The 72,089-nt window shown below is 42.9% G+C and overlaps 1 protein-coding gene across 1 annotated transcript; it reads left to right on the forward strand.

The window, feature by feature from the left end:
- Positions 1-27,891: 27,891 nt before the first annotated feature.
- Positions 27,892-54,633, forward strand: LOC122071312 (cancer-related nucleoside-triphosphatase homolog). The gene is made up of 6 exons (XM_042635638.1): positions 27,892-28,025; positions 28,121-28,208; positions 28,436-28,526; positions 53,488-53,572; positions 53,921-54,077; positions 54,227-54,633. Exons 1-6 carry the CDS (start codon positions 27,984-27,986, stop codon positions 54,340-54,342), a joined length of 579 nt encoding a protein of 192 aa, XP_042491572.1. The 5' UTR covers positions 27,892-27,983; the 3' UTR covers positions 54,343-54,633.
- Positions 54,634-72,089: the final 17,456 nt, after the last annotated feature.

A 72,089-nucleotide genomic window follows, 5' to 3' on the forward strand; every position in this document is an offset into this window, starting at 1 on the left:
TATTTCGCAAGAGTGTAAAATTTGTCATTCTAGACGGGGGTTTGATGATGGTCCAATATGGGGATCGGGATCATACAAAAGGGTTTGGAGTCACCACCTAGGATTACAGGCCTAAGGCCCTGGGGTGGGCCCAATTCAAGAGACAAGGGCCCAAAAGTTGTTCTGGTCCAAAGATCTAGGGTAAGTGTCAGTCACAGAGTTGGGAAGGCATTAGGCACCCAATCTGCCCGGTTCAACCGGTCTTCCTACTAGATGCTTAAGAACGAACATTTTCTATAATTATTCCTATTCCACATGCATGGCTAAGTTATCACACATATATACATTGACTGGATTTAAATAAATATGTACATTAAAACAAGGTCTATATAAAGTCTACATGATGACAATTTTATTGAAAAATTGTACCTGAACTTAACACCTGTTTTGGGTCAAGAGGGGTGGGCCCCTAATTAAAACTTACTCGGACTATCCTTCAGATTCTCCTGGCTCAGGGGAAGATGGTCTTGACCTCCAACTTCCTTTCTTAAGAGATGTTGACTATGACGATATTCAGACAGAGTTCCAGTTAGGAACGGTTACTTTTGGATTTGGTTTCGGACAGAGCTTCGGCTAGGGAAGGCTATTTCTGGACTTAGGATGAGATGGTACTCCGGTAGAGCTTCCACTGGGGATAGGCTAGGGGAGGGCTAGGCTGAGGTGGCACTTTGGCAGAGCTTCCACTTGGGATAGGCTAGGGAAGGATTAGGCTGAGGTGGCACTCCAACAGAGCTTTCGCTGGGAATGGCTATTTTGGGAAAGATTCCAGGGGTACTCGGACAGGGTTTCAGCTCGAAATGGCTATTTTTGGAAAGAAATAGATTGATTTAAAAATGGATTGAGGATCCCCAAAGCCTCGAAGAACACTTTAAAGATCTGAACAGAACATCAGATCTTGACAAAGATCTCTTCGTAGACCCGAGAAGCCTCAAAGGGGGGTTTCTATTTCTGGTAAGGACCAAGAACACTCAAAGGGGGGAGGCTATTTTTGGTAAAAATTGGATTCAGTTAAAAACTTGGATTGAAGATCTTCAAAGTCCCGAAGAACACTTTGAAGATCCAAACAAGATTTTGGATCTTGACGAAGATAGCTCCAAAGACCCGAAGAAAATCAAAGGGGGGAGGGGAGGAGGAGAGAGAGCTTCACTACTATAGAGTGAGGTGGGGTTGTTTGGTGTGTAAAATCCAAAGGAGGGGGTGTATTTATAGGTTTTTTGGGCCAATGGGGAGGAGGGAAAATCTTTAACCACTATGTAAAAGGGGGTTTTTGGACTAAAATGGGTGAATAGGGTTTTTAACCAATGGGAAAAAGAGGGTTCTTGGACTAAATTGGGTGAATAGGGTTTTTAACCAATAGATAGAAAGGGGTTTTTTGGGAGAGAGAATTCTTAGCCAAAAAGTGGGTTTTTGGTCTCAGTGGAATGAGTGTGCGAGGCAATGGCATGGGTGTGTGGCATATGGCACATGGCGCAGCATGGATGTGCGACGCACGGTGCATGGGGCAGCAAGTGCATAGGAGCTGGTAGCAGCAGGCAGGGGTAACATGCACGCAGGCAGTAGGCAGCAATAGGCAGGGAGGGGGCTACAACCAAGTGTGCGTGTAGGTTGCAGCCACTGGGCAAGCTAGCAACATCGTGCAGGGGCACGGGTTGGGTCATACGGGAGTACAGGCTAGGCAGTGTGGGGAGTGGGCTAGGTCGTGCGGCAGTGCAGGCTAGGTCGTGCGGCGGTGTGGGCTAGGTCGTGCGGCGGTGTGGGCTAGGTCGTGAGGCGGCATGGGCTAGGTCATGCGGCGGCGTGGGCTAGGTCGTGCAGGGGCATGCCCGTGAGGCTATGCGGGCTGGCATGCTGGTTAACAGGCACAGCACGTGTGCAGGCAGGGCTGGCTGGGCAGCAGGCATGGGCTAGGACGCAGTATGCATGCAATCATAGATTTTTTTGGCTACAATCACGAGAGATCCGACGGTCTGATTTTGACATTTCCTATATCTTCAGAATCTTATTTCTGAGCATAATCCATCTGTATGGATATCTTGACCAGATTCCTTCGTATATAAAACGTCAAAATTGGACCCTCTTCTCTCCCACATGGGGTTTCCAGGGTTTTTAGGTAGGGGATGAATTTAGGGTATTTGGGTGGGTAAGGAATGCGTCTGGGTTTCCAGTAGGCTTGCCAGTGTGCGTGGGATATGTATGAAAAATTGTAATTTTTTGGGGACGATTGTGGGAGATTCGACGGTCTGATTTTGATGTGCCATATACCACTATGTAAAAGGGGGTTTTTGGACTAAAATGGGTGAATAGGGTTTTTAACCAATGGGAAAAAGAGGGTTCTTGGACTAAATTGGGTGAATAGGGTTTTTAACCAATGGATAGAAAGGGGTTTTTTGGGAGAGAGAATTCTTAGCCAAAAAGTGGGTTTTTGGTCTCAATGGAATGAGTGTGCGAGGCAATGGCATGGGTGTGTGGCATATGGCACATGGGGCAGCATGGATGTGCGACGCACGGTGCATGGGGCAGCAAGCGCATAGGAGCTGGTAGCAGCAGGCAGGGGTAGCATGCGCGCAGGCAGTAGGCAGCAATAGGCAGGGAGGGGGCTACAACCAAGTGTGCGTGTAGGTTGCAGCCACTGGGCAAGCTAGCAACATCGTGCAGGGGCACGGGTTGGGTCATACGGGAGTACAGGCTAGGCAGTGTGGGGAGTGGGCTAGGTCGTGCGGCAGTGCAGGCTAGGTCGTGCGGCGGTGTGGGCTAGGTCATGCGGCGGTGTGGGCTAGGTCGTGAGGCGGCATGGGCTAGGTCATGCGGCGGCGTGGGCTAGGTCGTGCAGGGGCATGCCCGTGAGGCTATGCGGGCTGGCATGCTGGTTAACACGCACAGCACGTGTGCAGGCAGGGCTGGCTGGGCAGCAGGCATGGGCTAGGACGCAGTATGCATGCAATCATAGATTTTTTTGGCTACAATCACAAGAGATCCGACGGTCTGATTTTGACATTTCCTATATCTTCAGAATCTTATTTCTGAGCATAATCCATCTGTATGGATATCTTGACCAGATTCCTTCGTATATAAAACGTCAAAATTGGACCCTCTTCTCTCCCACATGGGGTTTCCAGGGTTTTTAGGTAGGGGATGAATTTAGGGTATTTGGGTGGGTAAGGAATGCGTCTGGGTTTCCAGTAGGCTTGCCAGTGTGCGTGGGATACGTATGAAAAATTGTAATTTTTTGGGGACGATTGCGGGAGATTCGACGGTCTGATTTTGATGTGCCATATATCGTCGGAATCATATTTCCTAGCACTATCCATTTGTATGGTCATCTTAACCATATTCTTTTGTCTATAAAAAGTCAAATTTGGACCCTCTTCTCTCCTGTGCGGGGGTTTCCAGGGTTTTCAGATAGGTGGGGAATCTTTCTGGATTTTCTTAGTCCATTATCATCTTTGTTGATCGAAAGTTAGAAGTTGCATCCAAGATCCACATTTCATCATAGCCGAAAGAGGGTGACAAAATTGGGTGTCTACAGAATGCCCCTCTTTGGCCAAGGCTTGTGCCAACGGTCAAAGGGAAAAGAAAAGAACGACCACATTTTGTCACCCAGAGCATATACTGCCTTCATCTTGCTCATTAATGACAGAGTTAAAAAATGCAACAGATAATATCTCTCAACTACTTTAGAGTTTTAGGACTTACCTGGGCTGCCGATTATAGGAAAGAAATTTGCTACTCTTCCAATCCTGCAAAAGATGTTAGTACTTTAACCTTTGACTTTTCCTTAGCTGGGCTTTACATGTGCCAGATCAGGGAATTCGGTCTCCAGGTTAGGTCTTTCGAGCCAATCTGGACTATCTGGGACCGATGGTTACAAGAGAGGAATTCGCTGCTCTTCCAATCTTGCAACAAGAAAAATATTTGATTTTTGGATTTTCTTTAACTGGGCTTCACATGTGTTCAGGGAATTTGGTCTCCAGGCTGGGTCTTTCGAACCAATCTGGACTATTTAGGATCAGTGGTTATAAGAGAGGAATTTGCTGCTCTTCCAATCTTGCAATAGGAAAAACATTTGATTCATGGATCTTCCTTAACTGGGCTTCACATGTGTCAGTTTAGGGAATTTGGTCTCCAGGCTGGGTCTTTCAAACCAATTTGGACTATTTAGGACCGATGGTTAAGAGAGAAATTCGCTGCTCTTCCAATCTTGCAACAAGTAAAAATAGTTTATTCTTGGATTTTCCTTGGCTGGGCTTCACATGTCCCAATTTAGGGATTGGTCTATGAGGTCGGGTCACTTGGAGCCGATACAAAGAGAAAGGGCCCTTAGGGCCAGGAAAATGCAATTGGGCCATCTAGGGCCGGGTCAATGAAATTGGGCCACCTTTGACCAAGTCAATACAATTAGTCCATTCAAGGCCAGGTCAATGCAATTGTTTCTTTTCTTGATTCTTTTTCTCTAATTCTTGATTTTTGGTTCCTTGATTTAAAATCTTTCTTTTTGCTTTTGATTTGGAATCTTGCCTTTATCATTGATTTTGCTTTTACCATTGATCTTGCTTTTGCTTTTTTGCTTTTAACCTTGAATTTTGACCTTTACTTTCCTCTTTTTCTTGTGATATAAGTTCCACCTACCACATAAATTTGAATTTTACCTTCCACTTGATTTTTACTTTCCATTTTTATGTGAATTTGAATTTCCAACTACCACATGAATTTTCACCTTCCCTTTGAACTTTTACTTACCATGTGACAAAATTTGCAACTAGCACCAAAATAATTTTGAATTTGGTATTTGGTAGTAAGAAACTTTGATTTGTACCTTGGGATTGGAATTTTTATTTTTTTGGGAAAACAAATTTTTTACCTATAAATGGTCCCCCTCCTTTGTTTATTCCTCATTCTAACTTTTCTGAGTGAAGAACGATTGAGTGAGTGGGTTCGGGTTTCTGGGACCTTCTCAAAGATTTGAACTATTTTGCATTTTCTCGGGTTTCTTCGAATTTTTTCCGAAGATCTTCAAGTTTTTCTAGAAGTTCTTCATCTTGTTCTTGAAGATCTTCATTGTTCTTGAGGACTGAGCCATTTGGAGAATTTGACATTCTTGTGGGATTTTGTGCAAATTGGGAAACTTTTTGGGGCCTCTTGAGATTTTAGAAAATATGGCTGAAAGAAGAAAGAGAAATACTTGTGGAGAAATCTAGCTAGAGGGTTGCAGTAATTCTTCTCAAAGAGATGAGGGCTTGGCCGATTGGTACTCTGGACAGACTCTTCATAACACCCGAAACCATATCTGTAACTTCGTATGGGGTTCTTGGCTAAGTTTTTTCTTTTCATTCATTATTTTGATCATCTTTTATTCTTGTTTTGCTTTTCTTTTCTTCTTTTTTTCATAATCTTTTATGTTGTTTTTGTTGTTTTTTTCTATATTCTTTATTTTCATTAGTATGAGGGGGGGGGGAACCACCTACCTTGGCCCTATATGGCCATCCGAACATAGTTTGGTCATGGTACAGGATACTTCCTCGTAGAGTGAAGGAGATGGTTGATGCATTATACCTGTGCCAGTTAGCTCTTGTAGAGACCTAGAAGTTCAATCCAGCACTAGTGGGGGGCCCTGATGGAGCGGTGGTGGCAAAGTACTCATTCTTTTCATCTTCCTATTGGCGAGATCACCATCAAGCCTTTGTGCTTCTATGCCTTGACGGGCGTTCCATTTGGGGGTAGACCCATGACCCTTCTCGAGACTCTGACTGTCAGAGAATTTACAGACTTGGCAGGCCTTACCATTGTGGCTGACTAGACACATATCCATCTAGGAGAGATCAGTGCACGATGGTGGCAAAATGGCCTGTGGGTGAACCCAAGCAACATGGCACAGGTGGCCCGTTCTTTCTTGTTGTTTGTTGTGGGTTAGTGCCTTTTTAGTGACCTCCGAGGGGGAGTAGACATTCACCTGGTACTCTTCTTCCAGAATCTTGGGAAGGTAGATTCTTGGGATTGGGGTGGGGCCGCCTACACATATCTCTTGCAGACCCTAGACCTGTTATCATATGGAGACAGAGGTCTCAAGGGAGCAGGCTTCATCCTCCAGGTAATTTTACCTCTTGTACCTATTTCCTTTCATTCATTTGGATTGCACTTCCTTACTTTAATCTCTTACAATAGCCTTGGTGCTTTGAGCACTTGGGGATTATAGCTCCAAGACTAAGGGATCCTCAAGCATTTTTCTTCCCCATAGCCATGAGGTGGGGAGACAATCAGGTGCCCAGGGCTCAGCGCCATCCTCTGGGGATCACCGCTCATTCTCTTTTGAACGATATCACTAAGGTATGCCACATTTGACATTGAAATTCCTTTTATCTTGTGCTATACTTACTTTTCCTTGGATTTGCAGGTCATTTGGAGACCATTCCTGTAATACCCCGCTTCTTAAACCCGGTCTGATTTCGTGATTGAACCGGTTTAACCATGCAGGAACCGAGCTAGAGGATATTAGAGCGGGCTCCTTATGGGCTATGATGGCACGGGTGACCTTAAACACCGGCTGGCCCGACAAGTCCGAGCCAGTGCCTAAACCGTGTACGTGCACCTACCATAAGGCTATGTACGGATAAAACAGGTATTATATCTGTATTTTAAGGTATATACGTATGCTACATCGTATGCCTGGGGTGGGGTTCGAGCCGAGGTCCGAACCCGGTCAAAATCCCAAGTTTTGGCTCTCAGGCGGGTATAACAGGTGGGTACACCTACCCACCTGAGTGACCCATCCAACACTATTCACTTAAGTGGGAATAGTATATAAAGCTTTATGATTTCTTTTCTTTCCATTTATTACCCTCGTACGTTTGGTGAGAAAAGTAAAGAGGAGAGAGAAAAGAAAGGGAAGAAGAAGGAAGAGGAAGAAAGGAAGGATTTCAGTGGCGCCGAAGCTCGATCTTGCCATTCCGGTGCCGGGAGAGTAATCTTCAACTCTAGATCTACAGTTGGAGGTAAGAAAAGTTGGGTTTTATGAACATTCGCCATACCCACGCTTTAAACCCTTGATTCGAGTATGGTTTCTTGAGATCTTGTAAATACCATTTGAAATGATAAATCTAAGGTTTAATAGATGATTTATGTGTTGATCTTGAAGGATTTGAAGAAATATTGACAAGGTAGAAGGAGCATTGTGAGTTGGAAGTGATTTGAAGGGTTTGAAGTCATTGTTGGGCAAAGAAGGTAAGATAGCTTTCCCTCACTTGAATCTAACTTAGATCTAGGTTAGAACCTTCCTATAGGACCTTGAAGGTGTGAAGAATGGGTGGGGAAAAGCCCCATTTGATTCCCCAAAGGATGGAGAAAATGGGGAAGAAACAGAGTCATTCCCGCCAAAACCGGTGGGTATAACCGGCGGGTACCTACCCGCCTGAGAGGTACCCACCTAAGAAGGCAGAGGTCCCTGGCCAAACCGGCGGGTACAACCGGCGGGTATAACCGGCGGGAACCTACCGGCCGGTCATAACCGGTGGGTATAACCGGCGGGTAGACAGCCCACCTGTCTTACCCACCTGTTTGGCCCCGAATGTGATCCGTAGGTCCGATCGAACCCAAATCGGATGTGTGACCTTCTTTCGACGTTCTAAACACGATTTTGGCATCGGATTTCGTTAATTTTGATTCTAAAATGGTGAATTACTAACCCCGCTCAATTATGTTAGGTTCACCAAATCCTACCCGATTCGCTCCGGATCTCACCCGTACCGAACGGGAATCCTTGTACGCTACAGGTAAGTGGAGAGAGGACGTTTGGCCTTGTTTTCAAGGCATTTGTTTGGCATTCATATAACTATATCTAATCTAGTCATGTCATCATGAATATGCTATATAGATTAGTCATTCCTCACATTGATGTGCATTTATGCTATGTTTACTTTTCAAATGCAAATTGGATGTGATGTTATATGTTGAATGTGGACATCATGTTGCATAATGCATTGATAGATTAGATGCCGTGGTCGGCTTGGAAACGAATGCATTGGTGGCCCGTGGTATGGGACACGGAGGCACTATGCAGTCGTACTATCATATAGGAGCATGCGGTATTAGGATTCTCACCATCCCGTGCTACGACCCTTCCCAACAGGGGTTAAGGTGTTGGGTTGCCATTTGGGGGGAAGCAGGGGTCGCGGTTGTCGGACACTGTGGCGGTTAGGCATTACGCCCGACGAGTCATGTAGTACAGTCGGCAACCCCGGTGGTACATTCAAGAGGGCCAATCGTACTGCTTTTAAATTGCTGGAGTCAGCACTGTCATTTAATTTATTTACATTTCTGTTGAGAGCCGGTGGACGGCATTGTCTTTATCTTTCCGAGTACTCACGGTGGGCCTTCTCCAACAGCCCTATGGGCGTATCGCGGGAGGGAGTTCGCGGCTCGTACCCGGAGTATACGCGCACTGTGGTTGTAGTAGCACTAAAACCAAAGACTTAGTAATGTTGATTAGGTGTATGTGATTTAAAATGAATTGCATGGCATGTAGTGCATATGATGTGTTGTGATGTGTGGACTGTTGTGTGTGGTCCACCTCTCTACTTACTGAGCTAGTGAGCTCATTCCACGTGTACACCCCCTTTTTAGATGATTTTGCAGGTCATGCATCTGAGGAGCATGGGGTGGGTCCCACAGTCGAGTTTCCTGAGGAGGACTGGTGGACCCCTGAGGAGTTTGAGCACGGCGTAGACTGCGCGTGTGAGAGCTGTGCTGCGGGACAGCAGTTCTGATGCCGAGCTGAGCTCCAGCCTTGATACCGAGCCGAGCTGTGTACTCTGATGATTTTGATGAATTCTTGTATATACTTGATATTTGAACTTTATTCTTTTTGTGTATATATCATGCCTACGGGCCCAAATGTATATAATTATTGTATCACCATTTGGGTATCAAGTATATGGGAATTATTTACAGGTAAAACTTAGTCTTCCGCTGATCTGATGAATTAATGTTAGTGTGTGTATGTTGTGGTGGAATACAATATCTGATGATCCTGGCAGGTTTGGGTTAACCGGTGTTAACTCGGTCACCGCTCCGGTTCAGGGTGAACGGGGTGTGACAAACGGTGGTATCAGAGCGGTGATGCTCTGCTTCACTCACAGCATACCATTAGAATCCCGTAGACTCTATAATAGGAAAATGGGGTTGGGCTAATATAAAAGCTTTAAAGATTTAAAAGTCAAAGAAAGAAAGTATAAAAGTGGGGTTATATTATAAGTTGCATTCATGGCATGCGTGAGTGTAGATAAAAGGTGATTAGGATGGTACTATAACCTATAAAGTGCTATTTTGACGAAATTTCGGCAGCATAACGGCGTAAAATGGGATTTCCAAAAATTTTACACAAACACCTGATAAACAACAGATAATAATATAACAAAAAGTACAGATAGAAAAATCACATCACCACAAAACTACACAGGTACTCCACATATGAAAATACCACAAAATCCACTATCCAAAGATATTTTATTCCATAAATGAAACCAGTTCAGTACAGATACAAGGAAGTGAGAACAAATGAATAAATATACAATGTTTACAAAAAAAGAGAAAATGGATGAACAGCTGGGGGGGAAGCCAAGCCCTCACTGGTCGTCGTCATCATCGTCGATGATCACCACGTTCGCTGGAGGCCTGGAGTTAACGTCGAAGCGGTGATCGTAATAATCGAACCTCGCGTTCACCACCTGTACCTCCCTCCGAAGCCGGCCATAGTCTGCTGAGATAGCATTGGCCCTGGTGTCCAAGTCCTGACCCAGCCTACGGAAGGAATCCTCCAAGGTGGTCTGCCTGGAGGCAATCTCGTCCAGCCGCCTCAGTATCTGAACCTGGCCATCCTGCAAGGCCTGCATGGAGGCTGTCCTGCCCTCATAGTCGTAGTCACCACTCCCAGGTGGTGGGGCTCCATATGGTGGGGCTGCAGCTCCGGAAGAACTAGGACCCGGACCTCTCGACTCCTGAGGCGCCCCCTCAGGAATGCTGCCACCCATCAGATCCTCCTCCTCATCCTGAGGAACGTAGTCCTCATCCTCCTCACTGGACTCCTCCTCCATGGGGACATCCTCCATAGGGGCAGCCCTCCTACCCCTACCTCTCCGAGTTCCTGATCTAGGAGGTGAATCCATGAGGGTATGGAGACTCATCTTCAATAGGTTACTCCGATCGAACCTATCAGCCGGAGTCTTCCCCTCCTCTCCGCTCAGATTCACCTCGAAGAACTCGAAGATCCTGGTGAGGATCCTGCCGTAGGGGAATCCTCCGTCCTCTGGGTGGGAAGCATGGTGCTCCATCGCTCTGAGGATGATGTAGGGAAGGCACAAGTGCTCCCCGCCTCCCTCTGCGGCTGTGAAGATACAAAATGCAATGAAAGCCGCCATGAAACCTACCTGGTTCCGATGACCTCCTCTGGGGAGCAGGTTGAACTGGATCAACCGGGCGAAGAGACGGACCTCAGGGAAGAAAGATGTCTCGGACTCCGGGCGACTGCTGCTGCCGCAGATGGTCTCGTAGATGAAGTCCGGCGTCTCCATGTTCATGAACGGTCCCTGGGGCCTACTCCTGGGGGGACTGTAGTATCGGTATCCCGCCGCTGATATGCCCAGGATACTGGCCAAGGTGCCTACCGTCAGCTGGATATCCACTCCCTTCACCAAGCTGCTGATGGTGAACTCTCCGTACGGATACGACACCTCCAAGTTACAGTAGAACCGACGGACGAGCTGCTCGTAGCATGGTCGGTCCACCTGAAGAATAGAGTCCCAGCCCAATGCTGAGAACCTCTCCTGAAGCCTGGCCTTGTGGAAGTCCTCGACTACCACGGTCTTTTCCATCAACACTGACCCCTTCAGGAAGTTAGGCCAGTTGGCTGCGGCCTCTGCACTAGTGAAGTGCTCCTCATCATAGTCTGAAGGGTCAGACTGGGCAGGTGCAGGTCTCCCTGTGCGAGGAGCTGAAGAGCTGGTCTCCGCACTCTTCCGCTTAGAAGCGGTGGTCTTGCGTCGAACGCCAGAGGAAGATGGTCCTTTGCCGGTGCGTGACGACATTCTGGCAATAAGGAAAGAAAGTAGGGTTAGTACAGAAAGGAAAGGACAGCAGCATTAAGAAGGGGAAATCCAAAATTCAATTCATGCAAAATGGGAACGGCGACAATCCGGTAACGATGGGAAACTTAGGATATGAAACATGGTAGATGACAACGCATAGAAACATGCCAAAACAGTAAAATGACAGCAAAGGAGAGAATGAGCATAAATAACATGGAAGGGTTCGGTTTCGATTCACCAACCCATTCATAGTGAAGTAAAAGTTTGAAACCTAGGGTCTAGAACGAAATACCACAGTAGTGGGATGTTGAAATTTGCAAGAACATACCCCAAATAGGTTATGGAATTAGAAGAATACAAGTATGGGATGAAAATTTAAGAAACCAAGACAAAAAGAGGGATTTCCATGGAAATACATGGGGATTTCAAGCATAATGGATGATTCAATGAAATCTAAATTATATCTAGCGTAAAACAAGTGAAATGCATTACAAAGAAGTCGTCAATTGGAGAAAAAGAGTAAGGATTGAAGAAACCCCCAAATTTGGGAACCTAGGGCACCAATTTGGGGTTTTCTCCAAATAAAGAGAGATAATTCCTATAAACTACAAATGAGCACAGTGGAATCATCACAAACACATGGTAATACTATTCTATGGTGGAAAATATGGAAAGGAAGCTTAGAAAGTAAACCCTATACATGCATTTCACCCAAATAGAAATTCTGAGAAAAAAGGAAGAAGAAGAACTTACTTGAATGAAGAAGGAGTTGACTCTTCACTAAAGCGCCGAGTGGATGAGTGGAACCGCGAGTAGAAGCGCCGAGTAGACTCCCAAGATCGCCCAAAAGGAAAAGGAAGAAAGAGAGGGGAGAGGGTGAGAGTGACAGGCAGAACAGGGCCCTTCAGGCCCTGTTCGTGTTTTAACACGGGCAAGACCGGCGGGTCAGACCGGCGGGTCCCTACCCGCCGGTGCCACCCGCCGGTTTGGGGTGCTGGGACCGGCGGGTCAGACCGGCGGGTACCCGCCGGTTCATCCCACCGGTTAGGACAGAAGGGAAAATTTTGAAAATTTTGAAAATTTTCCTTCTTTGTCTTTTCCCTTCTCTTCTCCTATTATGATTTCATTGGTTTTATGGTGAACATTATTCCTATAATTAATATGCCATGGTCAAGTGGGACCATTAGCATGTATGTTGTGGACTTTGCCTGTATCTTGGAATTGAGCTATGATTAATTACAGGCTATCATACATTACAACACCTCATATAATGGCATATGATTGTGTGCCTAAGTCAGTTCTATGGTGTTTAACCAATATGGTGTGTGATATGTTCCAGGTACAGGGATACGATGGTACGTACTAGATCCGGTAGTAATGCCCGAGGTACCTCGCGGGGTCCTCGTCGGGTCGGTCGACCACAAAATCCTAGAGGGTCCCGTTCTGTGGGGCATACCTCACCTCCACTACCTCCAGAGACCCTTGGTCAGGGTGGGGCACATGGGGACCCACCTATGACTGCACTCCCGGACCCTCCACCGGTTATCACACCGGGAGATGTTGCTACAATAATTCAGCAGTCCCAGCAAGCTTTCCAACAACAAATGCTTCAGCAACAGCAAGCATTTATGACTGCCATCCAGCAACAGTTGGATTTTTCTCAACCGGGTCAACCTCCCCGGGTACTCACTCCGCAGGACCCACCTGTAGGGTCAGGAACGGGACCACAAGTGGGTACACCTCCAATCCCACCATTCGGTATGCCTCAGCATGGGATGCCTCATCCATACTCCTACTATCCTGCCTATGCTCCTAATTTTCCGGCGACGAGTAATACGTCAAGGGTGGTAGAGTCGTTCAAGAGGAACTTACCACCGGTATTCTCTAAGGTGGGGAGTGATCCTCTAGAACCGGATCAATGGATCCAAGAATTGGAGAAGATATTTGAGGTGCTTGAGTGCACGGATGCCCAGAAGCTCATTTGTGCTGGGTTACAACTCAAGAAAGAGGCAAATTCTTGGTGGCAGGCTTCCAAGCCTATATTGATGGCTGCTCATCCAGAACCTACTTGGGAGCAGTTTAAGGAATTGTTCTTGGATAACCATTATCCGCGCAGTTTCAGAGATCGGAAGGAGACTGAGTTCATGGCCTTAACTCAAGGAGGTAAAACTGTCCTTGAATACCAACAACAGTTCGAGAGTTTGTTCCATTTTGCCCCAAGGCATATGCGAACAGCTGAAGAGAAGGCAGCAAGGTTCCTAAAAGGCCTAAAGGCATCTATTGGGTCTGTGCTTGAAGTCTTGGATTTGACAGAATATGGCCAGATTGTACAGAAGGCCAAAACAATGGAAGATAAGCAAAAGGGTGAACAGTCCCTCACTCCTGGACTGTGGAAGAGAACAAATCCATTCCCAGATGTGGGAAATTCCTCCAAAGCCTACCGTGGATCATACAGTTCTGGGCCTATGTATAGGCAGCCCTATAGGCCATCTGGCTATCCTTCTAGGCCAGTTGGTGGTTCGGGTTCTACTTCTTTTCGCCCGAACACTAGCGTGGCACCTACAGCTTCAAGGCCACCTCGACCTCCATCTGCAGCGGGTCAAGTGCAGAGGGGCCCCGCTCCAGTTACGACGTCTCAGATTCGTTGTTTCAACTGCCATTCCTATGGGCATTATGCGAAAGACTGTCGGGCCCGACCAGCCTTACCCTCCAGTCAGCCCTCTGCGTACCGACCTCCCTTACCTCGAGGCAGTCAACCGCAGGGAAGGATGTATGCCCTATCAGCCGAGGAAGCTGAGGCTAGTACAGAAGTTGTAGCAGGTACATTTTAAATTAAGAAGTTCATTATGATTCATATTGATGACCTGCTGAAATTATATACATTGTTATACTAGGTATCCTACCCATATCGGGTATACCAGCCCATGTTTTATTTGATTCAGGAGCTACTCATTCATTCGCATCTAAGAGATTTGTAGGGAAACTTGAGATGTCACCCAGAATCCTAGACCATGGAATGATTGTTAGTATGCCTACTGGTAAAGTTGCACAGTTGAAGGAAGTGTATGGGCCGTGCCCAGTGGAGATTAGTGGGAAGAACTTTGATGCACAACTCATTAAATTCAATATGCAGAATTTTGATGTTATATTGGGTATGGATTGGTTGTCGGCTCATCGAGCTAATGTGATCTGTGCGGAAAGGCTGATTAAGGTAACAGATGACGAAGGGAAAGAGTGGGTATACCGAGCAGATACAATGAAAAGGGTGAGGAAGGTCCTTGTCTCCGCTCTCCAAGCGGTAAAGTTGCTAGAAAGTGGATGTCAGGGCTTCTTAGCCTCGGTACTCGATGTTGATGCAAGAGTTACACCTCTAGAAGAAGTAAAGGTGGTTAAAGAGTTTCCCGATGTTTTCCCAGATGATCTGATGCATTTACCACCTGACAGAGAGTTGGAGTTTGCCATAGACTTGACTCCTGGAGCAGCTCCAGTATCTAAGGCTCCATATAGGATGGCACCAGCTGAATTGAAGGAGTTGCAGATGCAGTTGCAGGAACTATTGGAAAAGGGGTTTATTCGCCCAAGTGTTTCACCTTGGGGTGCCCCGGTGTTGTTTGTCAAGAAGAAGGATGGTAGTTTGCGTATGTGCATAGATTACCGGGAGTTGAATAAGCTAACTATTAAGAACCGGTATCCATTGCCACGCATTGATGATTTATTTGATCAGTTGCAAGGAGCCAGGGTATTTTCGAAGATAGACCTTCGGTCCGGCTATTATCAGCTCAAGATAAAGAGTACTGATATACCCAAAACTGCATTTAGGACTCGATACGGTCATTATGAGTTCCTGGTGTTGTCCTTCGGGTTAACCAATGCACCGGCAGCATTTATGGATCTAATGAATCGAGTATTCCAGGATGTGCTCGACAAATGGGTAATTGTTTTTATTGACGATATCTTGATCTACTCCAAGACCGAGGAGGAGCACACTCAACACTTGAGAATGGTGTTACAGAGGTTGAGAGATCAACAGTTGTTTGCCAAGTACAGCAAGTGTGAATTCTGGCTTGAACAAGTTGGATTCCTGGGGCACGTAGTGTCTAAAGCCGGAATCGAAGTGGATCCTGCTAAGGTGAAAGCAGTAGTGGAATGGGAAAGCCCCAAGAATGTTACTGAAATTAGAAGCTTCTTGGGTTTGGCTGGATACTACCGGCGTTTCATCGAGAATTTTGCTCGGATCTCAGCACCAATGACCAAGTTGACTAAAAAGGGTGTGAAATTCGACTGGGCAGAGGAATGTGAGAAGAGCTTCCAGGAATTGAAAGAGAAGTTGGTGACTGCCCCTGTGCTGGCTATTCCTGAAGGCACAGGTGGAATGACAGTTTATACCGATGCTTCCAAAGTTGGTTTGGGTTGTGTTCTCATGCAACGCGGGAAGGTAATAGCATATGCATCCCGACAACTAAAGGAATATGAGAAGAATTACCCCACTCATGACTTGGAACTAGCGGCAGTCATTTTTGCCCTTAAGATCTGGCGACACTATTTGTATGGGGAGAAGTGTGAAATATACAGTGACCACAAAAGCCTAAAATACTTCTTCACCCAGAAAGGATCTGAACATGAGACAGAGAAGATGGCTTGAACTCATGAAGGATTATGACTGCGATATTCAGTATCATCCCGGCAAGGCTAATGTAGTGGCAGATGCATTAAGTCGGAAGACACAGACTGTGTCGCTCTCATACTTAGCAGTCAGCTCACCACTTGTGCAAGAGGCGATGCTAATGGATGAAACCCTCTTGTATGAAGGGGCAACCTTAGAGCTTGAACCTCAACCAGAAAACCTTAAATGGTTGACGGTATCCTTATCGGCTCTACAGGTGCATCCGGCAATTAGGCAAGAGGTGATAATGAAGCAACCCTTGGATCCTGAATTGCAGCGGATCAGAGTTAAGGTTCAAGACCAAACAATGAACGACCCAGATTTTACTTTAGCCAGTGATGGGGCATTGATGTTTCGAGACAGATTGTGTGTACCCGATGATTTGGATATACAGGATAAAATCGTGAGAGAAGCACATAGCTCCGAGTACTCACTCCACCCAGGAAGTACCAAAATGTACAAAGACCTCAAACAGAGTTACTGGTGGCCAAGCATGAAAGTCACCATAGCTTTGTATGTGGCGACTTGTCTTACCTGCCAGAAGGTGAAAGCTGAGAGGCATCGACCTTATGGTACCCTTCAGCCACTCCCAGTACCAGAATGGAAGTGGGAAAGGATTACAATGGACTTCGTCACCGGACTACCAAGTACACCTAAGGGAATGGATGCGATATGGGTGATTGTGGACCGGCTTACCAAGACTGCTCATTTCATTCCTATCAAAACCAAGTTCTCCATGCCCAAACTAGCACAACTTTACATGGATAACATAGTGCGTTTACATGGAGTGCCAGTGAGCATTGTTTCAGATAGGGACCCAAGGTTCACTTCCAGATTTTGGAAAAGCTTACAGCGTGCCTTGGGATCACAGCTGAATTTGAGTACAACCTTTCACCCACAGACGGACGGTCAGTCGGAGCGAACCATACAGATATTAGAAGACATGCTCAGGGCATGTGCAATGGAGATGAGTGGCAGCTGGGAAGAATATATACCTCTTATGGAGTTTGCATATAATAATAGTTACCAAGCTACAATTGGGATGGCTCCATATGAGGCGTTATATGGCAGAAAGTGCAGAACTCCTTTGTATTGGGATGAGGTAGGTGAACGTCGAATGTTAGGACCTGAGATGATCCAAATGACTTGTGACAAGGTCGACGTTATTAGGGAACGGATTAAAGCAGCTCAGTCCCGTCAAAAGAGCTATGCGGACACCCGCAGGAAGGAGATTGAATTTCAGCCAGGAGAAAAGGTATTTCTCAAGATCTCTCCTACTAAAGGTTTGCAAAGGTTTCACAGAAAGGGGAAGTTGAGCCCAAGATACATGGGACCATTTGAGATCTTGTCCCGGGTTGGCTCAGTAGCCTACATGCTTGCCCTGCCACCTTCGCTTGGAAATGTTCACAATGTATTCCATGTATCCATGCTGAAGAAGTACGTGCATGATCCATCTCATGTACTACCCGTGGAACCAGAGTACCTAGAAGCTTATATGACCTACACAGAACAGCCAGCTGAAATTTTGGACCGGAAGGTGAAAACCCTTCGCAACCGCTCCATTTCCTATGTAAAGGTGCGATGGGCTGACCATTCACTTGAAGAAGCATCCTGGGAGGTAGAAGAAGAAATGCGAGCCAAGTACCCTCATCTTTTTGATCAACCAGGTACGCAATTTCGAGGATGAAATTTTTCAGAAGGGGGGGTAATGTAATATCCCGCTTCTTAAACCCGGTCTGATTTCGTGGTTGAACCGGTTTAACTATGCAGGAACCGAGCCTGAGGATATTAGAGCGGGTTCCTTATGGGCTATGATGGCACGGGTGACCTTAAACACCGGCTGGCCCGACAAGTCCGAGCCAGTGCCAGAAGAGACGGGAGTGCCCAAACCGTGTACGTGCACCTACCATAAGGCTATGTACGGATAGAACAGGTATTATATCCGTATTTTAAGGTATATACGTATGCTACATCGTATGCTTGGGGTAGGGTCCGAGCCGAGGTCCGAACCCGGTCAAAATCCCATGTCTTGACTCTCAGGTGGGTACACCCACCCACCTGAGTGACCCATCCATCACTATTCACTTAATTAGGAATAGTATATAAGGCTTTATGATTTCTTTTCTTTCCATTTATTACCCTCGTACGTTTGGTGAGAAAAGTAAAGAGGAGAGAGAAAAGAAAGGGAAGGAGGAAGGAAGAGGAAGAAAGGAAGGATTTCCGTGGCGCCGAAGCTAGATCTTGCCATTCCGGTGCCGGGAGAGTAATCTTCAACTCTAGATCTACAGTTGGAGGTAAGAAAAGTTGGGTTTTATGAACTTTAACCATACCCACGCTTTAAACCCTTGATTCGAGTATGGTTTCTTAAGATCTTGTAAACACCCTTTGAAATGATGAATCTAAGGTTTAATAGATGATTTATGTGTTGATCTTGAAGGATTTGAATAGATATTGACAAGGTAGAAGAAGCATTGTGAGTTGGAAGTGATTTGGAGGGTTTGAAGTCATTCTTGAGCAAAGAAGGTAAGATGGTTCTCCTCACTTGAATCTAACTTAGATCTAAGCTAGAACCATCCTATAGGACTTTAAAGGTGTGAAGAATGGGTTGAGAAAAGCCCTATTTGGGTCCCCAAGGAATGGAGGGAGTTGAGAAGAAACTGGGGTTTTTCCGCCAAAACCGGCGGGTACAACCGGCGGGTCCCTACCCGCCTGAGGGCACCCACCTGAGAGGGCAGGGGGTCCCTGGCCAAACCGGCGGGTAGGACCGGCGCGTCCCGCCGGTCCAAAACCGGCGGGTAGGACCGGTGGGTAGACAGCCCACCTGTCCGACCCACCTGAGTGGCCCCGAAGGTGATCCGTAGGTCCGATCGAGCCCAAATCGGACGTGTGACCTTCTTTCGACGTTCTAAACACGATTTTGACATCGGATTTCATTAATTTTGATTCTAAAATGGTGAAGTACTAACCCCGCTCAATTTTGTTAGGTTCACCAAAGCCTACCCGATTCGCTCCGGATCTTACCCGTACCGAGCGGGACTCCTTGTACGCTACAAGTAAGTGGAGAGAGGACGTTTGGCCTTGTTTCAAGGCATTTGTTTGGCATTCATATAACCATATCTAATCTAGTCATGTCATCATGAATATGCAATATAGAATAGTCATTTCACACATTGATGTGCATATGTGCTATGTTTACTTTCAAATGCAAATTGAATGTGATGTTATATGTTGAATGTGGACGTCATGTTGCACAATGCATTGATAGACTAGATGCCGTGGTCGGCTTGGAAACGAATGCATTGGTGGCCCGTGGTATGGGACACGGAGGCACTATGCAGTCGTACTACATATAGGAGCATGCGGTATTAGGATTCTCACCATCCCGTGCTACGACCCTTCCCAACAGGGGTTAAGGTGTTGGGTTGCCATTTGGGGGGAAGCAGGGGTCGCGGTTGTCGGACACTGTGGCGGTTAGGCATTACGCCCGGCGAGTCATGTAGGACAGTCGGCAACCCCGGTGGTATTTTAAGAGGGCCAATCGTACTGCTTTTAAATTGCTGGAGTCAGCACTGTCATTTAATTTATTTACATTTCTGTTGAGAGCCGGTGGACGGCATTGTCTTTATTTTTCCGAGTACTCACGGTGGGCCTTCTCCAACAGCCCTATGGGCGTATCGCGGGAGGGAGTTCGCGGCTCGTACCCGGAGTATACGCGCACTGTGGTTGTAGTAGCACTAAAACCAAAGACTTAGTAATGTTGATTAGGTGTATGTGATTTAAAATGGATTGCATGGCATGTAGTGCATATGATGTGTTGTGATGTGTGGACTGTTGTGTGTGGTCCACCTCTCTACTTACTGGGCTAGTGAGCTCATTCCACGTGTACACCCCCTTTTTAGATGATTTCGCAGGTCATGCATCTGAGGAGCGTGGGGTGGGTCCCACAGTCGAGTTTCCTGAAGAGGACTGGTGGACCCCTGAGGAGTTTGAGCACGGCGTAGACTGCGCATGTGAGAGCTGTGCTGCGGGACAGCAGTTCTGAGGCCGAGCTGAGCTCCACCTTGGAGGCCGTGCTGAGCTCCACTACCGAGGCCGAGCTGAGCTCTTCTATAGGATGCCGAGCTGGGCACAACCCCTGATGCCGAGCTGAGCTCCAGCCTTGATACCGAGCCGAGCTGTGTACTCTGATATTTTGATGATTTCCTGTATATACTTGATAATTGAACTTTATTCTTTTTGTGTATATATCATGCCTTCGGGCCCCAATGTATATAATTATTGTATCACCATTTGGGTATCAAGTATATGGGAGTTATTCACAGGTAAAACTTAGTCTTCCGCTGATTTGGTGGATTTATGTTAGTGTGTGTATGCTGTGGTGGAATACAGTATCTGATGATCCTGGCAGGTTTGGGTTAACCAGTGTTAACTCGGTCACCGCTCCGGTTCAGGGTGGACGGGGTGTGACAGGACGAGCTCAAAGGAGGATGTATACAGTGAGATTTTTTATTACTGTAATGCGGTATTCACAACGAAAAAGGCTTGGACCCGATGGTTGTATATGAGATACTGAGTTACACCAACTGTGTTGTCTCTAAAGAGCACAACAATATGCATACTATGCAAATCAATCTTTTTATGTTCTCTATAGGGCCAATTGAAGACTCCAGCTGCGGATGGTCCCCCCCTCTCTTTTTCCAAAGATTTTGGGAACTTAAACATTTAAATATTACCAGCTTTGTTGTTAGCTTCTTTTCTGTAGGTTAGTTCCTGGCCAACTGTAACGACAAACAACAACAACAACATCCAAAACCTTATCCCAACTTAATTGGGTCAGCTACATGGAGATTCCAAGCAAGGATGAGTGCGAGCATCCATGCAAAAAGATTGATGTGTTTATGGCTAATCATAATAAGTGCCAGCTGTTAACTTGACGTAGCACTGCAAATCAGCTACAGACTTATAATGACATACTATCATAAGGTACTGGCTGTCTACCTAACCTACCATATAGATTGGTTAAGCCAAAGCGTTCTACATGCATTACGTCCACCACCAAGGCAATCCATCACCCAACTGGAATGATAGTATTATTTATTTAAATTCCAAAAGTGGGGAATCTCGAGTCTGTTGAATATTATAGGCCGACCAGTCTCTATAATGTTTCGGTTAAGGTAGTGGCAAATTCATTACTACCAAATTGAAATCTCTTCTCTCCGAGGTGATTTCACCTACCCAGTCTGCCTTGGTCCCTGATCGATCGATTTTTGAAACGAGCTTACAATAGGGTCGAATGGCGCTTTATTGAACACCTCTTATTGAAGATGGGCTTTTATTTCTAGTTTATACCAATGATTATAAGCTGCCTGTCCTCTACCCACTACTCTATCCTGGTTAATGGTGATGTTTGTTGTTAGATTCAACTACCTAGGGTATTCAACAAGGGGACCCTCGTCTCTCGCTCGATTTATTTTATGCTCCCAAGCTCTTAGCAATGTTGTGAAGGCAATGGAAACTCAAAATGCCATTAATGTTTGTTAATGATTGGCTTATTGCATCTATTGTTTGACAATGACTACCTGCTAATCTCGGAAGTGAAGCTCCAAAATTTACAAAATTGTATGGATCTCTATTGCAAAACCAACGATCAATGTATAACACTTGAAGATCAAGCCTACGTTTTAGCCCCAATACTGCACCACAGTTGAAACGTTGGTTTTCCAGGATCTTTAAAATATCTTATAAAGATGGGCGTTCTAAATACCTGGGTCTCCCATCTGTAATTGGACTGAACAAAATTTATTTCATGATATTAGTGATCGGATGCCTACCAAAATGCACATATGTGCGAAGTCTTATCTATCATTTGCGGGAAGGGAGGTCCTTAAATCAATTATCCAAATTGCACAGATTTATGTAGCCAACCATTTTCTGCTTCCAAAATCCTTTCACAACCGTGCTAAAAGTGCATCAACTCATTTCTTTTGGGAGGTACTAATAACAACAAGAAGGGTCACTAGCTTTCGTGGTCTAAATTAATACAAGCAAAAGGAAAAGTGGGGACTAGCCTTTTGTGACCCAGCAATGCACAACATAACCATACTTTCTAGGGAAATTTACAGTGCCACCTCCTAGAGAATGCCACTATTATAAGAACACCCCCTCTGTTTCACCAAATTAGACTCAGACCCCCTACCGTCAATCACTATTAAGTGATGCTATGAAATGACGCTTTAAACCATTTTCATTATCCAAAAAATACCCCTCTTTACCATTTTACCATTTCATTCTCTCCTTATCTCTTTCTCTTCTTGTCTCCTTCTCTTCTTCTTTCCTTCTCTCCATACCTGCAACTTGAGATTCAAACGAGTTCCAACCAAGTACTGATAGTTCCATCGCCGGTGAGTACTGCAAAGAGGTAACATCATTACAATTCGACATGTCTTACTTAATTCCTGATTTCAGCGACCAAACCCAAGAAGTAAAGGAATTAAGAAGTCATACCAAGGAAGTGACTAGAGAAGATACCAAGGAAACTGCTTTCCTGAGTACTTTCTTGTTTGGTAGGCTTGCAATTTGGATTTTGACTATTTAATTGATCGATGAACAGAGATATATAGAAACTGTAGAGCGAAAGAGAGAGAGAGAGAGAGAGAGAGGACGAGAGAATAAAAATGGGAAAAAAAAAGCTGGATGCAAATTAGAAAAGATAAGAGGGGATCTAGCAAAATATAAAAGAGAGAGAGAGAGAGAGAGATAGGAACTAATGAGGGAACATGATAATCTGAGTTGCGAAGGGAAACATTATTATAAACCAGTTTTAGGGTATGACTGCTCACTGTAGGCACAAGATGTGGGACCATTCCAATGAAAAAGACTCATAAGAGTAGCAGCAATCAATTTTGAAGGAAAGAGAAGTAGTTTTCTAGGGCTACTATTGAACAAGTTTTTGTTTTCTTGGTAACAACTATTGAACAGGTTAGGCTTACGCTACGAGAGAGAGAGAGAGACTTAGGCAATATTCCCTACACAACCATAGCGAGTTCCTACTGGTCGCCACTATCGCCATTCATCGCCGATGCCACTGCCGCCGCCGTGATCTCCGGTGCTCTGAACGATCGCTGGTGGTAGCGTCGATTTGGGAGAAAGGTAACTTGGGTCTCGATTTGGGAGAAAGGTATAGTAACTTATTACATGGGTATTTTAGGTACTTCATATTTAGTAAGGGCAGTTTGGTATTTAAAATAAACTACAGTAGCTGACATCAGCATATAAGGTATATTCCTTAATAGTGACTGACGGTAGGGGGTCTGAGTCTAATTTGGTGAAACAGAGGGGGTGTTCTTGTAATAGTGGCATTCTCTAGGGGGTGGCATTGTAAATTTTCCTACTTTCTAAGGTCGCTTGAAAGCTTCTTATTGATCCTTCTTCCCTATGGGCTCTATTCATGGAATCACTCTACTTCCCACACTGTCATTTTCCAGATGCAACTAGAGGCAGAAATGCCTCATAGTCATGGCAAAGTGTTCTTGAAGGAAGGAAAGCCTTGGAGGCTGGTCTCATATGGAAACTGGGTAAGGCGATCAGATTCACATTTGGAAGGATAGGTGGATCCCTAACTATGCTGATAGCAGTTCTCTTAACCCCTCCCCCCCCCCCCAAATTTCCCTATGTCCTTAGTCGCGAAGCTCATCGACTAAGAGAATTGTCAATGGAGAGCTGATCTTCTCAATTTGTGGCTCCATCCTCAAGCTAAGGATGCCATTCTTCGCATCCCAGTTCCCTCTTCCCTAGTGAGGACTAACTAATTTGGGGAGCCTCCAAAGATGTTATCTTCTCAGTCAAATCCTCTGACCACTTGCTTTGCTTGATCCATATAGAAAAACAAGTGGACAAGCCATCCTCCTCTCGGCTAAGCTCTTGGGATTCTACTCCATTCTCGGTTTGGAATGAGATTTGGAAGGTTCATTTTCCCTCTCAAAATTAAATCATTCCTATGGCAAGTGGTTGTATATGGATTTGCTACTAGGGAAGGTTTTTCAAATTGGAACTTGGGCTTAGATCAACATTGCCATAGGTGTGGTGAAGCAATGGAATATGTAGATTATATCATTCTTAAATGCCCCTTTGCTATCATAGTTTGGTTTGGATCCCCTCTCTAGTTCAAATTATCTCCAGATGGCAACTTATATCCTTCAAAGTTTGGATTCCTTTCTCTATTTTTCAACTCCATAATAAAGGGAAAAGCCCTAGCGCTCAGATCTGGTCTTCTCAAATGCATCGCCCATGGTTTGGAGTTTGGGATTGATGAATCTGACAATAGTGATTTGGTTTCCTATGTTACCCAGCCCTACTAAACTGGCTCCCTACTTGACCCAAGGAATCCTCTCAGACATCCTTTACTTGGCTTCTAATTTCATGAATGTAATTTTGTCTATACTCTTAGGGAATCTAACTGTAATACCCTACTTCTTAAACCCGGTCTGATTACATGGTTGATCCGGTTTAACCATGCAGGACCCGAACCGGAAAGAGTTAAGGCGGGTTCCTTATGGACCATGATGGCAAAGGTGACCTTAAACACAGGCTAGCCAGACAAGTCCGAGCCAGTGCCAGAGGAGACAGGTGTACCCAAGCCATGTACATGCACATATCATAAGGCCATGTACGGATAAAGCAGGTATGTAGCCGTATCTTAAAGCGCATACGTATAATATACCTTATTCCGAGAGTGAGATTCGCGTTAAGAGTCGAATTTCATCAAAATCCCACTTGTTGGCCAATTTTTGGCCCTCAGGTGGGCGGTCACAGGTGGACGCATCCGCCCACCTGAGTGACCCACCCATGTGGTTACTTAGTTATTTTAGAAAGTATAAATAGAATTTATGGGTTTTCCATTTTCTCATTTATGACACTCGGACGTTTGGTGAGAAGAGTAAAGAGGAGAGAGAAAAGAAGGGAAAGAAGAGGAAAAGAGAAGGAAGAGGAAGAAGAGATGGATTTCAGCAGCGGAGAGGTTTGATCTTCCCATTCCGACGCCGGAAGAGTGATCTCCAATACGAGATCTATGTTTAGAGGTGAGCAAAGGCTAGGTTCCTTAAACTTTCACCATACCCAAGTAAAACCCTTGATTTGGGTAGAGTTTCTTGAGGTCTTATAAATCCCCCTTGAGATGATGAATCTAAGGTTTAATAGATGATCTATGTGTTGATTTTGAAGGATTTGAAGAAGTGTTTACAAGGTTGGCAAAAGCATTGGTGATCGAAGTGATTTTGGGGTTTAGAAGGAGTTCTTGAGCAAAGAAGGTAAGATGGCTCTCTATTCCTTAAATCTAACCTAGATCTAGGTTAGAACCATCTTATGAGACCTTGAATGTGTGGAGAATGGGTTGGGAAGAGCCCCATTTGATTTCCCAAAGGTTGGGAAAGGTTTCAGGCGAAAATGGCATTTTCCCGCCAAGACCGGTGGGCCAAATGGCCCGCCTGAGAGGGCAGACCCTCGGGGCCAACCAAGGGGCCCAATCGGTGGGCCGACCGATGGGCCAACCTGTCCGTCGATCTTAGCAGGACCCTCAAGCCCAACCAGCGGGCCGACCTGCCTGCCGGTCATGAGCAGTGAGTCTGACTGGTGGGTTATGATAGGTGGGCTGTCTGACCCACCCGAGAGGCTCCCAACGTGATTTTTATGTCCGAACAGACCCAAAACTGACGTACAACCTTCTTTTAGGATTCTAAACATGATTTTGTCATTGGATCGTGTTAATTTTGATCCCAAAATGGTGAAATGCTAATAACCCCATTCACTTATGTTAGGTTCACCAAAATGTACGCTTCTCGAATCGGATCTCACCCGTACCGAGCGTGAGTCCTTGTACACTACAGGTAAGTGGGGAGAGGACGTTTGGCCTTATGTTAAGGCTTGTTTGGCATTCATTTAATTGTATCTAGACTAGTCATGTCATCATGCGAATTATGTGTAACTTAGCCATCCTCATATTATTATGACTTGTGTGTTGTGTTTATTTTCTTAATGTCAAATGATGATGTGAATATGTGATGAATGATGACATCATTGTGTATAATGCATTAGTAGACTAGATGCCGTAGTCGGCTTGGAAACAAGTGCATTGGTGGCCCGTGGAATGGGACGTGGAGGCACTATGCAATCGTACTATGTCATATAGGAGCATGCGGTGTAGGATTATCACCTTCCCGTGCTACGACCATTCCCGACAGGGGTTGAGGTGTTGGGTTACCATTTGGGGGGAAGCAGTGGTCGCGGTTGTCGGGTCACTGTGGCGGTTAGACATACGCCCGGCTGGTCATTAGGACAATCGGCAACCCCGGTGGTATATTCAAGAGGGCCAATCGTACTGCTTTTAAATTGTTGGAGTCAGCACCTTTAATTTATGTTATTTACTTTATGTTGAGAGCCGGTGGTCGGCATGTTTTACTTTTTCGAGTACTCACGGTGGGCCTTCTCCGACAGCCCTATGGGCGTATAGCGGGATGGAGTTTGTGGCTCGTACCCGGAGTATACATGCACTGTGGTTGTAGTAGCACTAAACCAAGGACTTAGTAATGTTGTTTAGGTGGATGTGATTTAAAATGAATTGCATAGCATATAGTACATATGGTTGTGATTTGTTGTATGGACTGCTGCATGGTCCTTCTTTTCACTTATTGAGCTAGTGAGCTCATCCCACGTGTGCACCACTTTTAGATGATTTTGCAGGTCATCAACCTAAAGAGAACGGGTTGGGCCCCACAGTTGAATTCCCTGAAGAGGATTGGTGGGTCCCCGAGGAATTAGAGCACGGCACGGATTGCTCGTGCGAGGGCTGTGCTGCGGGACCGCAGCTTTGATACCGAGCTAATCTTACTGTTGATACCGAGCTGAGCTCTTCTTCTTATGCCGAGCTGAGCTTTACCTTTGATACCGAGCTGAGCTTTATTTTTGATACCGAGCTGAGCTCTACTTGTGATACCAAGCTGAGCTGTACCCTTTGTATTTTTTATGATCCCTTTTGTGTACTTGATATGTAAATTGTATTCTTTTGTGTAAATATCATGCATGCGGGCCCACATGTACTTAACTATGTATTACAATTTGGGTATCAAGTATAATGAGAATATTTACAGGTAAATTAAGTCTTCCGCTGAACTGACGAACACTTTCTTAGTTGCGTGTATGCTGTGGTGGGATACTGTATCAGATGATCCTGGCAGGTTTGGGTTAACCAGTGTTAACCAGGTCACCAGTCCGGTTCTGTGTGAACGGGGTGTGACACTAACTCTATAGCCGATTCCTTAGCACAGAAGGCCCTATTTAATTTGCGTACGACAGTTTGACAATTATCCACTTCGTGCCACTCCATGGTTGAAGGAACCATGTAACCCTTCTCCCATTTGTTCAACACGATCTAATGGATAGTCCAATTTCTTAAAAATAAAAATAAAAATTGTTTGAGGTCCCACTTTGTCTAACTTGATTGGCTTTGTATTATTCTCTGTTCTTTTCTTTAATATAATTTTTTTTTGAATAAATTTTTTTTTTTACATGATCATTTCCTTAAAAAATAAGAGTACCAGTCCCTGCATCATTGGAGGTCATTGGGCCCATGGGAGCCATTGGATTTGGGCCACAAAGCAAATGCTCATGAGGTCTTGAATCTTGATTCCTGAATCTTGTAACCAAAATAAACAAACAATGCAGGTTTTGATTTGTGCAAATTATATATGATGACAGAAATAAGTATTGATATGGAAACCTGATGTCTTCTCTATGACTTTAAATTAACCAAAGAAAAAGGTTGGATGATATCTAATATTTAGAGTGATTCGAAGGACATGCATATCATAGTGGCTGACTTCAGCACCTTCTCATGGCCATTAAGCGCTATACCTTTTTATCTTTATGTTTATAAATCCCTGTCTTTGGCAATTTTTTGTCCCAAATAACTTGTTTATCTAATAAAAATTTCTTTCTAATTAAAAAAAAAAAAACACTTTAGTTCTCTGCTTCTCCAATCACACACTATTTACGTGTCGCGCGCTGAAGCAAATCTGATTGGACGATCACGATGATCTGGCTTATAATAGCGCCCAATTGTTTCTCTATCCGACCGCTTGGATCTTGCGACCTAAATAACTACATAGAGCATTGACGAGTGAGGGTGCGAAAGTGTGTGTGTGTGTGTGAGAGACGGAATGGCAGCTCCAGGGAAATGCTCACTCGTTACGGGCCCTCCTGTAAGTGACGACAACCTCCAACCATCTGTACTGCCTTTGGGTCTTTTCCAGGATTTTGATCAACGAACTCTCTTCTTTTGTTTGTTGTTTCGTAGGGTATAGGGAAGACTACTTTGGTGATGAGAGTATTGGAGAGCCTCCGAACCTTAAATTCTAACTTGAAGATTCAGGGATTCTACACTAGTAAGTTCTCTTTCTATTTCTTTCTTTCTTCCGAATTCCGATTGTGTTTAGTTTACCAATTTTCTTTTCTATATTGTTCCATTTGAGTGTTCTCAAAATCAAACACTGTACTATATCTTGTTCATTTGTATTCCTTTGAATTTTCTTGTTCTTCTCGGCCATTTCGCACTATATCGAATATTGCAATGTCGGTTCTCTGATATATGTATAGGATGGGTATGGAATAGGTGAGATCAGACAAGGGACCGAAAGGGTTGGGTTTGAAGTGGTGACATTAGATGGTCGAAGGGGTCCTCTTGCATCTACAACCAATTCAAGGTTTGCCTTCTTCTTTTTTTCTTTAATTATATCCTATATTTTAAATTCTTCATTTCTTATTGGCTTTTTTGCACGTCCTTGCCAGTTCATATGGTAGACGAAAATTTGCAGATGGGTATGCTATTATAAGAACCCTAATATCATAAATTCACAGAGGATTGCACAGTGTGCACCGACAAATTCTTAAATTGTCTTAAAAGGTTCTCCCAATCAGTTTTCATCTATTGATAATGTCTCATAGAAAATGCTGAGGTTAATTGTCAATCATCTTATGCCCTGTGAATTTGAGCTATCACCTTATTCAAGTTTTATGATATGCCTTGACCAGTTCTAATGTGGCAAATTCCTTGTGAGCTTGGTATCTGTTGCATTATCATATGTGGAGAACAAAGGGTGAAATAGAAGAGTTGAGGCTAGTGAAATGAAAGCTCACCTTGTATCAGACTAATGCTTACCTCCAAATTTTGTACAAGTCCAGGTTCTAGGAAATGATGTCCAAGTGAGGTTAAGCCATTCCATGAGTAGCTTAAGGGTGGGGATGACCCAAATGACAGCACAATCAAAACTTGACAAGATTCAAATCAGGCAATTTCTAACCCAATGATGTAGAACTGAAAACATATTCCAGAAGGAGGAAGAGGGTCGACCATCGCCATAGTGGCTGAGGTCTACCAGGGCTGCTTCTAATGGCCCACGGTTTGGGCTATGATGGGGTTATTAGTTACTTATTTAGTTTATAATTTAGTTTCTATTTTTCAGTCTTAAATTAGTTTCTAATTTCCATTCTAAGTTAGTTTTTAATTTCTCTAGCTTACAATTTTCCAGTTTTAGTAACTACATGTAGGTAGTTTATTCAGTCAATATTTAGAAGTCTTTGAGTTTCTATTCTTTGTAATCTTATACCCCATCATTATAAATAAAGAAGGGCACCATACTAAGGCCCACAATTTTTAGCTTGAAGAAAATATGCTGCTACTGCCGCTGGTCTCTGTTGGGGTTGTTCCTTTGTGTTTGATCAAGGAGGAAGGGCTTGGTGTCTGATCCAAGTGACTCCTTGTGGCGTGAAGTCCAGGAGGATCTTATTGTGTTCTTTTTTCTCTTCTTTACAATCTATATTCAAGCTAATACTGCTGCTACAACCAGGTATTTATTTTTAACTGCTGCCTAGAAAATTCTGCAGTTTTTTTTTTTCCAATCGGCCTTCTTTGAAAGGGATAGTTCCAGGCCTCGATTTGATCTCAAATTTTGATCGATTGTTCCTCCATACACCACTAAGGATCGACCCCAGTTTGGGCTATTTCTTAGAAGCTTGTAGTGAGATATTAAAAATCTCCATATTTTTGTTTTCTAGTGGCATGTAGCTTCTATTTTATGGAATTGATGTTTCCACTGATATGGCTACTGATTTCTAGACTATTGATCATAGTTGTTGTTAACTTGAAGTTGTTAGTACTCTTATTCAGTCCCTGGTTTAGTTCTAAGGGCTACTACTGGTTTCGTTTATTTACTGTGTTGCTGTTCTTTGAGATCGATAGTGTTTTCTGGACTGTTATTTGAAGTTTAATTTTTTATATATATTTGGGGCTGGTTTTGGTTGTTCTTTGGTCTAAACGTTCTTGCTATTTGAGTCTAGTTAAATTGTTCAAATCTAGTCCTACATTAAGTGGTATCAGAGCATAGCTGAGAACAACACCCGCACCCTAGCTTCTCTTATGGAGATATTACAGAATATGAGGACTGAGATGAAAGCTAAACAGCAACCTTGCGGACTGAATTGAAGGCTGAACTGAATACAAGGTTGTTGAATGTAGAGACCACACCACAACAGCCTACTAGTGATTCACGTACAACACCCGAAGTGGAAGCCCCATTGAATTTAGCTACTCAGTTGGTGAACAGGAGAGAAAACCCTAATTTGAGAGCACCACAGAGGGTTCCTATAGTGCAATCTACTTTTGAAGAATATGTAAGGGGTTACTTTGAGACTGAATGTCCCACATATCAGAGGTACTCTGGAGATTCATAGAAGATTAAGCTCAATCTGAAGGAGTTTGATGGAAGACATGAAGCCCAACTGTTCTATGATTAGGTAGTGGTACTGGATGACTATTTTAACTATTATGACTTACCGAAGGAACGGAAGATGAAACTAGCTCGTGCTAAGCTAGTTGAGGCTGCTCGTGATTGGTGGAGGACCTATGACTATAAACTGGAAGATCGTGGTAGAGAACCTACTAGTTGGGAGGAGATGAAGCTTGAGCTATTTGACAAATATTTACCACGCAACTTCAGAGCTCGCATACAAGAGCAGCTGAATTCTCTTTGTCAAAGGACTATGTTTGTTGCAGAGTACATGAACAGGATTGATACACTTTATTCTCGTACAGACATAAAGGAGAATGAAAGCCAACTATTATCTTGGTTTCGACTGGGATTGCGAGCTAAAATCAATAGGGTAATTGCAGTTGTTGATGTGAACTCAATGAGGGATTGCTTTGATAAGGCCTTACGAGCAGAGGAGCTTATAGCATAGCCAGTTAGAAGGTTTGATTTTCAGGCTGGGGAGGTCAAGAAAAATTTTCCAGTCACTAAACCTAGTAGCTCAACACCCCCAAAGTCCACTTTTCCTCCACGGGCTGATCACAAAGGAAAAACACCCGTGACAGGTAGTAATAAGGCACAATGCTTCCATTGTCAAGAGGTAGGACACTTTGCTAAGTCTTGCCCCCATAAGCAAAGGGTTAATACAGTAGCTAAGGTTGAAGACTCCAATGAGGAAGATGAGTTAGCTCTTTACCCTTACCCTTTAGATGATGATGATGATGATGATGATGATGATGATGATGGTGGATATGACTATGACATAGAAGACCCTAATGAGGATGGCACTCATGGAATACGTATTGTTACTTGCATTTTGGTGGCTGAAACCAAAAGAGAGGATTGATGACATAACTGCATATTCTATAGCCATATGAAGTCAGGTGAGCATATTTGTCAGATTATCATTGATAGTGGCAGTTGTGTAAACGTTGTCTCTGAAGCCTTTGTGAAGAAAGCAACCTTGAAATCTGACCCTCACCCTCAGCCTTATAAGGTATCCTTGCTGAATGGTACTACTTTGGAGGTGAACAAGAGGTGCTCAGTTCCTCTGAAACTTTATCGGTATAAAGAGAAAGTTTGGTGTGATGTGATCCCAATGAAACTCACAGATGTATTGCTTGGCCGTCCCTGGATGTATGACAATGACGCCATGGTTGGTGGGAAGAAAAATCTGTGTACCTTCATATGGAAGGGTGTTCCTATAACTTTCTATCCGGTAAATGTGCTGGCTGAAATACAGAGACGGAGATTCCTAAGGTCAGATCAGAAGAACATTGACATTGAGAAGAAGGTAGTAGCTATGCCTATAAAGAGGTTGCTAGCTATTCCCCGCAAGCAGTTTTTACACGTAAGTCATGAGACTGGAATGGTTATGGCTCTTGTTACTCGGGAAGTCACTCCCCAACCTGAGGTAACGCATAATGCACCTATCAGAGAGCTCATATCTGATTTTTCTGACTTAGTTCCTGATGATCTCCTGGATGAGCTACCTCCCATGCCAGACATATAGCATGCTATTGATTTGGTACCTGGTTCGGTTGTACCCAACCTTCCCGCTTACAGACTTCGCCCTACTGAGCATGCCGAGCTGAAACGGCAAGTGAATGGGTTATTACAGAAGGGTTTCATTGAGGAGAGCTTAAGTCCTTATGCAGTACCAGCTTTACTCACGCCGAAGGACGGTTCTTGGCGTATGTGTGTGGACAGCCGTATTATCAATAAAATAACAGTCAAACATAGGTTCCCTATACCACGACCAAATGATATGTTGGATATGCTGTCCGAGGTAAAGGTCTTTTCCAAATTTGATCTGAGGAGTGGCTATCATCAGATTCGCATCCGTTCTGAAGATGAGTGGAAGACCGCTTTTAAGACCAAGGATGGCTTATATGAGTGGGAAGTCATGCCTTTCGGTCTGGTGAATGCACCTAGCACCTTCATGAGAGTTATGACACAGGTACTTCATCCTTTCATTGGTCGTTTTTTGGTTGTTTATTTTGATGATATTTTGATATACAGTAAGAACCAAAAAGAGTATATGGATCACTTGAGGCAAGTCTTGAGAGTACTTCGTGCAAAGAAGTTATACATTAATCTCAAGAAGTGTTCCTTCATGTTGCCCAAGGTTGTATTCCTTGGATTTATAGTGCCATCAAAAGGGGTTGAAGCTGATCCGGAGAAGATTAAGAGCATCACTGATTGGCCTATACCTAAGACACTAATAGAAGTCCGTAGCTTTTATGGTTTGGCTTCCTTCTACAGGAGATTTATTTGGAATTTCAGTGTAGTTATGGCACCTATCATTGAATGTATGAAGGCAAGTAAGGGTAAGTTTGAATGGACAGCAGCAGCGACAAAGCCGTCACTCTTGTGAAGAGGAAGATGACAGAGGTACCCATTCTACGCTTACCAGATTTTAACAGAGTATTTAAGGTAGCTACAGATGCATCACATATTGGGCTAAGAGGAGGTTAATGCAAGGAGGACACCCATCACTCTCTAACAAGAAATTAAATGAGGCCAAGAAGCGCTATTCGACATATGATTTGGAGTTATATGCAGTCGTCCAAGTGCTACGCCATTGGAGACACTACCTTATTGGTAAGGAGTTCATTTTATACACTGATCATGAGGCATTGAAGCACCTTCACTCACAGAAGTCGATTAGCCATAGGCATGCCAAATGGGTAGCTTACTTGCAGGAGTTTATATTTGTTGTGAAGTACAAGGCGGGAAAAGAGAACACAGTGGCTGATGCACTTAGCCGGAAAGTGCTCACACTTGACACATTTTCAACATATGTTATTAGCATTGATCAGATACGGGGTGAGTACACATCTGATCCTGATTTCAGCACTGTCTTTGCAGAGTTGCAGCAGGGTGGACAACACCTAAAGTACTCTATTCATGATGGGTACTTATTTTTTGGCACACGGCTTTGTATTCCAAACTCTTTCCTATGTCATCACATCATACGGGAGTTACATGGAGGAGGATTAGGAGGACATTTTGGGAAGGATAAGACTCTTGCTCAGGTGATGGATCGATATTATTGGCCATACATTACAAAGGATGTCGGTCATGTGATTAAGAGATGCCACGTATATCAGTTGGCAAAAGGAGAAAAACAGAACACAAGTTTATACTCTCCATTACCTATTCTTCATGCACCGTGGCTTGATATTAGCATGGATTTTGTTCTTGGACTATCCCCTACTGGAGAACGATATGATTCCATTATGGTGGTTGTGGATCGTTTCTTTAAGATGACCCATTTCATACCTTGTCAAAAGACTTTTGATGCTTATCAGGGTGCAAAGCTCTTCTTAAGTAGGTAGTGTGACTACATGAGTTGCCAACTAGTATTGTGTCTGACCGTGATGTTAAGTTCATAAGTTACTTTTGGAAGACATTGTGGTTGAAGACAAATACAAAGCTGAACTTTTCAACTGCATTTCATCCACAGACGGATGGACAGACAGAGGTGGTGAGCTGTAGCTTGGGAAACTTGTTGAGGTGTTTGGTTCGAGATTATGAGAAGACATGGCCTTCCATTCTTGATATTGCAGAATTTGTCTACAATAGCTCAGTGAATAGGACAACGGGTCATACTCCTTTTGAGATCTTGCTTGGAGTTCAGCCTAAGCGACCTATTGATCTTATGTCACTCCCACCCCAAGCTCGAGTTAGTATTGATGCTGATGAGTTCTTACGTCATATTACTGAGGTGCATGCCAACGTCCGATGACGTATTGCCTTGAACAATAAGGTGTATAAGGCTTCTGCTGATCGTCATTGGCATTATGTTGAGTTCAAACCTGGGGATTCGAGTAAATCCTAAACGGTTTCAGACGAGTGTCAATACCAAGTTACATCCACTGAAGATAGGTCCCTATAAGGTGCTGAAACGCATCGAACCTAATGCTTATGTGCTTGAGTTGTATGATGACATGACCATAAGCAACGTGTTTAATGTGGCTAATTTTCACCTTTATGTTGGGCACCATTCGGATGATGGAGACATGGAACAGATGTTAATGCTGCCCCAACTGAAGCCACCTACTTATGAAGTTATTGAAGATGTCTTAGATGATAATTACAAGACCTCCCGCCGTGGCACCGGATATCACACTTTTCTTGTCAAGTGGAAGGGCCGTCCCCGTAGTGACTGTACTTGGATTCATGCTGATGACTTCAAGAGACTTGATCCCGACTTGTATGAGCACTACATGTCTATTACCCATTCGTCGGAGACGAATGCTTTCAAGTCGGGGAGAGTTGATGCAGAACTGAAAACATATTCCAGAAGGAGGAAGAGGGTCGACCATCACCATAGTGGCTGACGTCGACCAGGGCTGCTTCTAATGGCCCACGGTTTGGGCTATGATGGGTTTATTAGTTACTTATTTAGTTTCTATTTTTCAGTCTTAAATTAGTTTCTAATTTCACTAGATTACAATTTTCTAGTTTTAGTAACTACATGTTGGTAGTTTATTCAGTCAATATTTAGAAGTTTTTGAGTTTCTATTCTTTATAATCTTATGCCCCATCATTATAAATAAAGAAGGGCATCATACTAAGGCCTACGATTTTTAGCTTGAAGAAAATATGCTGCTGCTGCCGCTGGTCTCTGTTGAGGCTGTTCCTTTGTGTTTGATCAAGGAGGAAGGGCTTGATGTCTAATCCAGGTGACTCCTTGCGGCGTGAAGTCTAGGAGGATCTTATTGTGTTCTTTTTTCTCTTCTTTACAATCTATATTCAAGCTAATACTGCTGCTACAGCCCGGTATTTATTTTTAACTATTGCCCAAAAAATTCTGCAGTTTTTTTCCAATCGGCCTTCTCTGAAAGGGACAGTTCCAGCCCTCGGTTTGATCTCAAATCTTGATTGATTGTTCTTCCATACACCACTAAGGATCGACCCGAGTCTCGGCTATTTCTTAAAAGCCTGTAGTGAGATATTAAAAATCTCCATATTTTTGTCTTCTAGTGGCATGTAGCTTCTATTTTCTGGAATCGATATCTCTGCTGATATGGCTACTGATTTCTAGACTTCTGATTATAGTTGTTGTTAACTTGAAGTTGTTAGTACTTTTATTCAGTCCCTGGTTTAGTTCTAAGGGCTGATACTGGTTTCGTTTATTCACTGTGTTGCTGTTCTTTGAGATCGATAGTGTTTTCTAGACTGTTATTTGGAGTTTAATTTTTGATATATATTTGGGGCTGGTTTTGGTTGTTCTTTGGTCTAAAAGTTCATGTTGTTTGGGTCTAGTTGGATTGTTCAAATCTAGTCCTACATTACCCAATCGTTCAAATTCCAAACCTAATTAATTGGGAAAAGGAAGGTCTTCCAAAACAATTTATTGTGTGGTAATGATGGTTAATTGACCTGTTCGGTCAAATTTTTCAAGGCGACTAGGTGATCCAAGGTGTTGGAGGGGCGCCCAAGTGCCTGCCTAAGCAGTGCTTGGGTGTGCAGTATCAGTACATAACTATACGTAATATAGCCATGATAATTTTATATAATTATGCTTATATGCAAAATAGAACCTAATGCAGGAGAATTTCCTTGGACCGGGCCAACACATTTGAGAAGTCCGACTGAGAACATGGTCCAATTTGGGTTTTGGTCTAGTAAGATATTAGTAGTCTATTTATTTATTTATTTGGATTTATCTTGTAGTCTTTTTTTTTTACTTTGAATAGCTAGTAGTTGTAGAGTTAGAATTGGAGTCTTTTGATTTTCTTTTATTTATGCCATGTGACCATCATTAGACAATCAAATTGTAGATAATGGAATAATTTGATTTTGTTTGAGTGCCACGGTAGCCACTGTGTGTGGAACACCTGCTTCTTTGTAATCTCTCTCTCTCTCTCTCTCTCTCTCTCCACTTTATTCCTTTTGTGTCCCGTCGGTAACAGCAGCCCACACATCTGGGTTGATCCTTCTCGCCCCGTCTTCTTTCAACCTAGGTTTTGTGTCAAAGGAAACCCTATTATGGGCAAACAAGTTCCACCGCTACCATGTGATATACATCTGAAATTCACTCCCAAACCTGCAACTTCCTCCATGGTTATTTCCAGTGATTAAACCTCCTTTAACCACTACTTGTTTTGGTACTTGTTAACTGCATAGCAGAGGATTGGGTGTGAGGAACTAACTAGTGAAATTTCAGATCAAACCCTTGCCATATGAAGGAGTTCGATCAATTTGAAGCCTGCTGGGTTTTCTGCCACTGGTTATGTTGCGGGTGGTTGAAGAAAACCCCAAACCCCCCCCCTCATGATTCCCCTTGTTATCTCTTTATATATTCTCCACTTATTACCCTTCACTCCTTTTATTACCTTCTTGAACTTATCTCATTCCAAGTCTACCCTTCCCTTCTTCCCTCATTATCCTTTTTTTTTTTTTTTTTTTTTTTTTAAGTTAGCCCCCAGTTTTAATTATAATTCTTATTCTGTCCTTTCTTCTTTGTGCTCCCAAACTAATCATTTGAAATTCTGGTTATTATAAATTTTGCCATTCCTTTCAACTGTTGAGCCATGTGATAATTGAGTGGGCCCATAAGCAAACCCAGTAGGGTTTTTGTGACGTGGGTTCCGCATCATAACCATATCAATGCAATATGATATTATTATTCTAGTAATGACCTAATATGAGAAAATCTACATATAACAAAAAAAGTATAGGATATAATATAAGCAGATTCATTGAAAAACAAAGCAGTAAACATAAATTAACATAAACCCTTAAAGTGCAAGGAGGTGAGCTATCGCCTTGGACCCAAGAAAGGGTGCCTAGGAGACACCTAGACAATTAGGGTTCCGGTCATCCATCTTAGGGTGAGATGGTAAGGTTAAGGGTCTTTCAAATGTTGTTCTTGGCATGCTTTGGGATTTTGTCTACCCTGTCCTCAGAATCTACTTTCTGACTTTGTATTAGTGGGCTTTTCTTCTCTTTTTTGTTCATTAATATATTCTTACCAGAAATGGAAAGAGGGGACGTACTTTTTTGGATAATTGGCATGATACTTTCTATAGCCTGTTCAAGAATAAATTGCATGCCTGAAAAGTTTTGTGCATGTGTCTTGCAGCACTTCACCTCTGCTGCCAAGTGTCGACTCTTGTGTTAATTCAGATTCTTCTCATTCCAATGCCTATAGGGGTTACTATAAGTTGATGTCTTTGTAGAACTATATCTATACAAAAGCACGGCCTAATTGCTCTGTGTATTACCCATGAACAAATTTTTTTTTTTTTTTAATGAATAAATAATTCATTACCAAGAAGAGAAGAATATACAAGGGGAAAGGGGGGGAGGGAAGGCTTAAGCCAACCCAAGGGGAACAAAAAACAAAAACACAACCTAACCATCACAGGCCAACAAAAGAGGAGGGGGGGGGGAAGCCATACTGCCGTCAAGAGGATTGGATGAGGTCAACCTGTAGGTTCCAAGAAGATATGATGGGAGAGTTTCTAGGAGAGTTAGGAACAGGACGGTTATGAAGAGCTGGGGGGGAGAAGCCATACTGTTGTCATGAACAATTTTTTATTTGCCTACTTCCCATTAGCTTGGTAATGATTTCTGCTTTGTTCTCGTATTTATTAAAGAAAGTACAAAATGGCCTTTTGGTTTCACCATAGAGTGAAGTTATATTATTTGCTTGTGCGTAAAATACAAATGCTTGTCATTGATCATTTAATCCTACTAAAGTTGTCAAAATAGCTTCAAAGTTGTGTATTTCAGAGTGGCCATTACTATGTTGGTTGAGAAAGAAATTTGTAGTGGCTTGGTAGAAGACTATAAAATTGTCAAATGTTGGGCCAAATTGTTGGATACAAGTTGTGGGATTCCTCTGTTGAAAATGTTCTTAGTTTTGCAAAGTAGTTATATCTGCAATGATGGTGCTGACAAGGGTTTTGTAAATGCTTGATAGGGTTTATTTAGCCATTGGGACAAAAGGAGGACAATGATAGATTTCATTTGATGGTATGGGAGAATGTATTGTAAAAATTTAGGCACGATGGAGAAGGGCAATGATATCTATAATTTAGTTAAAATGAGGGAAAGAAAGAGTAGAGATTTCAATCATATATGATATTTTATTTATAAATAATAGGGAGAGATGGAAAAATTATTTCTGCAACTTATTAAATGAAAACATTACAAGTAATTGAAGTTTTCGAAGGTAGTAATAACCATCAAGAAATGAAAAATATTTTATATATATATATATATATACAGAGAGAGAGCAGTAGGTCCAGATGGTATTGAGTGTGTGGAAGAGCTTAGGAGTTAATGAAATAACTTGGCTAGGAAAGTTGTTTAATAAGATTATGAGCACAAGAAAAATTCCAAATGAATAAAGGAAAAGTATTGTGGGACCGACATAAAAGTAAAGGTGTATTCGGAGCTATAAATAACTAGAGGAACAAAACTTATGAGCTTTACAATAAAATTATGGGAGAGAGTAATTGAAGCCTGTCTGAGATAATAGACTAATTTTTTGGATAATCAATTTGATATTATGCCAGGAAGATAAACAATGAAAGCTTTATTTGCTTTGAAGACTAAAACAAGAAACTCAACCTTATCCCAACCTAATGGGATCGGCTACATATCATTCCTCCAATGGTCATCTTACGCCTGCCCCTAGTTCTTTTACCTCCTTCAATCGGAATCAGATCACTCCTCTGAGCTGGTGCATCCCCAAGCCTCCACTGAACATAGCCATACCACCTCAAACGACTTTCTCGAAGCCTAGCATTGATCGGGGCTACACCTAAAGCAGCTGTAAATTGTTCATTCCTTGCTTGATGTCCCAAAAGAATTAATTTGGCGAGTGTTATAGAAGAAAAATGTTTCGAGTAAATATGTGGTCGTAATTTAAGATATGTATAATGGTGTAGTAACTAGTGTAAGAACATGGGAGGGTAGGGTAGTGAATTCCCAATAGCAATTGAATTGCATCAAGGATAAGCTTTGAGTCCATATTTGTTTGCGCTAATCATAGATGAGTTGAGAGGGCGGACCTTGGCGTAATGGTAAGGTTGCTCCATTGCGACGTAATGGTCGCGGGTTTGAATGAGGAAACAACTTCTATGTAAAGCGGGGGTAAGGCTACGTATACTATGACCATCCTTTGACCCCGTAGTGGCGGGAGCCTCATGCACTGGATACGCCCTTAATCATAGATGAGTTTACTAGAAACATTCTAAATCAGGTCCCTTGTTGTATGCTTTTTGCTTATGATATAGTCTTGGTGGATGAAACAATTGGAATTCTAGAGATCTACTGTGGAATCAAAAGGTTTAAGATAAATTGAACAAAAATAGTATGTGGTGAATAAATTCAGCAACAATAGGACTGAAAGTTGGGTAGTGAAAATTGATAAGGAAATGCCACAAAGTGATAATTTTAGGTACCTAGGTTCAAAAATAAATAAATAAGGAGAGATAGAGGATGATGTTGGACAAAGAATTAGAGTAGGGTGAAAAATTTTGAGAGGTGCATTTGTAGTGTTGTGTGATTAACATATTCTCTTAAAATTGAAAATTTTAGGACATTTATACTAGCAATGATGTATGGAGTTGAACTTTCCATATGATAGTAAAAACTTAATTTTTTAGCCTATATTGCCGCCGACCAGCTTTCGGTTATTTCCTGGAGTGCCGAACCTGTAGACCAATAATCCATGTTCCTAGTGGGCAAAGTGGAAGCAATCAACAGGCTATTCATTAGTTTCTGGAATTCCAAGGGAACACATCGCTTACTCGCTTTAAGCCCCAGTTCAACGATCAATAGTAGTTTCCAACCTAAGTTACCGGTGGAAAGGCTACTTCAAAGTGGGCATTTAAGAAACAACATATAAACAAACTGAACGTAGTTGAAATGATCTTATTGAGATGGATGAGTGATAAAACTAAAAAATTAAGACAAGGAATGAACAAATTAGGGCTAATTTTGAAGTAGCTCCGATAAATGGTAGTTTGAGAGAATATCATTTGAGGTGGCATGGACATGTAGGAAAAAGAACATGTTATTTTGGATTTGGTTCAGCTGAACCTGTGGCTCAAGTTTTGTTTCTGGTCTGGATCACCCAGCTTGTGTTAGCCCTGCAGAGGCTTAATTTTGAGGCCCCAATGGGTCATAAGGGCTTTGGGCATTTTACTTTTGGGTTATTAGTTGTAAAAGGGAGTTTTTTTTGGCTGATAGTATGGTTAACATTTAGGTACATGAGACCGGGGTCTTGTTTCTAATTTCTTGTACTTTCTATTTCTGTTCTGCTTTAGTTTACAATGACATTATATAAGCATGTAAGGGCCTCACAGCCTCCAACAATTTTAAGAATAAATGAAGATGGCTTTCACCCCATTGTTTTCTGGCGATTTAGAACTTGATACAGTGGTGATACAGTTCTGGCCCAGTTGTGGCAATTCAACAAGTTGACTAGTGGCGAGGCCTTTGGTGGTGATTCCATGGTCATTCTTTGGTGGTGATTCCATGGTCATTCTTTTTTCTTTTCTTCTTTTCTTTCTACCACTCAACCAAGGTTAGTTCTCTATTTTGCCAACCCTGCAACTGGTAAGTTCTACTCTTCTCTGAGTTTATTTACTTTCTTAAATCAATGTCCTGTTGGACATAACTTCGCTAGTTTCTTTCTGATTCATCTTTTAATCTGTTTTCCCTTCCAGTTTCTGTCCTGGTAGTTTTCAGATCTTTGTAAACCAGAACATTACCATTGATCCAGACTTTTAAATTTTCTGTTGCTTCTGAAGTTCCAGGGATGAATCAGCTTCTGGTTCAACTTTTGGCCATCGATCACTGAAAAGCAGCCTGCTAATCTGCTCTCTTTGATATGAGTCTCCTGTCCTAGTTTCTATTTCCATTAGTTACTGTTTGCAATGTTGTTACTGGTTACTATTTTCTTTCACTGCTGATTTCATTACCTATTTCAACTTTGTTAAATCTGTTGTTAATTATGTCAAGCAGTTCTTTCCAAATCTTTTTTTGGTTATGCTAGCTATTTCTGTCTTTTTTTCTAATCTCAACTCAGCTACCATTCCTGCACTTTTTGAAAGTTTCTAAGATCCAGTCTCAAATTCTGACTTTCCGTTCTCCGAGTTTCTAAACCAAAGTTGCTATCTTGGGATGCAACTAAATTCTGGTTTCCATTTTGGGTTTCTAATTACTGCGATTCTGGAAGTTCCCATTGTTTTCCAATCCCTAATTCCTCAAGTGACTTACAACCCCATCAGGAGATGTCTTTGAGTGCTCCAATAAGGACCAGTGATATCATAATTATCATTCAGGTTTAGAGGAGCTAAAAGAGCTAGTGATAGGCCTAAAATGACCCCAGGAGAAGTGGTGAAGAAAGACATGCATGGCTTAGGACTAGTAATGAGTATGTCTTTGAATACAGTTGATTGGAGAAAGAAGATCCATGCAGCCCCAATTCCATTTAGTTGGGGTAAGGCTGAGCTGAGTTAGAGATTTCTTAAGCCTTTGCGAGGATGATGGGTATTTGGGGGGCCAGAAGACAGAAATATTTGAAATGAATTTGATTTGGAGGTTGCTTCAAGTAAACAGTCAATTGTTTTTTTAGAGATGGCAGCTCTCTTGGTAATCCTGGTCAGGCAAGTATTGGAAGAGTTTTCAAGGATCATGAGGGTCAGGTGCTCTTGGCCTTTTATGGCCCATTGGGATTGCAGATTTATCATGCCAGAGCTAAAGGCAATTATCAAATGCTTTGAGACCAAGGTTCGAAATCTCGTTTCGTTTTGGTGTTTCAATGAATTCAAATTCACAAACCCGGTGAGTTGGTGTATTTTTTTTTTCCGACTCAGTTGACTGTTTCGGTGATCAAACGGCCATATTTTAACCTGAAACTTGATGGGTAGTTTGTTTTAAAGTTAATAAACATGCTTAGAACCAAGGTTTTAAAACTCAATATCGCCAGTCATCTCGCTATCCCAAAAACAAAGATCTGACGAGATCTCGTCGAGATCTCGCCGAAACCTTGTATTTTTCGGGTGGTCGACTTGCTGGTAGATCTCGGTGGGCATATGGCCTTTGTAGGCCCTGAAACTGTGTATTTACTCTATTTTAGCGGTTCTAAACACAATGGAAACATTAGATTTGCAAAAAGCAAACTCAAAATGATACTTTGACAATGTACCCTATGTAATAATGCGGCGAGTCTTCGAACACTTCATCTAGTATGATATATTCATCAATCCACCTTCCACCATCACCATTTTGACACAACTTAATCATTAGAATATATAAAAGCCATAATTTCTAATTCCTATTGCTGATTCATGAATCACATACATTCAAGTAACAACATAGCAAGTAAACATAAAGCCATGCAGTACATGACATAGATATACTTACATAGTATACTAGAGTGCACTATATTCATTTCAAAAAATACAAACAATATTTACACAACATTAGAGTAATTTTCCATTGAAAAGAGAAATTTTTTTCATAATTTTTTGATTTTTCTGTAATTATTTAATATATATTACATATTTCAGAAAATTAATTAATTAATTTATTGGCTGAAAAAAAATGGCCACCATGAGGCTGTAGATCAGCCTTTGGTGACCAACATATAAAAAAATGAGTACCAAACATCTTACATAAATCATATTTTTCTAATTTTTTTTTCCAAAAAAAGCATTTATTGTAACAGAAAAATAAAAAAATTAATTTAAAAACAGAAAATTAATTTTTCTTCCATGAATGTATAGATCACCCTTGGTGTCATGACATATAAAAAAACCAATGGTAAGAAACAAGATTTGATGATGTTACTTTGAAAAAAATGGGTTTGGGAAGAAGTTTTTACCTTAGAGTGTTCTTGAGGGTAAAACCCACCACCAATCTTGGATATCTTGGCTTCAATGCAACTTAGAGTGAAGATCCCAGCCAAAGAATAGATGTCCCACAGTTTTTTTTGTTGATTTTCTCTTAAAATGAGAGCTAGAACAAAAAAAGAGGTGAAACCGGCGAGAAATCTCGCCAGGTCAAGCCGAAGCATGGCTTTAATAGTATAGTTTGGCCCAAAAATGGACTAAGATGAACCGAAATGGTTCGAGACGAGTTATTGGACCGAGATCTCCGCGAGATCTCGAAATCTCGCTCAAGATATTGCAGTTTTTCTACCTCGCCTGTGTGAACAACTCGCCTTTTCAGAAAAACGAGATCTCGCCGAGTTCTTGAACCATGCTTATAACATAACTTTACAAAAAAAATTAGAACATGACATTGTTTTAGAGTTACACCATTGTTTGGTAGCAACCGTTGAACTGTTCTAAAGATTTTACCTATTTCATTGCTAGAACAAGATATAATATGATACTAAAACAAATAAATAATGCATCTAAGCCATGATGAAAATATACATCAACATAATTAACTAATATTTATATTTTAGAGTACTAGAGTAATATAATATGCAACTCCTTAATTCACAAGTCCCAACTAAAGTCATCCACTTAGCATATTAGTTGCACAATAGTACAACAGTAATCACAATGACTATCTAGTATCTACTGGAAAGAACTATGATGGCCTGGTTGGATTCCACGCCCAGCACGATGGAGTCGACGTGCATTTTCCTCTAATTGCACCACAAATGCATGCCACGTCATAGTCTGAGAGAAGAATCGAACGTAGTAATCCACAGCTGCTAAAAAGGCTGGCTCATCTACATATTGAAGGTAACCTATCCGAGAGTATGTATCACCATCATAGTAGGAAGAAAAACCCACCATTGAGCTATTGTCAACTAATGGTTCCGGCAACATGTATGGGGTGGTTGGGTATGAGAATAAATTGTCCACAAATCCACCACCATGTGACTGGGTCTGGGAGCCATAGTCAGTACTAGGAATAGATGAACCAGATGTATGCCCCATCCCAGTGAATTGACCATAAGGTCCATTATACTCCGACCAAATGCTCTCTCCAGTAAATGATGAGGCATGCCATTGCCCACTCCCTCTACTCTCACTGTGAGGATGACTATCCCCTCCACTCAAACTCATTCCGCCAGTAGAAGTAGAGACTATCAACGTCCATACAATCTCACTGTCATCTCCACCAAATCGGCGACGAGGCCCTTTAGTGTAACCCGAACTCCCTCCACCTGATGAACGTGCATCGTGATTAGAATCTGGTATGGCATACTCAAACTAACTCTCCCTAGGGAATCGCATTGCTCTGGCTCTAGCTCTGGCTTTGGCTCTAGCTCTGGCTCTGGCTCTGGCTCTGGCTCTGGCTCTGGCTCTAGCTGTAGCTCTGGCTCGGCTTGCCCATACTGCTCTCGAACTCCTTCAAATTTATCACCACCCCCTCCCCCATCACCATCCTCATCCTCATCACTATGTAGTGCACCTCCACGTCTGTGTCTGTGGCTGTGTCTGAGTCTAGGTGTGGATACGACCACCTGATGAAATGGACCAATCATCATCCTTCTATAAATAATCCCTACCAAGTGCAGGTTCGAATGGTCGAGGGGTCTGTGAATGTATCCTTCCCTCTATAGCTTTATAATCATCAACATCGGCCGCCATCTCTCGCACTAGATATGGGTCCGGCCTACCTCTCGGCTGATCCATCAACGGCTTGCCTCTATCCCTCACCTAGTCTACTAGAGGATCCTTTTCATCTGAGTCAATCTGGAAAAACATTAGCTAGCTTGATTTGGCCCCTATCATTCTCCATACCCATGCGTATGAATTGCATCCTCAGTCTCATATTATAATGCACATACACCAAGTCTGAGAGATGTTGTGAACCCAATCGATTCCACCTTTTGGAGTGGATGAGTGAAAATGTGCTCCAATTTCTCTCACAACCAGATGCAGAACATGTCTGGGAGAGTACTTTTATGGCAATCTTCCTCAATTCCGGTGTCAAACCCCCATACAACACCCACCATTCAGCTGCATTACAAGTTACAACAAGTGTAAAAGATTATTTTTGTTCCAAAACACATAACACTTGTATAAGTAACATACTAAATTTTGGATTTCATACCAGCATTAGTACTCGTATGACCCGCGAATGCGGCGGGAGCTCCGAAGCTGCCTAATGCATCCCTGAATTCTTTCGTTTATAACAAGTTTACAAATAGGTCCCTAGTTAACAACCATTGTAGTGAAATTTATAGACCTATAGTAGTACAAAACTCACCTCAGTATTGGCTTTGGCCTGTAGATCGGGGTTTGATTGCAACTTGGCAACCACATGCTCCATTGCTTCTAGAAGATCCAGATCCAATGCAAGTCTATGGGTGTACTGCTACCTAGGGTTTAAAATTTAAATAGTATGCTGAAATTTGACAAAACATATTATTGTCAATGTTAACATTAATGAATTTTTATATCACATAAAAGAATGTCTTCAGTGTTGCTTACCTGCCTTATGCAACGGATGCTTGAGTTGGCGCTCCTAACATTCTTCTATTATTTCCACAAATTTCTTACTTCCACGTGGGTTGGCTGCATAGATATGTTCCTTCATCATTGCAACAACAACATACAGGCTTGGCAAGGTGGGTTTGAAAGCAGAATCCACCATCTTCAGCACGCCAACAATTGGTGCCAAGATTTTCACCACTTTACCCAATTGTGTCCAAAACTTCTCTGATGAAATGGTTGTCTGTGCCTCCCTACCACTAGTTGATCCTGCTTCCCTCCAACCAAACCACTCCTCAGATGCGAACATGGATCGAAGACCAACTTTCTTGGATTCAAAACTCTGGAGTGCAATATAGTTGGTAGCAGATCTTGTTAGACCGGGCCTGACCATGTCACCCCCGCACTGCTCCCTCAATAGGTTCAATGAAAGCCCATGATTATAGAAAAATATGCTCACTTGCCTTGCTCTTTCAATCAGAGTCTTCATAATTTTCAGTTTCCCCATGTCCTTCAACATTAGGTCAATGCAGTGTGTTACACAAGGAGTCTAAAAGAGTTGGAATCTGGGGTTGTTCATCATCTTCTGTCCGGCCTTCTTGTAGTTGCTTCCATTGTCAGGCACAATCTGAACAACATTCTGTATCCCAACTTCTTCCACAACCTCCTTCAAAAGCTTGTAAATATATTTTTCACCCTTTCTTTCCTTGGATGCACCAACAGACTTCAAGAAAATGGTTATACCATCACAATAAACCATAAAATTGATGATGGACTTTCTCGTGGGCCTGCCCAAACATCACACATTATGATGACCCCATAGCTCTCCCACAAAACTTTTAACTCATCAGTATATGCTTTCAACTCCCTCTTCTCCTGAGGCAAATATACATTCATCACCTTATATGCAATGGGCCCCTTTATCCCTAGACCAGCCTCAGCCATAGCATCAAGCATTGGCTAGTAAAAGGGACATGTAGTGGCGTTTGCTGGGATGCTATGAAATAACATCTACTTAGACAGCCTCCCCAACAGAAGCTTTCATGTTAATCCACATCCCCTTTATCTTACGCTGTTTGCTTCCCTTTTTCCTGTACGCACGGGATCCTGTTGTAGAACAGGGTTCACACGGTGGGGTTGCCCTTGTACTCTGTGATCTCCTAAATGGTAAAGGAATATGTGAAGATCCACTACCTCCTGCTTTAGATGGACCAGCTCCTCTTCCCTGTCTACATCTTTCCTCCTCCTCACGAAGACTTTGTTGGCTCATTGCTTGCTCCCTGCCGCCAATCTCTAGCCTCTTGCTCAGTCTGTATGTCATCAGGCACATATACTGGGTCATCACTATCATCATCACTATCATATCGATGCATGGGAGCATGCAGTGCCTCCTCAAACTCTACCCTCGCCTTGTCCTTCGCCGCTTTTCTCTTATTCCCTCCCTTTGTCTTCAGCTATGGCCTTAGCAATATGATCAAGCACTTCACTGCATGTAGCCACATCTGAGCAATTTCCAACCAAATGTTGCTTAAGTCTTATGGCCCCACCACCCATGAACCTCTTATGACAGTAGTTGTACTCTGTTTTCCTCTTATCGTCATCAATCGGCACTCCGTGTTTCCATACAATCTCTCTACTATCACGACTCCTATCACGTCTCCTACCTCCTCTCCTTCTTCTCCTGCCTTCCTCGTCGGTTCCTCTAGCCATTTTGTATCACTCTGATGTTGATGCATAAGAAAAAGAATGTCATTATTAACTTACAAGTATATGGTAGTTGCTTATATTTTTTTCTTACATAAAACTATTTGTTAATCAATTTTAGAAAATATTTTAATGATATAATACAATAAAATCAAATATGGTATAACATAACAAGCATCATGTACTTTGTACTCTCCAAAACACTTTAATATTAATCTCCTATTTTTCTTTTATTTTTAAAATCAAAACAGAATATTTTTCCCTATTTTTAACATTATTTTTCAATTATTTATCTATTTTCATATTTTTTAAAAATTAAAATAAATAATTACCGGCTGGAAAAAAATTTCACTCCGATGGAGTCGTAGAACAACCATTGGTAACTAACATATATATAGTTAACATCCATCAAAACAATATTTATCATAAAAAGTAACAATTTATGTTAATGAAAAATGAATTTTTAAACCAGAAAAATAAAAAATATTTATGTACCAAAAAAAAATTTTCAACTCCGTGAGGTCATAGATCGGCCTCTAGTGACTAACATATAAAAAATATATAAGCATCCAACATGTATTTATGTACTATTTCAAAGAAAATGGTTTTGGAAAAAGAACTTTACCTTTCCTAAGCTTTGAATGTGTAGATATTGTTGTAGGAGAGATTTGGAAGTCAAAATGTGTGATGATGTGGCTAATTAGAGGCCAATAGGAGTGATTTGTGTAAAAAATTGCAGTTGGAACCGAGATTTCACCGAAATGATCGAGACAGTCACCGAGACCTTGTATTTATATGCCTTGCTTTGTAGCATTTCGGTATCTCGCCAAGACGATACCAAAATTTCGATCGAGTTGGTGTACAACTAGTAATTCGTAGCAGGTTTCGTTTCAACAAAAACAAATATAACGAAATTACCGAACGGCGAGATTTAGAACCATGCTTGAGACCTGCTTTGGCTAATGGTTGGAATAATGCCATAGAGGAAGGGGACTCTTTTATTTTTCTACGTATAGAGGAAAGGGACTCATGTTTGGTTATTTCTTGGCTGAATTTTTGTGTGGGAGGAGGGTGATGCAGTTAGGCGTGGGAAATTTTGGAATTAATTTAGTAATTTTGCTTCCTTAATTATTAGTGTAGGGTGTCGTCAAGTTTAGTAGGGATATTGAATTTTTATTTCAGTTGCCAAATAGGTCAATTTCCATTTTAAGTAACTGCCAATTTCATGATTTGATTCTCTTTATATAGCCATGTAATGGAGGAGAATTCAGATTTGAATAATTGAATGAAATTGATGAATTTTTGGGTTTGAATCCATGACTTCCAACCCCTCTTCCTCCCTCTCTGAAATCTTTTAATCTCTTCTTTTCCCTTCTCCTACTTCCTCTTTATTTCTTCTTCTTCATCCCTATTGTTTTCTGGTTTTTCCCTAACCCTGTTCTGGGCGACAGTTGCAGCCCTAGTTTAGAGGATCGATCTCCTCCTTTAAGCTATTTGGACTGAGACTTTGGTAGAGAATTCCCTACCAGTAGGCGACACAAACCAAGAGCAATCTCCTCCAAAGCTTGGTTTTGTTGTGAAGAAATCCAAACCAGATTCAGATCTGAGTTTTACCACCGCCAAGCCCAGTTGCAGGTTCGATTCACATTCAGATCTGGGCTGTCGAGGTCTTGTGGTGCTGGATTCATAGATGACCTGCTGCAGCGACCTTTCCTTTGAAGGGTTAGGCTAACCCAAGCCTAGCTGAGAAGCCCTCTCGAACTGAAGTCTCTCCCCATCGCCTGCCCTGTTTTGATCCTAAGGAAGAAGACTACTTCTATCGTGAGTGGTATCTTACCCTAATTTCTTTTATTCCTCTATTGCCCTTCCATTTGCTTGGTTATTACCTTAAGTATCAATTTTTACCCATCTTTCAGGAATACCCCTCCCTCATCTCACGTTACTTCATTCACTTGTCTTCCATTTATTAGCTTGGTTAATTCTGCCACCTTTATTAGAAACACCAAATTAATTTCCAGAATTGAGCTTTTCTTTGGGATTAATTCCATATCTGTCCCCATTCAGCTATTTCACTCTAAAAGGGTTCCAAATTGTACCAGAAATTTACAATTTTGCCATTGGTTATTTGTCATTATTTTACTGAGTGTCCAAGTGGGCCCTAAGCGATCTGATTTCAGTCTTTGAAACCCGGATCCGCATCAGAGGGTGCCTTGGTGCTATCTCCACCTCATCAAAAGGGCCAAGTCCCATGCAAAGCAAGGTGGCTTCTCTTTTTCTTCGAGATTGTGGATATCCATCTCACCTCATTTAACCTGAATGAATCAGGCCCATGGGATTTTATATAAATCCAAGGAAGTGCTCCATATTTTCCTCAACAAGTGGCACTCCATGAAAACGTGGTTGAGGCAGCTGACCATACATGAACCGCCGGCCAAATATTGGATGCCTTGTCTGTAGATATTTAGCCCAAACTGTAGTGGTCCAAAGAGGCTTCAAAGAGGCTTCAAAGAGTGATATTGAGTGCCCTCCCATGCCGATCTAACAGAAAAAAACACCTGATTGAGATAATCTCCAGAGTCTTTTATCATTTCTTGGGGATTGGGAAATCTTGATCTGGGATATGGTTGGTTCTGCAAAAACAAGAAGAAACTGGAGGGATACCCTGTTAGTGTTAGCTATAAAATCCGAAAGTTTAACATTAAAATTTGTGAAGAGAGAGGCATGCATCCAAGAAGCTACTAAAATTGTTTCTTCACTCAACCACCTGCCTTTCTAAAAGTTTATGGAAGAACCATCACTGACAATCCAACTTTCTTCGGAAGAAACTAAATCCCACACCTTTTTAACACCAAGCCAGATTGAGGAAGCTTGAACCATAGTTTTTGGACTACCATCTGCCTTAAGTATTTTGCTCTCATGAACTGACTTGTAGACGAATTTTGTGTCTTGATAGACGAAAAAAGCTTGCATAAGAAGGCTCTGTTAACATCTCTGAGGCGTCAAATTCTAAGCCCCCACCCCCCTTCTCCTACTGGTTTACACAGACTCCCACTTGATTGTAACACCCTTGTAAATCAGGATCAGCACTTCAAATAAAATTTCGTATCCATCTCCCATCACATTGATTAGAGAAGACGGCCACCTGTAAATAGAGAAATTATGGATCGGGATACTATAAATGACTGATTTGACTAGCTGCACTCTCTTCCATAAAAATTAATTTCCTTTTCCGACCCGCAAGATGAGCCTTGAATTTATCCACAAGAAGCATTACATTTTCTTTCTTTGCCCTTTTTTTGAATATATATATCCACACCCAAATATCGAGTGGGAAAAGAGCTTTCAAAGAATCCAAAGTGGACAAAACCCTTGATTTCCTAACCGGATTGACATTTCCCAGGATTATCTTACTCTTCTCCAAATTAATTTTCTGACCAGAATATGTTTGATAATTTTAGAGGAAAGATTTTGGGTTCCTTACATACGTCAACCCAGCATTTTTTCTTTTTTTTTTTTTCTCTTGGTAAGACCTCATTCCAGCATTCATTAACAAAAAAGACACCATCTGCAACCAGAAGATGAGTGGGCAAAAATCAACACTTGACTCGAACCAGGCGAAGGCTTCAGCTTATTATCCCTCTTAAGGGCAGCAATCCCATGGCAAAGGACTTCTTCAGCAATGATGTATTATTATGGAGCAAAAGGGTTCCCTTTATTAATCTTTGTCCAGATGCTGGCTAGCCAATGGCCCTTTTTATTGAACAATTATCTCAAGCTACATGTTGCAAGACAGAGCTAAAGTGAGTGATGAATAATGATGAGTAATGACAACTGCCTAGTGCAGTTGCTGAAGCTGTAGTGCGTTAAGCCAACCACACTCACTAGAAGGTCTCAAGTTCGAGCCTCCTGACCATTACCTTTCCTCCTCTCTTCCCCCCCCCCCCCCCAATTTTTTCTATAGAATAGGTATCAATTAAAAAAAAATTGATGAATAATGATGCTGAAACAAAATCAAATAAACCAGAATCTATGAAGAAGAAGAAAAGAAGAAGAGCACCAAGAGAGACACAGAAGTGTGGACAATACGGTGGAGGAATGAGAGAACTAGAACCAACAATAATTTCAGAATGAGTAGTTTCTATCTTGGTTCATCCTCTTTTTATATTATATTAAGTAAACTACTCAATAGTAGTTTAACCTACTAAGAGTCTTTGAAGTCTATTTACAATAAAGGTATATAACAAAAAGAAAATTACAACTCAACATTTTTTTTAGATGGGTACACTATAGAAGTGGGGAGGGGAAGTAACACAGCCAGGAGACTCAAGCTTGAGACCTCCTGGTGAGTATAGGCTTAGTGCACCACAACCTCACGAACTGTACTAGGCAGTTGTTATTACAGCTCAACATTGTCCCATTATCCCACGGTACACAACACTCCCCCTCACAGTACACTTCAACAGATATACTTATTTAATTGAGGATATGCTACTTGCTCAAAGCAGTTTAACAATTGGATCTAGAGTTAGCTATGAGCTTTCAGATTGGACTGTTGATTTGAAGGCTCACAGCCAGTTAAGATTTCATAGATAAAACAACTTGAGGCTGTGTTCAGCATTAAAGTCTTGCTTCTAACATGGTTTGGACCGGCTGAATTTTTTTTTATCTTCTGGAAGAGAGAGAGAGAGAGAGAGAGAGATTCATGTATTTCTCCTTTCTTGGCCCTATATGTTGTAATTGGGCATTTTGGGTTTCCTTTCGGTCATGTTCTTTTATGAGAAGATTTCCACAACACCAGTGTGTAATTTCCCTCACATAATATATATATATATATATATATATTTTATCAATTTCTCACACTTGCTTTGAAAATGTGGGCCCCATTTGATGATCAATTTTTTCAGGACCCATTGGTTTGGCATGCAGATTCCTCCCCACACCGGCAGCATGGGGGACTCCTGCCTTTTTTTGTTTATCAAAAGGAGAAATCCTTTTTTCTTGTTGGAAAGCTCTCTAGTCGGTGGCCAAAACAATAATAAAAAAGAATTAGGGTTTTTTTATTTTTTTTTTATTTTTTAATGCCAAATGCAATTGATATAATGAATTATTGGGTGAGGAACATTCAATTATATAGTGCTATTCATTGAGGAATTCTCGCATCCCAACCCCCAACTAAAAACAGCACCCCACCCCAAAACCCCCCCCCCCAAAAAAAAAAAAAAAAAGAAATGTAACTTTGTTGTGTACCATTCTACCCTAGTAACCATACTCATCTCTCATTTGAAAGGTGTCTGGCAGTATTCGATTTCCAGCTGCAATTGATTGGCTTCCATTTGTTCAAATGTGGGAGCTTTTGAAAATGAAAATGATTGAAAGGAAATATGAAGCTAAATTGATGCTGCCAATCAAATCATTTTGAACATTTGCAAATGAGTTCATGCCTCAAGCAGTTGTTTTTGCGGATGAATGCAGTCACATGTGAAAGATGCATTTGGGTGCCTTAATATTCCTATTCAGAATTAGAAGGTTGAAAATTTAACAAATAATACCCTAGCACTAATCACCTTAGAATGCCAGAAAATGTTCTGTAGATCTTTAGTTTGCAGCCAGATTTCCTTTTTGTCATGGAAACTGTATGGCACTTTAATTCTCACATTTTTGCATACTTTGGTAAGTCTATCAATATGTGCCATCAGCATCTGAAGCATGTTTCACAATGGCAGCCCAGAGGCTCTCAGATGGCCTAATGTGGGGAGGTACAGAGTAGACGTAGCATCCTTTGAGTCACTGGCACTGCCTGAATTGCAGGTTGGCTGTTTCTTAAACTTTTGAGCATTTTGGTTGAATGGAATTAATTATTGACTCAGAAAATAAGTGATGAACCAGCAGTTTGTTATCCTTATTGAAACTCTTATCACCTTAGATGCGGCTGCTATACACCCATCTGTCTCAACCGTTCAATAATGATTGCAACATGGTTGATCGATAATCCAAAATTGGACTGTATACAAAATATAGCATTAATTTCTTGTAGGTCAACTAAAGTTCTGGTAACTAATACTTGAGTTTTAGGCTAGAGCCATCTGAGATGTCATATCCAAGCTGGCTGAGTTTCCATTGAAATTATGGAAAGTTGCTTGTTGCATGTCTTGTCAGGTCAAAGGAGATACTGATCTCTTCATAATTGATGAAGTGGGGAAAATGGAGTTATTCAGTTCATCGTTCTTTCCTGCTGTCCTAAAAGTTCTAGAATCCAATATACCAGTCTTGGTAACCGTACCAATACCAAAGTTTGGCCGTGACATACCAGGAGGTATTTTTCTTATTCATTTTCATTTCCTGTTTCATCAGCTAGGTTCCTGTCAGAAAATCTATCCCTGAGTCTAACGTGTAATTTTCCTTCTGTATTCAATTTAGTACTATTTAATTCTATTTTTACTTATCTCGTATCTCTTTGCACAGTTGCAAGATTGAAGAATCATTTAGGAGCAACATTATTCACATTGAACTCAAGCAACAGGGATGCAATCAAAGAACAGATTTATGCACAACTAGTGGACTTGCTACAAAAGTGCTAGGTATCTCCAAATAATGAATGGTACTCATACAATTCTTGAATGGTTTACTTGTGATCAGCCTTTTGAATACATAATTGCCTCTTCTCTGCCAGAAATGTTGGTCTGAGATTGCTCTGCTCTTTTGAAGCCTTTTGCTTCAGGGGAGGAGCGACATTAATCTACTTGGCAGGTATTCATGATTACAGATCTTTTGTTTGAATCGGTTGGAATCTCAACCATATAACGTTCGGTTATGTTTCTTGTCATGAAATGTGGTAGTTCCACAAGTCCCGGTAACATTTTTCTTGTTTTCGTCGCTGCTCAGCTGTTTCAAATGTCTCTTTACCCCCTTTTTTATTTTGTATGATAATCCAGGAACCTTGATTCAAATTTAACTCTGATGTAAAAATTGAATTAGAATTGGCAGGATCCTAGGGATTTTAAAAATCAGATCGAACCATTAAAACTGATCGAATTGACTGGAAAAATCAAAAATGCCAATTCTTACATCTTACAATACGATTTCGGTTTCGGCCTCTGAGAAATTCAATTTTTGGGAGTGCCTCAATAGGCTGATCATGAGGCAGAAATTGTTACAGATTGAACAGTGGAAAGAACCATACTGATTAATATCGATTTTTAAACACATTTTCAATACATGTTTGGCGTGGATTCCTCTCTCTCCCCACCAACGCCCCCCTTCTTCTCCTCTTCACCACAACAGCACCACCCTTCTCACCACAACCAAGACAAGTGTAGGCCACAGTAGCAGTCAGCATTCTCCACTCCCCAATTTAGAAATACAGAAGTTAAAGCATCAAAGAGGTTCAGAAAATGTACTCAGAGCTCAAAGGCGAGGTGAAGCATTGGATCAAGGCTACCGATGTGTTCCTTGTTCTTCTCTACAACAATTATCGACTTTGTGATCAGAACTTTCTTTTCCTCTCCTAGGCTACCAATCTCTCTATCATGGATATGCAATTGGCCAATCGCTGCCTTCAATCCTTCATCCTATCACTAGGTACACTCGTCTGATTGTATTTAGGTCAGTACTGGGACTTCTGAAATTGGATTTAGTCCAAGACCAAACCAAATCAGATCAATATGAAACACATTATCAAAACCTTTACCGTTCGGTATCTGTCTCAACCCCAAATATCTGCGGTCCTGAATTTAACCAAAACCGATTGTGACCGATTGTTTGACAACCCTAGCGAAAGCTGAATCTAACTATATTCAATTGCCAAAACCCTTTTTTTTTTTTTCTTGGTAAAGATTTTCAAAACCCATTTAAAAGGAAATAGCAATGAATGAACTACTAGGGTCTCAGTTTCTACCCTTGTTTTTTATTTTAGGTAAGAAAGCGTAGAAAATCAATGAAATTTACGACCAACTTGACCGATCGAAGACGAGTTTGAGCAGAATCCGGGTCTGCCTGTACTTGAAAAGTAATCAAGTTCTTTCTCCCTGTCCGCCCAACTGGACCAATCGATTTCATGAGCCTCTATGGCCCTAGCAACTTGAGCTTCGATGTTCATTCTCGAATGGGAATGGTTGATAACCGTCATCTTCCTTAATTGCTTAGTCAAAGAAGCTACCTCTTCATCCTTCATCGCGGCAGAAGCATGGAACACTTCAACTTGATCCAACAGCCTTTCCACCCGGTCATATGCTTCTGCGAGGTAGGATGAGACCTACACAATAAGAGAGAGAGAGAGAGTTGACAACAAAGCATAATGCTACCCAAGCAAGAGTTTGCCTCCCGTTTTGGCATAGCGCATTCACGGCCATGTCCTCTATAGCCAGACAATCCCCGAGGAAAATGGTATGTACGACCCAGAAGCTAGCCATGAAGTCCTCACTGAAAACCGAACATTCGTCGAAAGTCACAACTGTTGGTTCCAATCGTCAAGGGCCACACAGTCACCCCTAACTTCGGCTGCCTCTACTGTGCGATCTCTTTAGGCGTGAGCACCCGTGTCATGGGAGTGTGATCCCCGATCGGATTACTGCGAGGTCCCGATCCTCCCAAAGGTCACTCGAATTCCCCTGCACGACCCAAAGACTCGCCAAGAACAGGCTGATCCCTTAGAGGGCTCCTTTGCCTCACATGTGGGCAAATCCTCGACGGGGAGCAAAGAATCTCTGTGGGGAGAATCACTCCTAATGCCAACCTCGGTGAGTATAGGACGAGTGGCGAGCTCAGCCGAATCGACTTAGGCAGCCGACAGAGCGACATCATCCTCAGAACTTGTGGCAACTTCTGTCTCAGTAGTTTGAAAAGCGAGTGGATAATGGGGTGGCCTTAGCCCTTCTCCTTTTTCGACGCCTCTCAAGAGGGCAGTCGGCATCTTCCATTTTCACCTCCACTTTGCACTTCCTTCTCTCTCTGCGCTCCTCCCGTCTCCAATTGTGAGCTTCATAGGTGGCAAAGGTTGCCTAAATCAAGTGATGGTTGAGTGACGCTGCAGTCCAAATGAGTGAATTAGCTCACAAAAAAGCAAGGAAAAGAAAAGTTACTGAGACAAATCACCTAAACTCAAGCCGTGCCAAGCAAGAAAATTGTCATCTCCTAGCTCGGTGGTGTTGATGACACGACCAGAGCCCATTAACACTAGGAAAATCCGTTCATCTGGAGCCGTTAGAGTAGGCCAAATGTTCACAGGGGCAATGTCTAGCTTGTACCAATTGTTGCCGATTAGTAACCTCTCGAAACCAGAGGCAAAAAAGAATTGGGTTTTCCATCCCTTGATAAAGGAGGGGTTCTGTCACGCCTCATTCACATAGAACCGGATCGGTGACCGGGTTCCCTCCGGGTGACCCAAAACCACCAGGATCATCAAACACAGTAACCACAATACAGCAAGCCACAAGTAATCATGAAATATAATATTCTAGCTCAGCAGAAGTCTTGTCATAAATGATTAACTATAATTTCTCATATACTCTTGATACCCAAATTGTTATACATAAAGTATTTACATGTGAGCCTATAGGCATGATATTTACATAAGAAATAGAAATTTAACTATTGAGAGCACAAAGGAAAAATGTACCAAAAGAATCAAAAGAGTACAGTAGATGGAATCTGTCACTGTTGCCTTGCAACACACGAGGGGTGAGCTCACTAGCTCAGTAAATGGAAAGAAAGACGCACACACACAATCACAATCAAATGATGCTATATGCATGAGATTTATTTTATTCCTATTCACCTAACAAATCATTACTATGTCATAGATAACGTGCTACTCACAACCATAGTGCGCGTATGCCTCGGGTTCGAGACGCATTCTCCATCCTATGATACGCCCATAGGGTTGTCAGAGAAGACTCATCGTGAGCACTCGGAAAAGTAAATCGTGGTCGAACCACAGTAAAAATGTAAATGGTAGCCGAACTACAACATAAAAGTAAATCGTGGCCGAACCACAGTAGAAATTAAAAGCAGTACGATTGACCCTCTAAATATATTACCAAAGTTTCCAACTGTCCTAATGATCAGCTAGGCATACTTCCAACCACCACGGCGGTTCACGACCGATGCTTCCTCCCAGTGATAACCCAATATATAAACCCCTGTTGGGAAGAGTCGTAGCATGAGGGAATATGAAATCCTAACCACATGCTCCTACATGAGATAGTACAACTGCATAGTACTTTCGTGTCCCATTCCATAGTATATCAATATATTTGTTTCCAAGCTGACTACGGCATCTAATCTAGAAATCTCACACATGTTCGGCCAATCGGCACCATAACCATCATATGATAAATCCATTCTCAATATTTTCAAACAAATAACATGCATTTAGAAATTTAAGATACAACATGTTCAGTTCTAAATGCGTCATTCATACATCAAACATATGCATGAGAATGGCAATCGGAATGTCAATATAGTTTAAATGGCAATCGGAATGTCAATATAGTCTATGAATATATAGGATGCCAAAAATACTCCAAATATTAAGATCAAAGTCCTCTCCCCACTTACCTATTCTTGTAGAAGAATGTACACTCGCAGTATGGGTAAGATCCGGAGTGAGAAAATGAATTTCTCGAAACCTAGCATAGATAAGGAGTTTAGAAATAAGTCCAATTCAGGTCTATAAATGATTTAAGATATGGTCATGACGCGTATAATAGTGTGAAGAAAGTTGTCGGTGAGTTTGGGTTCAATCGGAGCTCATTTGAGCTACAGGTGGGTCATACAAGTGGGTAGGGGAACCCACTTGTGCAAACTGTCAAGACCGGCGGGTCATACTGGTAGGTCTGGCATCCGTCGGTCCTACCCACCGGTAGACCCAGAGGAGACAGGCGGGTCACACTAATAGGTGTGGCACCCACCGGTCCTACCCACCTGTTGAGTTAGAATCTCAGGGAAGACAGGTGGGTCACACTGGTAGGTGTGGCACCCGTTGGTCCTACCTACCGGTATTCCTTTGGTTTTGTTGTTTTCCTTCTTTCTTCCATTCTAACTCTTGAAAACCTAATAGGGTGGTTCCCACTTCATTTCCCACACAGTCTAAGCATCATCTACTTTTTTGTCCCATGGATCTAAGCCATTAACAAGATTTGGGGAAAGTAATCATACCTTAACTTAAAAAACCCCAAATCTTGGGATTTCTCCTCCCAACTCAAATGCCACTTTAATAACTCTCAAATCCTTGTTTTCTTTCTTAAATCCTTTAAGGAAATCACATAATGATTTCATTATTCCCTAGATTCAACCATACACACAAGGGTTTCATCATATCTCAAGGGTTTATGACGTTACTTACCTTAAAGTGTAGATCTCAAGACAGCGGTGAAGATACCGGCAGCAAAAAGGTAAGGCGTGGCCACGAGATCCAAGGGAGAAGCCTCTTACCTCTTCCTTCTCTCCTTCTTCTTCTTTTCTCCCTCTTCTTTACTTCACTTACCAAACTTTGCTGAAAACCATATATGAGGGAGATATATATATATATATATATAAAGCTATTTATACCCTAGTATCATAAATATCTTCTAAGGCTTGTTTGGTTTTGCCCATTTATGGACCAAAACACATTAAATCGGGTTTTCGGGTGAAGTAGCCGACATCATCGGACATGCAAGACCTCATTATTACGAGAAGGTAGAAATACACGTGCTAATCCAAGTCAGGCATGCTGGGGTCCACGTTACCCCAACAGGTGGGTCACACTAGTGGGTCTCGCACCTACCAGTGACACCCACCAGTTGGTCAAACAAGCCAACCTTGCTGTATTTTGGAGAAAAACGGAGTCTTAACATGTGCCTTACTCTGGCCACATGTTATGGACCAAGTTCCTATCATTCAAATACAATAACGTACCTTTCCTATTCATACATGGCCTTGTGATACTGCAAGGGCACGGCTTAGGCATGTGAATCTCTTCGGGTACTGGCTCAATCGTATCCGACCACCCGCATTTGACGTACCATAAGGCACCAGCATCAACCCGTTTCGATTCGGACCCTACAAAACCAAACCAAACCAACCGGTCAATAAACCTGGTTTAAAGAGTAGGGCTCTACAAGTTCCCTTCCACAACTCTAATTACTGAACGCTGGCTCAAGGCATACCAACCCCGTTGACAATCGAGCAAGTTCACGTAGAAACAAGCCAAAAAGAAACAAAAATATGTTGAATGGTCAAGGCCATCAACTAGAGCACAAAACCCAAGCAATTTGCACCAATCGTTTGGCTAAAGCTGAGAAGGACTAATGCTAAGATATACAAAGTCCAGCCCTGAAGAACTCCTCATACTAACACACGTCATATACTAGCGGCATATAGGCGAATTCGTCTCTCGATGGGACCCGCAGAAACACTGAGTTGGGTATATGGTGGCAGGATCGAATCCTAGCAAGGTCCTCTTCTTTCAGACAACAACGATAGTTCAAGGCTTCAAACCCCATACCCACAGAAGCAAAAGCAAGACCACTACCTCTCTGAACACCAGGGACAGCAGAATGAGAGTTTGTCCCTGTAGGCACCTTGACCTAAGCTGATGCTATAACAAAACCAGCACTACCCCCAGGTAGGCATCAATGACGTAGGAACGTAAGGCGCAAGAGCCGCCCTATAGATAGCAGAGATTGTCCTAGTTTCTACCTTCGGATCTTGATTGGAGGCCATCGATAGCGATAACGAATTAAAAACCAAAGAAAATGAAGGGAGAAGCAAGGAAAGAAGAAACTTATTGGAAAACAAATAAACCCAACAAGGGAAGAGAGCGTGATGAAAACGGCGACAGCCCTGGAGAAGAAGAGCCTACAAAAGTCACAGATAGCAAGAAGGGAGGGCGATGGTGGAACAGTAAGCTCTCAAAGTAGTGAGGAAGAAGAAACAAAGGAAATGAATAGTGAAGGACCTTGAAAAAGATGCTTCTCACCCTCCTAAAAGAGAATAGCATTTAATGTCGAACCAATGAAAATACTTCCATCATAGAAAAGAGGCATGAACCAGATCAACTGAGCATGTCAGTTCAAGCCCCCCAGCGTCAGGTTGGCGTCAGGTTGGCATCAGGGGCACCGACACGACAACTCCTCATTCATCAACCCGTCATAGAGGCGTATTTTCAATCATTAAAAGTTGCCATCATTTCAGTATGACCCCCAAAAAATCCGCAGCATTATAATGGATAAAGGAAGTATTGATTAGGGAAGCAAAGGTTTGCCACGTTTAGGCGATTACCCTTCCTACATGGCAGTGCTCGAGCATAATGAGAACAAGCCACGGCATCGACCATGAGATAATCAAGGCCCAAGATACTCCGATCGACTGCAAGCAGCTCAATAGGAGTGGGGGGCAATCTATTATTGCAAAATATAGTCAAAAGCATACCAAACAAGCCGAGTGAGAGAAAACCCTAGAAGGCACCGATGCAGGCCTAGACAAGTGGCCCAAGCCCATCAATCCGTTCGATTAGAAGTAGACCTATTTTACGAGGAAAGTTTCGGTTACCAAAAGGCTTAGCAAGTACCAGCATGTCACATCGCGAATATTCTACCAAGCAGCCATTTGAATCACAACGGGCCAAATAACAACAATCCCCTTGGCCTAATGGTATAGGACACATATATGAGTAGAGATAAGTAGCCCAGTAAGGAGACCACCCAACTCAAGCTGCTCGGCCTGAAGCTCCAACGAGTTCCCTTCTCCTCGCCAAGTCTAGCGCTTGGGTTGCAAGACATGAGCCAATCCTAGTCCAAAAAGGACTCTCAAAGGAATATCGAATCTTCCCTAAAAGGAAGATTATCTTGTCATATTCCTCGAGATATGACCAATACATGGAGTTCCCATAACTGGGATGTCCTCCATAGTCACCTTCTTGTTACAACTCTAGCCATATCCAGTGTCACACCCCGTTCACACAGAACCGGACCGGTGACAGGGATAACTTCGGTTAACCCAAACCTACTAGGATCATCTGATACAGTATCCAACCACAGCATACACACAACTAAGAAAATGTTCGACAGTTCAGCAAAAGACTTAATTTACCTGTAAATATCTCCATTATACTTGATACCCAAATTGTAGTACATAGTTAAGTACATATGGGCCCGCAGGCATGATATTTACACAAAAAGAATACAATTTACATATCAAGTATACAAAAGGGATCATAAAAAATAATTAAAGAGTAAAGCTCAGCTCAGTGTCAAAACTGCGGTCCCACAGCACAGCCCTCGCACAAGCAATCCGTGCCATGCTCTAATTCCTCAGGGACCCACCAATCCTCTTCAGGGAATTCAACTGTGTGGCCCGACCCTTGCTCTTCAGGTTGATGACCTGCAAAATCCTCTAAAAGGGGTGCACACGTGGGATGAGCTCACTAGCTCAGTAAGTGAAAAGAAGGACCACACAGCAGTCCACACAACCATCACAACCATATGCACTATATGCTATGCAATACATTTTTAATCACATCCACCTAAGCAACATTACTAAGTCTTTGGTTTAGTGCTACTACAACCACAGTGCGCGTATACTCCGGGTACGAGCCACAAACTCCATCCCGCGATACGCCCATAGGGCTGTCGGAGAAGGCCCACCGTGAGTACTCTGAAAAGTAAAACATGCCGACCACCGGCTCTCAACATAAAAGTAAATGACAGAAAACAAAGGTGTTGACTCCAGCAATTTAAAAACAGTATGATTGGCCCTCTTGAATATACCTCCGAGGTTGCCGACTGTCCTAATGATCAGCCGGGCGTATGTCTAACCGCCACAGTGACCCGACAACCGCAACCGTAACCACTGCTTCCCGCCAAATGGTAACCCAACACCTCAACCCCTATTGGGAAGGGTCGTAGCACGGGAAGATGATAATTCTACACCGCATGCTCCTATATGATATAGTACGATTGCATAGTGCCTCCGCGTCCCATTCCACGAGCCACCATTGCACTCGTTTCCAAGCCGACTACGGCATCTAGTCTATTAATGCATTATGCACAATGATGTCAACATTTATTATATAAATACATCACTATTTGACATTGAGAAAATAAACACAACACGCATGGCATAAAAATATGAGGATGGCTAAGCTACATAGCATTTGCATGATGACATGGCTAGTCTAGATACAATTAAATGAATACCAAACAAGCCTTGAAATAAGGTCAAACCTACTCTCCCCACTTACCTGTAGTGTACAAAGATTCATGCCCGGTACGAGTGAGATCCGGTGCGAGAAGCGTAAGTTTTGGTGAACCTATCATAAGTGAACGGGGTTAGCATTTTGTCACTTTGGGGTCAAAACTAACAAGATTTGATGACAAAATCATGTTTAGAATCCTAAAATAAGGTCGCACTTCCGTTTTGGGTCCGTTCGGACATAAAAAACACGTTGGGAGTCTCTCGGGTGGGTCAGACAGCCCACCTGTCTTGACCCACCAGTCATGACCAGCGGGTAGGTCAACCCACCGGTCCTGACCCATCGGTCATGACCGGCGGATAGGTCGGCCCGTCAATCGGCCCACCGGTTGGGCCCTCCAGTTGGCCCCGAGGGCCTGTTAAGACTAACGGGCAGGTCGGCCCGTCGGTAGGGCCCATCGGTAGGGGCCGTCGGTTGGCCCTGGTAAGATCGGCGGGCAGGTTGGCCCATCGGTCGGCCAACCGATAGGGCCCGTCGGTTGGCCCCGAGGGCCTGCCCTTTCAGGCGGGTGCCCTCAGGCGGGCCATTTAGCCCACCGGTCTTGGCGGAAAAATGCCATTTTTCCCCAAAACCTTCCCCAACCTTTGGGGAATCAAATGGGGTTTTTTCAAACCCATTCTCCACACATTCAAAGTCTCATAAGATGGTTCTAACCTAGATCTAGGTTAGATTTAAGGAATTGAAGCCATCTTACCTTCTTTGCTCAAGAACTCGTTCAAAAACTCCAAAATCACTTCAAATCACCAATGCTCCTCCAACCGTGGAAACACTTCTTCAAATCCTTCAAAATCAACACATAAACCATCTATTAGACCTTAGATTCATCATCTCAAGGGGGATTTACGAGACCTCAAGAAACACTACCCAAATCAAGGGTTTTACTTGGGTATGGTGAAAGTTTAGGGAATATAGCCTTCGCTCACCTCTAAACGCAGATCTCGCATTGGGGATCACTCTTTCGACGTCGGAATGGGAAGATCAAGCCTTGGCGCCGCTTAAATCCATTCCTTCTTCCTCTTCCTCCCCTTTCTTCTTCTCCGTTCTCTTTTCTCCCTACTTTTCTCTCTCCTCTTTACTCTTTTCACCAACCACCCGAATGGCATAAATAAAAAAATGAAAAACTCATAAATGCTATTTATACTTTCTAAAACAACTAAGAAACCACATGGGTGGGTCACTCAGGTGGGCGGATGCACCCACCTGTGACCGCCCACCTGAGGGCCGAAAATTGGCCAACAAGTGGGATTTTGATGAAATTCGACTCTCGACACGAATCTCACTCTCGGCATAAGGTATATTATAAGTATGCGCTTTAGGATACGGCTACATACCTGCTTTATCCGTACATGGCCTTATAATATGTGCATGTACACGGCTTGGGTACACCCGTCTCCTCTGGCACTAACTAGGACTTGTCCAGCCAACCAGTGTTCAAAGTTACCCTTGCCATCATGGTCCATAAGGAACCTGCCTTAATCCTCTCCGGTTCAGGTCCTGCATGGTTAAACTGGGTCAACCGTGTAATTAGACCGGATTTAAAAAGTAGGGTATCACATTTACCCCCCCTTTCTGAAAATTTCGTCCTCAAAATTGGCAGACCTGGTTGTTCGAAAAGATGAGGGTACTTGGCTTGGATTTCATTCTCTTTCTCCCAAGATGCTTCTTCAAGTGAATGATTAGCCCATCGCACCTTTACGAAGGAAATGGAGTGGTTGAGAAGGGTTTTCACCTTCCGATCTAAGATTTCAGCTGGCTGCTCTGTATATGTCATATCCGCTTCGAGGTATTCTGGTTCCATGGGTAATACATGAGATGGATCATGGACGTATCACTTCAGCATGGATACATGGAATACGTTATGAACATTCCCGAGTGAAGGTGGCAAAGCAAGCATGTAGGCCACTGAGCCAACCCGAGCTAAGATCTCAAATGGGCCAATGTATCTCGGGCTCAACTTTCCCTTTCTATGAAACCTTTGCAACCCTTTTGTAGGAGAGATCTTAAGAAACACCTTTTCTCCTGGCTGAAATTCAATGTCTTTCCTGCGGTTGTCCGCATTGCTCTTTTTACGTGACTGAGCTGCTTTAATCCTTTCCCGAATAACATCGACCTTGTCACAAGTCATCTGTATCATTTCTGGTCCTATTCGCCTACCTCATCCCAATACAGAGGAGTCCTGCACTTCCTACCATATAATGCCTCATACGGAGCCATCCCAATCGTAGCTTGGTAACTGTTGTTATAGAAAAACTCCATAAGGGGTATATAATCTTCCCAACTACCACACATTTCCATTGCACATGCCCTGAGCATGTCTTCCAATATCTGTATGGTTCGCTCCGACTGACCATCTGTCTATGGGTGGAAAGCAGTACTCAAATTCAATTGTGATCCCAAGGCATGCTGGAAGCTTTTTCAAAATCTGGAAGTGAACCTTGGGTCCCTATCTGATACAATGCTCACTGGCACTCCATGCAAGCGCACTATGTTATCCATATAAAGTTGTGCTAATTTGGCCATAGAGAACTTGGTCTTGATGGGAATGAAATGAGCAATCTTAGTAAGCCGATCAACGATCACCCATATCGCATCCATTCCCTTAGGTGTGCATGGTAATCCAGTGACAAAGTCCATTGTAATCCTGTCCCACTTCCAGTCTGGTACTGGGAGTGGCTGAAGAGTACCATAAGGTCGATGCCTCTTAGCTTTTACTTTCTGGCATGTAAGACAAGTCGCCACATACAGGGCTATCGTGATTCTCATGCTTGGCTACCAGTATTTTTATTTAAGGTCCTTATACATCTTTGTACTTCCTGGGTGGAGTGAGTACTCAGAGCTATGTGCTTCCCACACTATCTTGTCTTGTATATCCAAATCATCGGGCACACACAATTTGCCTCGAAACAATAATGCCCCATCGCTGGCTAAAACAAAATCAGGGTCGTTTATTGTTTGATCTTGAACCTTAACTCTGATCCGCTGCAATTCAGGATCCAAAGGTTGTTTCATTATCACCTCTTGTCTAATAGTCGGATGCACCTGTAAAGTAGCTAGTGATACAGTCAACCATTTAAGGTTTTCTAGTTGATATTCAAGCTCTAAGGTTGCTCCTTCATATAGGAGGGTTTCATCCATTAGCGTCGTTTCTTGCACGAGTGGTGGGCTGACCGTTAAATATGAGAGTGATACAGTCTGTGCCTTCCGACTCAACGCATCTACCACTACATTAGCCTTGCCAGGATGATACTGAATGTTGTAGTCATAATCCTTCATGAGCTCAAGCCATCTCCTCTGCCTCATGTTGAAATCTTTCTGGGTGAAAAAATACTTAAGGCTTTTGTGATCACTATATATCTCGCACTTCTCCCCATACAAATAATGTCACCAAATCTTTAGGGCAAAGATGACTGCGGCTAATTCCAAGTCATGAGTGGGGTAGTTCTTCTCATATTCCTTTAGTTGTCGGGATGCATACGCTATTACCTTGCCACGTTGCATGAGGACACAACCCAACCCAACCTTAGAAGTATCGGTGTAGACTGTCATTCCACCTGTGCCTTCAGGAATGGTCAACACAAGGGCCGACACCAACCTCTTCTTCAATTCCTGAAAAATCTTCTCACATTCCTCTACCCAGTCAAATTTCACACTCTTTTTGGTTAATTTAGTCATTGGTACTGAGATTCGAGCAAAACTCTCAATGAAGCGCCGGTAGTACCCAGCCAAACCTAAGAAACTTCGAATTTCAGTAACATTCTTAGGGCTTTCCCATTCTACTACCACTTTCACCTTGTCAGGATCCACCTTGATTCTGGCCTTAGACACTACGTGTCCCAGGAATCCAACTTGCTCAAGCCAAAACTCACATTTACTGTATTTGGCGAACAATTATTGTTCTCGCAGCCTCTGTAATACCATCCTCAATTTTTGAGTGTGCTCCTCTTCTGTCTTAGAGTAGCTCAAGATGTCATCAATAAAAATAATTACCCATTTATCGAGGACATCGTGAAATACTCAATTCATTAAATCCATGAAAGCTGCCGGTGCATTGGTTAACCCAAAAGATAACACTAGGAACTCCTAGTGACCATACCGAGTCCTGAATGTTGTCTTGGGTATGTCGCTGCTCTTTATCTTGAGTTGATAATAGCCTGATCTAAGGTCTATCTTTGAAAATACCCTTGCACCCTGTAGTTGGTCAAACAAATCATCAATGTGTGGCAATGGGTACCGATTCTTAATGGTTAGCTTATTCAATTCCCGATAATCAATACACATACGCAAGCTGCCATCCTTCTTCTTGACAAACAATACTGGGGCACCCCAAGGTGAAACACTTGGGCGAATAAACCCCTTCTCCAACAATTCTTGCAACTGAATCTGCAACTCCTTCAGTTCGGCTGGTGCCATCCAGTATGGGGCTTTAGACACTGGAGCTGCTCCAGGAACCAAGTCTATGGCAAACTCCAACTCTCTATCAGGCGGTAAATGCATCAGATCATCTGGAAAGACGTCGAGAAACTCTTTAACCACCTTTACCTCTTCTAGAGGTGTAATCCTTGCATCAACATCAAGTGCCGATGCTAAGTAGCCCTGACATCCACTCTCCAACAACTTTACCGCTTGAAGGGCGGAGACGAGGACCTTTCTCGCCCGTTTCATTTTATCTGTCACCCTGATTAATTTTTCAGCACACATCACATTAGCCCGATGGGCCGATAACCAATTCATGCCCAGTATAACGTCAAAATTCTGCATATTGAACTTAATGAGTTGTGCATCCAATTTCTTCCCACTGATTTCCACTGGGCACGGTCCATACACCTCCTTCAACTGTGTAACTTTACCAGTAGGCATACTAACAATCATCCCATGGTCTAGGGTCCTGGGTGGCATACCAAGTTTCTCAGCAAATCTCTTAGATACGAATGAATGTGTAGCTCCTAAATCGAATAAGACATAGGTTGGTATGCACGATATAGATAGGACACCTAGTGTAACAATGCATATAATTTCAGCAGGTCATCAATAGATAACATAAGGAATTTCTTAAATTTAGAATGTACCTGCTACCACCTTCATGTTGGCCTCAGCTTCCTCAGCTGATAGGGCATTAATCCTTCCCTGCGGTTGATTCCCCCGAGTTAAGGGGGGTCGGTACGCAGAGGGCTAACTGGAGGGCAAGGCTAGTCTGACCCGACAGTCCGTAGCATAGTGCCCATAGGAATGGCAGTTAAAGCAAAGGATATGTGATGTCGAAAATGGGGCAGGGCCCCTCTGTAGTTGACCCGCTATAGATGGAGGTCGAGGCGGCCTTGGGCCTGTAGGCACCGTACTAGTGTTCGGGCCGAAAGATGTAGAGCCCGAACCACCAGTTGGTCGAGGAGGGTAGCCAGATGGCCTATAGGGTTGTCTATATGTAGGCCCAGAACTATAAGACCCACGGTACGCCTTGGAGGAGTTGCCCATGTCCGGAAATGGATTTGACCTCTTCCACAACCCTGGTATGAGGGACTGTTCTCCCTTCTGCTTATCTTCCATGATCTTGGCCTTCTGCACAATCTGGCCATAGTCTATCAAATCTAAGACCTCAAGTACAGACCCAATGGACGCCTTTAGGCCCTTCAGAAATCTTGCAGCCTTTTCTTCAGCTGTCCGCATATGCCTAGGGGCAAAATGGAACAAGCTCTCAAACTGCTGCTGATACTCAAGGATAGTCTTACTCCCTTGAGTTAAGGCCATAAATTCCGTCTCCTTACAATCCCTGAAGCTACGTGGGTAATGATTGGCCAAGAACAATTCCTTGAACTGTTCCCAGGTGGGTTCCGGATGTGCGGCCAACAATATGGGCTTGGAGGCTTGCCACCAAGAGTTGGCCTCCTTCTTGAGTTGCAACCCCGCACAAATAAGTTTCTGTGCTTCAGTGCACTCAATCACCTCAAATATCTTCTCCAACTCTTGGATCCACTGGTCCGGCTCCAGAGGATCACTCCCCACCTTAGAGAATACAGGTGGCAAGTTCCTCTTGAATGACTCCACTACCTTTGATATATTATTCATCGGTGGGTAATTGGGAGCATAAGCTGGATAGTAAGGGTATGGAGGGGGCACCACATACGGAGGAACGCTGAATGGCGGAATTGGAGGTGTACCTCCCACTTATGGCCCCGTACTAGACCCTACAGGCAGGTCCTGTGGAGTAAGTATCCGGGGAGGTTGACCTGTTTGTGAAAGGTCTAGCTATTGCTGTATAGCAACTATAAATGCTTGTTGTTGCTGAAGCATTTGTTGTTGGAAAACCTGTTGTGACTGTTGAATTATGGTAGCAACATCCCCCGGAGTAATGACCGGTGGAGGGGGAAGTGTAGTCACAGGTGGGTCCCCTTGTGCCACACCCTGACCAAAGGTCTCTGGAGGTTGTGGAAGTGGGGTTTGCCCCACAAAACGAGACCTCCTAGGATTCAATGGTCGACTGATCGGACGAGGACCGCGCGAGGTACCTCTTGCATTGCTTCCGGATCTAGTACGTATCATCATATCCTTGCACCTGGACCATACCATACACCACATTGGTTAAGCAGCTTATAATTTATATCGGCACATAATCATATGCCAACACACAGGGTATTATAGTGGATGATGTTTTGCAACTAGCCATAACTTACTCCCGAAAATACAATGCTAGTGCTTCAACAAGTAGTACGATGGTCCCACCCGACAATATGGTGCTAGCCACACACACTTTTTTTTTCAGGTATATCATTATACTAATAATAATAATAATACCCCCACTTTTTGCCCCCTTTTTTTTCAAGTTTTCTCTCAACCGGCGAGCTGCCATCGGCGGGCAGGTTGGCCCGCCAGTCCGACCCGAGCGAAAATACGAACAGGGCTTTTAAGCCCCTGTTCCTCATTTGTTCCTCCCATTCCTTCCTCACTCTCTCTCTCTCTCTCTCTCTCTCACAGGCGATTTTTGAGAGCTCCTTGACGCTTCCACTAGCAATCTCACTCAACGATCTGGCGATTTTGGGAAGATTCAACTCCTCCACTTACTAGTAAGTCTCTTCCCCATTTCTCCTTAGAACGTGTGCTTGGGAGGTAGAATCCATGTGTAGTCCTAAATCTCGATTCTTTTCTATGTTTCTTTCCATAGAACCATGATTTCATGATAATGTGATGTTTTCTTCATGATTTATTTCTAGTTTTAGGATTTACTTCTCAATTTTTTAGAGAAAACCCCAACCGCGCCCTAGTTTTCTCAAATTTGGGGCTTTCTTCAATCTCTGCTCTTTTCTTCCCAATTAATAACTCAAATGCAATGCCTTATGTTTGATTTGTACTTGACATATTGTAGAGATCATGGAAAGTCAGGTATGCTTGAAATCCCATCCCTTCCCATGAAAATCCATCTCTTTGTGTTGGGTTTCTTTGATTCTCTTTCACCTCAATATCATAATAGTAGATGTTTTTGCATATTCTAACGATGGAATTTCATCCATGAACATGTAAGACCTTACTTTACTCTATTGTGAGACTTTTCATTTTTCTTAGGTTGACCTTGCACATTGAGAATTGGGGTTTTTCTATCATTCCTTACTTACCATGCTTTATATGCCTTTTATCGTATTTCTGTTTTGCCATAATTTCTATCTTGTCACTGGCCATGCATTTCATCCATAGACTTTCTAGCATTCCTCACATGTCACATTTTGATTTGCAAGACTTGGGTTTTTTTGGGAGCTTCCTCTTATTGCTCACCCATTCTTTCTCCTCTTTTCTTGCCAGGATGTCATCTCGCAAAGGCAAAGAGCCCGCATCCTCTGGCACTCGGCGTAAGACCACCGCTTTCAAACGGAAGAGTGCGGGGACTAGTTCCCCAGCCCCTCGCACAAGACGACCCGAACCTGCCCCTATTGATCCTTCCGACTACGACGAGGAACTCTTCCGCTGTTCAGAGGCAGCAACCAACTGGCAGGCCTTCCTGAAGAGGTCTGTGATGATGGAGAAGACTGTGGTAGTTGACGACTTCCACAAGGTTCAACTTCAGGAGAGGTTCACCACACTGGGTTGGCAGTCCATCCTCCACCTAGAATGTCCGTGCTACGAGCAGCTGGTTCCCAGATTCTACTGCAACCTGGAGGTTTCCTACCAGTACGGAGAGTATGCGATAACTAGTATGGTGAAGGGGGTGGACATTCAGTTGACTGTGGACACCCTGGCTGGCATTTTGGGTATTTCTTCAGCAGGGCATTGTTTCTACAGTCCTCCCAGGAGTAAGCCCATGGGCCCATTCTTGAGTTCAGAGACACTGGACCACATCTATGAGACCATCTGTGGCAGTAGGGAGCGTCCGGATTCCGAGACATCATTTTACCCAGAGGTTCGTGTGTTTTCCCGTTTGGTCCAGTTCAACTTGCTCCCCAGAGGAGGTCACCGGAATCAGGTGGGCTTCATGGCAGCCTTCTTAGCCTTTTGCATTTATAGGGCCTTAGAGGGAGGTGTCGAGCACTTGTGCTTGCCTTATGTCATCCTCAAGACGATGGAGCACCATACCTCACACCCCGAGGACGGAGGGTTTCCATATGGTAGGATCCTCACTAGGATCTTTGAGTTCTTTGGGGTGGACCTAAGTGGTGAGGAGGGGAAGACTCCAGCTGACAAGTTCGACCGAGGAAACCTACTGAGGATGGGTCTCCACACACTCATGGATGTACCTCAGAGAGCAGGGGCTCAGGGGGGCAGGGACAGGGGAAATGCCCATAGGGAGGATGTTCACATGGAGGAGTCTAGTGAGGAGGATGAGGACTATGTTCCTCAGGGCGAGGAGGAGCCTCTTGACTCGAGGGATACTGATCCTGACTTCATAAGAGCTGCAGGCCCACAGCACAGAGCCCCACCACCTGAGAGTGGTACCTTTGATTTTGAGGGCATGATGACTACCATGAGGGCCTTGAAGGAAGGGCAAGATCAGCTGCTAAGGAGACTGGATGAGAGTGCTTCTAGGGAGGAAAACATCCTGGAGAGGCAGGCTACTTTAGAGAATTCCTTCCTCAAATTGGGCCAGGACTTGGATACAATGGCCAATGCCATTTC

The sequence above is a fragment of the Macadamia integrifolia genome, unplaced genomic scaffold, assembly GCF_013358625.1.
Source record: "Macadamia integrifolia cultivar HAES 741 unplaced genomic scaffold, SCU_Mint_v3 scaffold_206A, whole genome shotgun sequence".
NCBI classification, from domain to species: Eukaryota; Viridiplantae; Streptophyta; class Magnoliopsida; order Proteales; family Proteaceae; genus Macadamia; species Macadamia integrifolia.

Excerpts from the sequence above, each read along its gene's own strand:
- LOC122071312 (XM_042635638.1), top strand. The coding sequence starts at position 27,984 with ATGGCAGCTCCAGGGAAATGCTCACTCGTTACGGGCCCTCCT. Across the intron at positions 28,209-28,435 it reads GATTCAGGGATTCTACACTA|GTGAGATCAGACAAGGGACC; the intron begins GTAAGTTCTCTT and ends GGTATGGAATAG. Across the intron at positions 53,573-53,920 it reads TGGCACTGCCTGAATTGCAG|GTCAAAGGAGATACTGATCT; the intron begins GTTGGCTGTTTC and ends ATGTCTTGTCAG.